This window comes from Ictalurus punctatus, chromosome 5 (genome assembly GCF_001660625.3).
Source record: "Ictalurus punctatus breed USDA103 chromosome 5, Coco_2.0, whole genome shotgun sequence".
Lineage (NCBI taxonomy): Eukaryota > Metazoa > Chordata > Actinopteri > Siluriformes > Ictaluridae > Ictalurus > Ictalurus punctatus.
The window spans coordinates 4,678,643-4,749,684 of NC_030420.2; the positions used below are offsets into that span (position 1 = coordinate 4,678,643).

The 71,042-nt window shown below is 41.3% G+C and overlaps 5 protein-coding genes and 2 long non-coding RNA genes across 12 annotated transcripts in view; 2 read left to right on the plus strand and 5 right to left on the minus strand.

Annotated features, from left to right (window-relative positions):
• Positions 1-676: 676 nt before the first annotated feature.
• Positions 677-11,041, minus strand: slc25a37 (solute carrier family 25 member 37). Its single transcript, XM_017467669.3, has 4 exons — positions 10,625-11,041; positions 2,004-2,232; positions 1,855-1,911; positions 677-1,696 (listed from the first exon to the last, which is right to left on the minus strand). Exons 1-4 carry the CDS (start codon positions 10,832-10,834, stop codon positions 1,161-1,163), a joined length of 1,032 nt encoding a protein of 343 aa, XP_017323158.1. The 5' UTR covers positions 10,835-11,041; the 3' UTR covers positions 677-1,160.
• Positions 11,042-11,080: 39 nt separating this feature from the next.
• Positions 11,081-21,047, plus strand: LOC128632832 (uncharacterized). The gene is made up of 2 exons (XR_008396410.1): positions 11,081-11,158; positions 19,494-21,047. It is a non-coding gene; the product is annotated as an uncharacterized LOC128632832 (long non-coding RNA).
• A 491-nt stretch (positions 21,048-21,538) lies between these two features.
• entpd4 (ectonucleoside triphosphate diphosphohydrolase 4) lies at positions 21,539-30,926 on the minus strand. 2 transcript variants are annotated; one of them, XM_017467666.3, is made up of 13 exons: positions 30,740-30,926; positions 29,821-29,935; positions 27,404-27,598; positions 27,058-27,263; positions 26,768-26,918; positions 26,570-26,673; positions 26,411-26,470; positions 24,410-24,537; positions 23,568-23,734; positions 23,039-23,363; positions 22,761-22,846; positions 22,502-22,663; positions 21,539-22,196 (listed from the first exon to the last, which is right to left on the minus strand). In XM_017467666.3, the coding sequence occupies exons 2-13, from the start codon at positions 29,826-29,828 to the stop codon at positions 21,965-21,967; spliced, it is 1,824 nt and encodes a 607-aa protein (XP_017323155.2). In that variant the 5' UTR covers positions 29,829-29,935; positions 30,740-30,926; the 3' UTR covers positions 21,539-21,964. The 2 variants fall into 2 exon arrangements, with proteins under 2 accessions (XP_017323155.2, XP_017323154.2); XM_017467665.3 differs by having other exon boundaries at positions 24,386-24,537.
• Positions 30,927-32,436: 1,510 nt separating this feature from the next.
• On the minus strand, positions 32,437-38,292 carry chmp7 (charged multivesicular body protein 7). The gene is made up of 11 exons (XM_017467668.3): positions 38,060-38,292; positions 36,892-37,179; positions 36,312-36,483; positions 36,033-36,218; positions 35,810-35,943; positions 34,931-34,979; positions 34,662-34,781; positions 34,408-34,506; positions 34,257-34,314; positions 33,077-33,293; positions 32,437-32,642 (listed from the first exon to the last, which is right to left on the minus strand). Exons 2-11 carry the CDS (start codon positions 37,173-37,175, stop codon positions 32,630-32,632), a joined length of 1,332 nt encoding a protein of 443 aa, XP_017323157.1. The 5' UTR covers positions 37,176-37,179; positions 38,060-38,292; the 3' UTR covers positions 32,437-32,629.
• On the plus strand, positions 33,758-34,429 carry LOC128632833 (uncharacterized). The gene is made up of 2 exons (XR_008396411.1): positions 33,758-34,020; positions 34,208-34,429. It is a non-coding gene; the product is annotated as an uncharacterized LOC128632833 (long non-coding RNA).
• Positions 38,293-40,178: 1,886 nt separating the features above from the next.
• On the minus strand, positions 40,179-54,981 carry lgi3 (leucine-rich repeat LGI family, member 3). 2 transcript variants are annotated; one of them, XM_053680105.1, is made up of 10 exons: positions 54,659-54,981; positions 52,361-52,744; positions 48,794-48,865; positions 47,949-48,020; positions 45,860-45,931; positions 45,643-45,714; positions 44,701-44,870; positions 44,248-44,412; positions 43,147-43,237; positions 40,179-42,266 (listed from the first exon to the last, which is right to left on the minus strand). In XM_053680105.1, exons 2-10 carry the CDS (start codon positions 52,582-52,584, stop codon positions 41,537-41,539), a joined length of 1,668 nt encoding a protein of 555 aa, XP_053536080.1. In that variant the 5' UTR covers positions 52,585-52,744; positions 54,659-54,981; the 3' UTR covers positions 40,179-41,536. The 2 variants fall into 2 exon arrangements, with proteins under 2 accessions (XP_053536080.1, XP_017323163.2); XM_017467674.3 differs by lacking the exon at positions 54,659-54,981 and having other exon boundaries at positions 52,361-52,821.
• An 11,303-nt stretch (positions 54,982-66,284) lies between these two features.
• The window catches only part of LOC108265400 (fibroblast growth factor receptor 1-A), a 35,256-nt gene continuing 30,498 nt past the window's right edge, over positions 66,285-71,042 (minus strand). For all 4 annotated transcript variants that reach the window (XM_053680103.1, XM_017467673.3, XM_053680104.1 and 1 more), the window contains 8 exons: positions 70,966-71,042; positions 70,160-70,270; positions 69,616-69,806; positions 69,350-69,472; positions 68,213-68,283; positions 67,970-68,107; positions 67,773-67,878; positions 66,285-67,634 (listed from right to left, as the gene is read on the minus strand). The exon at positions 70,966-71,042 is cut by the window's right edge and continues 45 nt beyond it. In XM_053680103.1, the coding sequence (XP_053536078.1) occupies positions 67,455-67,634; positions 67,773-67,878; positions 67,970-68,107; positions 68,213-68,283; positions 69,350-69,472; positions 69,616-69,806; positions 70,160-70,270; positions 70,966-71,042 (997 nt within the window). In that variant the 3' untranslated portion in view covers positions 66,285-67,454. The remainder of the gene's footprint in view (positions 67,635-67,772; positions 67,879-67,969; positions 68,108-68,212; positions 68,284-69,349; positions 69,473-69,615; positions 69,807-70,159; positions 70,271-70,965) is intronic.

The following is a 71,042-nucleotide window of genomic DNA, read 5'->3' on the forward strand; positions in this document are numbered from 1 at the left end:
GGTTGCATTTACACTTATATAAATAATCTGCATCCAGATATAATTGTTGCACTCAGGATGCATGCAATGACCAAATGTCAACCAAAATGGGGTCTTAGAGAGCAGACAGTCTCCCGTTTTCTTTCTCTGGTTACCAGCAGCCAATCAGAGCAAACCTAGGGGCAGAAACCCAGCTATAAGTGGCTGTAGCAAATAATTAAAAATCTGAGGCGGGGCTTAGGGAACCTTTAATTAAACAATATGAGAAAACGTACTTGGATTATAACGTAAGTTTTTAAGCACATTATACTAGATATCATTTCATTACTAAAGTGTTTTGCTCAAATATTTTTATCAGCCATCTGCTTACGTGTAATATTAAAGCCTGTTGCTATAGCTGACAGTAGTTCACCAGGCTTAAGCTACAAGTCTCTAAGACATTAATGACTAGATACAGTCTGCGAATGGTGGAAAGGGCTGTAGTTGAAGCAAATGTTTTGAGTAAAGGCAGTGTTTGCTAATGAAGAGCACTTGTGTAAAAATCATAGCTGGTCCGAACAAAGACCTACAGGATTTCTAACGTCCCGAGACGCTCAAAATAAAAAGCACAAATTTCATTTTTTTATATATATATATATATATATATATATATATATATATATATATATATATATATATATATATATATATATATATATATATATATATATATATATATAAAAACCCTAAACACACGGACAAGGCTAAACGTGCCTGTCTGTTGTTACCCAGGGAAACATATGGAATGGAAGTATGCAAATCTGGGAATGATTCGAAAGGCCCGCTGTGGCACCTACCACTCGACACCAACACAGAGCATGATCCGTTTAGTGAGCAATTCCGTCCTGGCGTTTAATGACAGGAGATACGTGTTCACCGCTTTCTTTCTAGTCGTTCAATATTTGTGCGTATTTAGCAGTAGCTATTTATTTGCCTACATAAAGTTTCCTGTTTGTAACAGCAAGAACATCTTCCAATAAATAAAGTAGAACCTAAAACGGGATCGCACGCATACGACTTTGTCGATTTGTTCTTCGGAACTTTACACTATTAAAGTGTGGTGGAAACAAAAAAACGTTGTGACGGACAACGGCTCCTCTGTGATTAGTGCTGATTTAGTCGAGAAGTTCCTTCCGGGCTCTTCACGTTCGACTAGTCCTGTTCTGTCCAAAGCTGCTTTCTTCATCCCGGGTCAGGAAGTACTTGAACGACTCGTAGACGGACCAGGCAATGGCAGTTGAAGGCATCTGGTAAATGACGCGTGCTTGCGCACCTTTAAAGAAGGCGGTCAAACCTCCCAGCCTGTAGACTGTCCTGAAGGCATTGGCCATGCCTGAAAGATGACCGCTGACGCGAGCCGAATTTAACGCCACGTCCTCCTGCGTGTTCAGCAGCGTCTTGCACACGTCGAGTGGCGTGGTGAGCGCGGCCGATACGGCGCCTGCTGCGGCGCCCGAAACCATGTGCGTTCCCGGCCGGTACTGGCGCTCGGGATTGAGCCGCTCCTGCATCAGCTCGTACGTCATGAAGTGCAGAGCCTGGAACGGGATGTTCATGGTGAGCTGCGTGCTGTAGCTGCGGTAGAAGGCGGCCAAGCCCTCGTCACGACTTATAGTCAGAACGCAGTCCCACAAGCCTCGATATGGCGAGTTATACATCTGCATGCGCTGCTTCACCACTAAAAGAGGAAAGAAATCAGCTTAACCAGCCTGAGCATGAGATTCTATTGCATAGCAACATATGGATTAAATGCCTGGGAGAAGGAACAGGCGGCCACAAAAATGCACTCGGACACAGAATACGACAATGTGGTAACTAAAGCGGCGCCGTTTTTACCTTCAGCGGGGTTCATGACCGCATCGTGGAGCACAGTAGCAACGCTTCCTGCCAGCCCTGTAAGGAACAAGGAGCAAAACCTCACGCTTTAGATTACATCACTTCCTTTCCCACACTTCCTGCGCAGTGATGTCTTCACTCATACGCACCGTTGGCGATGTGGCTGTTGCCACCGTTCTGAATGACGTCGCTGAGGCTGCGCTTGATCCGCTCGTAGCAGGCAAAGTAGAGCGCGTGGGCCGGCCCCGCCCCCAGCACCGTGATGTTGAGGCCTCGGAGGGGCCGCATGAGGCCCTCGGTCATCACGATTTGTTTCAGCGCCCCGTACACGCTGCGGTACTGAGCCTTCGGGTCCGGCTGTAAACTCTGCATACGCGTCTGAGGGGGGGGACAAAACGCGACAAGCTCTTTAAAAAAAAAAAGGTGCTAATCAGGATGGAACTGTAACTTTAAATGTAACTTTTAAGACTTACATTTAACATTGCTTGCCACTTAGGCATGCAACCAGAGACTGCTGAAACATGCTCGAGCTTGTGAGTCAAACAAAACGTTTATAGCTAAAATGATCCAAATTAGCTTTAGTTCATTAAGTATGTTTATTTTTATAATGACTTAAATATGATTAATTGCAAGCCCGAGCCTGTTTTACACTCTTACCCTGTGCTTCAGGTTTGAGCTCGCACATGAGCTGAGGCTAAGAAACTAGTTTGTTAGAGGATTATCGTGCATCCAGGCGCGACTGTCGGAAACGGCAGCTAAAACACAGCAGTTAAAAGGCGCACATCTTGGCAAACAGCAGCAGCGGGTTTCAGAATAATCCTCTGTTTTCTTTGTGCATTTCAAACAATTACAGTAAACATCGCAAGACGTGTGACTGGTTGAAGGCCTCCTCGCTGCTGTAATTACAGACTATATATTGTAGGAAGATTACAGCGTCTTTGCAGGAAGATTAGTGTGTGTGTGTTGCATTTTTCATGGAGAAAAAAAGAAAAGAAAAAAAAAAAAAAAACAGTACAACATAGAGACCTTGTTTCCTGACCCGGTTTAGTCCACTCTCAATTCATTAGTGCACACATGACATGATCTCTTCAGAATCAGAAACGCAGATATGTGGAAACACTGACGAAACTCTAGTGCTAAGCGTCACGCGGCTCTCCTGCTATACGCAACAGTCACATATTGCGGCTCTACTCAGACTTGCATGCTATCTTTTAACATCCTGACTTTGTTTTGACTGAAGTAAAACAACCTACATTAACGCTTTTGCTAAACAACGTTGCGACCGAAAATGCTTGCTTTTGCTGCGGCTTTTTTCAAAATTTGCGATGCAACTTGTGGAGTTTTTTGTTCCTTTTTTTTGCAGAATTGGTGAGATTGCAATTGCACAAAGTTGTTTTGCACGGTGATGTTTTGTGGGTAAATGAGACCTTTTAGCTGTACTCATGTTCGACGCACGTGAGTCGAAGAGGGCTTTGGCTGAACGCGCGTTGTGAAGACGTGGCGTAACGTGCCTCGGCCCAAATCTGCGAAATATCTGTGTTGATTTTGACCAATTGTGCGCTCCTCTGAATACTGCTTGATTTTGCGTTCATTTCTGCGACTGCAAAATCCTGGAGGGACTGTCGAAATAAAAATACATTTTAAAAAAGCACTTTTTTTTGCAAGCACTCTGTTGGACCTATGAGCTACTACTAGACCTACCAGGAAATATGACTAATATTTTACAGACATGATTAAGTACGTGTGTGATGGTTTGGGAAAACCCCTCAGAAGTCCCTACAGCTGATCTCTGGAAAACGCTTTCCTGACAGTAATATCCCGTAACATCTCTAATTTACGAAAACGTAATGACATTGTTTCCAAAGTGACGTGGATATGACTTCGCCTTGGTGCCGGCCTGTAAAGATAATGGAGCGCAAGAAGTTTAAGAACTGCAACAAGAAAAACAATCAGTTTGTCTAAAACCTCGCTAGATAAAGCATGACTACATCACGATTTGTCACGGTATCACTCCGACTAATCGGTTATCGGCATCGGCCGAGACCACGCCGAATAATCGGTTATCAGTGTCGGCCGATATCACTCCGAATAATCGGTTATCAGTGTCGGCCGATATTACTCCGAATAATCGGTTATCAGTGTCGGCCGATATTACTCCGAATAATCGGTTATCAGTGTCGGCCGATATTACTCCGAATAATCGGTTATCAGTGTCGGCCGATATTACTCCGAATAATCGGTTATCAGTGTCGGCCGATATCACTCCGAATAATCGGCATCGGCCGATAGCACTCCAAATAATCGGTTATCAGCGTCAGCCGAGATTACTCCGAATAATCGGTTATCAGTGTCGGCCGATATCACTCCGAATAATCGGTTATCAGTGTCGGCCGATATTACTCCGAATAATCGGTTATCAGTGTCGGCCGAGATTACTCCGAATAATCGGTTATCAGTGTCGGCCGAGATTACTCCGAATAATCGGTTATCAGTGTCGGCCGATATCACTCCGAATAATCGGTTATCAGTGTCGGCCGATATTACTCCGAATAATCGGTTATCAGTGTCGGCCGATATTACTCCGAATAATCGGTTATCAGTGTCGGCCGATATTACTCCGAATAATCGGTTATCAGTGTCGGCCGATATCACTCCGAATAATCGGCATCGGCCGATAGCACTCCAAATAATCGGTTATCAGCGTCAGCCGAGATTACTCCGAATAATCGGTTATCAGTGTCGGCCGATATCACTCCGAATAATCGGTTATCAGTGTCGGCCGATATTACTCCGAATAATCGGTTATCAGTGTCGGCCGATATTACTCCGAATAATCGGTTATCAGTGTCGGCCGATATTACTCCGAATAATCGGTTATCAGTGTCGGCCGATATCACTCCGAATAATCGGTTATCAGTGTCGGCCGATATCACTCCGAATAATCGGTTATCAGTGTCGGCCGATATTACTCCGAATAATCGGTTATCAGTGTCGGCCGATATCACTCCGAATAATCGGCATCGGCCGATAGCACTCCAAATAATCGGTTATCAGCGTCAGCCGAGATTACTCCGAATAATCGGTTATCAGTGTCTGCCGATATCACTCCGAATAATCGGTTATCAGTGTCGGCCGATATTACTCCGAATAATCGGTTATCAGTGTCGGCCGAGATTACTCCGAATAATCGGTTATCAGTGTCGGCCGAGATTACTCCGAATAATCGGTTATCAGTGTCGGCCGATATCACTCCGAATAATCGGTTATTGCGGCTGAGAAATTTAGTATCTGTGCATCTCTAATTTTAATACATACTATGTACGGACGATAGCCAACAAAGGTTTAAAAAAGATTTACCTGACAGAACACAACTAAATACATGAAATCAGCCATTATTTCCCCAATGACGTGAGCGTGAACAGTGATCGGCGGTGTAACAAAACGCAGCGGAGGCTCGTGTTTACATGCTGGGAGTGATTTTTACCTCGGGTAATGAGACCAAGACCGAGAGCGACGTGGACGACGCTGTTAATCAAACTGACAACTCGTTTCTCGTTGTAAACTTATAAACTCTCTAAAACGTGGCAGCAGTTTAGGTGATCAATGTAGAGACTGCTAGGTGAAATACCGATGAAAGAAACAGATGTCAGTTCAGGTACGTCTGTAGTTTTCAGAACTATACGCTGTAGCAAATGTCAAATTTCACCTTGTGAAGTCCGAGACATGATAATGTAGTATATGTATGTCTCTGTATGTGTGCGTGTGTGTGTACCAGTGCCCTAACCAGTCATACTGTCAGTTACAGTTATATTTATATCACGCTTTTCTAGACATTCTAAGCACTCAACATAGTATGGGGCGGTTGGTGTGATATCAACCACCACTAGTGTGTAGCATCCAGCTGGATGATGCGATGACAGCCATAGTGCACCAAAACGCCCACCACACACCAGCTACTAGTGGAGAAAGTGGTGTAGCCGATTCAGAGAATTAGAGGGCCATGATAGAAAAGCGCCAATGGGGGAATTCCTCCAGGACGACAGGGTGATCCCCCTACTCTTTTACGATAAGTGTACTGGGATTTTTAATAAGCACAGAGCGTGCTATATACAGTGCCGTCCTTCGTGTGTAAGAAAGTGACCAAACACTGGCCCGTGCACCTCTGGTCCAGTGAGATAACAGCACACGCCCTGCCACTCCTCCCAGCTCTCCCACAAGCTGATTAACATGCACTGCTGCTCGTGGTTAACAGTTGATTAAGAAAAACCACAACACATACATTTATTTTAAAACATGCTTGTTGAAGCAAAACTGCCTTAAGAAGCAAAATGACCAAATAACATTGTCAAGCGAAAAAGTCCATCCATTTTCCATCTCGCTTATCCTACACAGGGTCACGGGGAGCCTGGAGCCTATCCCAGGAAACCCTGGGCAGGGTGCCAGTCCATCTCAGGGCACAATCACACACTCATTCACACACTACGCACAATTTGGGAATTGATTCAGCATTGTATAAAGCCCTTCACAACCGAATACCTGTGGTCGAATGCAGATGAAATACTGGGGGAGAGGCACATCACGTTAAATAGCATTACTGAGTGTGTTTGAAGCTGTTACTCAATTACTCACTGTGCGCAAAGGTTACAGTGCAAACTTCAGGCCCATACACTTTTACACACACACAATAGCGTTACCCAATTCCTGATTATTTCCGTCATGTTAGAAATTCCAGTTGCATCGCCCCGGATTTTTACTACGAGCGGAAGTGCTGTCATTCGCTTACAACACACTGCGTTTGTCTTGGCAAGCGTCAGAGCGCTGATGTACCTGCCAACATGAAAAAAAATGTTCGAAATCTAAAGCAGGAAACGCTTTTTGAACATCCGGCACACTTCTTGAATGAAACCCTGTGCTGTTTTCCTTGTTCCTCTTCAAATGCCAGAAGACTTTGGATTCTGAACGTTATTTCACAACAAAGCACTCGGAGACATTTAAATGACAATGCCTGAGACAGGACACACACACATACACAGATTTCTCCTTTTTTTTTTTTTAATGGTAATAATTCAGCATTTTGTTAGCTGAATTATATATCGTGATGCACATCGTGTACTGTAGAAATGCCCTGAAGTATAGTGATATGATATTTTTGTCATATCGCCCAGCCCTACTCTGGGGAGTGTTGTTCTGGGAAAATAATCAACAACAGGGGCGGTGCAATGCAGCCAAATTCAAGGAGTAACAGCACGTCCTGAAGTGTTTTACTCCTGCTGCAATATGCATTCATTTCTAGGTAAATTTAATGCTGAGCCTTAAGGTTAGTTCCCAAAATGTTCCCGAATTTATCCATGCCAGAAAAGGTAGAGTTACAGCTTTACCACGGACTATTACTATTAACGGCTGACACTGGAGATTTCTTCAAAAACCTTCTCTGCACCATCTGGCTGCCTCATGGTTACATGAGGGTTTAGTGAACGGTTTTTGTTTGCTGAATGGGTTATCAGAGTTACACATGGTCATGCCTGTTGTGTGCGAACACACTGCTCAGTGACATCAATGGCAAAAGTCATGGTTTCGATGGATAGCGAAAAGAGCCTTGGAATCTTTGCCATGTTAATGGATAAAGGGTGTGTCCTGGTGTTTACTCGTTCCTTTTTCTATTTCCAGCATTGTATTCTTAGTTTTATTGTAACTATGACCTTTCACTTGCCTTTTAAAAGGTTTTAACCCCTGTGTAAACTGCCTCGAATTTATCATTGTCTGTAGTTTATCAGTGTTATTTCTGTGTCACTACACAGTCTATATATGATGTTTAAAAGTAGATGTAGGTCTTTTGTTGATTTGCACTTTAACACACACACACACACACACACACACTAATATATATATTACACACATACATACGTAAAAAATTACACTCCACTTCTTTCCAGATGACGTCCAAAGGTTCATCAGGCAACTGTCTGGGCTATGTGCTGTCCAGACACGTACTATGTCCTGGTCAAACAACACCATGAGAGCATTCTGGCAGCATCGAAGGAAACATTGACAATAGGAAAGGAGAGCAGCGCTGAATAGCTCTCACGCCTTATCAGACACTACGTCATATCATTTGCAGCCCATGCATTTTAACACTACTAGGGGCCGGGTGATGGCTTTCTTTCCAGCCGCAGATTTTGCTCACAGCCTTCACCTTTGCTTATAGGACTAACATTTCCCTCGTCCAAAACATTGCTCACTGTTCACTGAGTTCGGCACAAATATGAACGACCTGTTGTTTTAATGGCATGAACCGAAGCAGGACTGAAGATTAGTGCTGCCTTGGCAACAACAAAAAACACACTCTGGCCTTTCCATCATCACAAGACTATTGCTTAACATCCAGTGCAACAAATCGGGCTACACTGTCCCCAATTTTGGAACATTTCAACCGGAATGGCTTATTAGGCATAATAATCATAAGGTAGTTACATAATACAGGCCCTCCAGGATTTAGCTATTTTGTGTTCGCAGAAATTAACACATAATCAAGCAAACTACGCAATATTCAGAGGAGCATGCCATTTTTTAATTTTTTTTTGCAGATTTGGGCCAAGACGACTCATGTGACATCATCAAAACGCACATTCTGTCAAAGCCCTCTTCGATTCATGTACGTTGAACATGAGTACAGCTAAAAGGTCGCGTTTACCAACAAACATCGTTGTGAGAGACTGTGAAAAACTCTGTGCAATTGCAATTTCGCCAGTTTGAGTAATTTCCTAAAAATAAATAAATAAATTTAAAAAAAGCATACAAACTCATAATAAATGAATTAAAAAATATATAAACGCAGCAAAATCAAGCATTTTTGGCCACTGGTATCAAAGATAATACTGATCCAATCCACTGGATTCGGATCTGATCTGATCCAATGATTTGTCTGTGAATGCGTTTTATTTTGATTGACATGACACAGATCTGGGACGGGGACAGGTCATGAGTCTGATTAATTTGCATACTGTTTCAACTTAACGTGCATCACGACGCTGCAATTTCAGCGTGAGCTACCGGTTCCGAATCCCACCACATGCTGCGCTACGCACGTCGGCCAAGGTGCGAGCTAGCGGACACTAAAATAGCTTTACTACTAGTTAGACGAATAAGCGTGCACTCATGACAGAGAAGTTTCTTCAGAATCAGGAACACGCGGTTATGTGGAAACGCTAACGAAATTGAGCAATATAAACTCAAGCACAAACCTGTCATCTAACTCTCACTTCGTGGGTTAAACATATAAGATGCTAGCCAGATATCTTCTACATGCAATGCGAGAACAGGACTCAAACAGACTTAACGTTGAGCAGCGACTTGCTGACTTTTTGCAAAACAGAGGACAATTATACATTGTTAGCCACCAATTTTAGCCAGGTTTCTGAATAACCAGGACATGGGACTGGACATCACACTAGAGTTTCTTCTTGTCTGGTGGATTAATGAATTAATCATTTCACCACGCCTTGATTTGGGACACAAGTGTGCAACAAAGTCAGCTCTCTCAATAAGAAAATTCCACTATCGGATCAGCATCAGGTATCGGATCAGTCTCGGGTATCGGACGATACTCAGAGCTCTGATTGAAAATGGAAGTGGAGTTTGATGTTATTCATTAGGTTTTAACCCAAACATAACTCTTATGATGCTTAGGTTGGGTGGCTTTACAGTTGCTAACATGGTTTAGCTTAAAACAGCCACAAATCCTGTTTGGGGTTCTCCAATGACACGTTATGAAGCGTTCAAGCACTAACACGTGTAGAACACGAGTGTTCATGACTGAAAACTGACACTTTTTTAACAACACAACACATCAACGTTTCTCGCGAGCTAGTTTTTAAGCTTACACAATACTTCAGTGTTGATTGCTGCTCAAAAAAAGAAAGCGCACGAGGAAAACCGGAAATGACCAGTTATCAGATTGTACAGCTCGAGGACGGGAAACAAACGGATGTGACCTGTGATTTCAGGCTGTTGGGGTTTTTGTTTTGGTCATTAATGATATAGAACAAATTTACTGTAAATAATTGACCGTTGTCGGGCCTATACTGTTTGTTTGTTTGTTTACTTATGCGGTTTACTAAAACTCCGAAATGTAAACATGAGGAGAAAATACACTGAACATTCACCGTCTCAGTTTCTCTTGGGTTCTATGTTGTCGTGGTTCTGATGTGGAAAAGTACTTAGTTTGTTTTATATATATATATATATATATATATATATATATATATATATATATATATATATATATAAAATAGAAATGTCCAACTTAATTCCTTGACTAACTTCACTATCAACACTATCTGGCGTTTTGTTGAGTAACTAAGGAGATTTTGAGCTACTGAGCTAACAATATTTTTTATATATAAAATTGCAGATTCAATCTATCACTTTTAAAAAAAAAAAAAAAAAAAAGAAATGAAACACAAATAGTCCCAAAGTTCTAACAAGTGCTAAGTTATGGCTAGTAACCGAACTGTCATGGTACTCCAGCGCATGGTGAGTGTCCTGTAGCGAGCTAGCCGCGTTAGCAGCAGCTGGACCGCCTCCATGGGCCGAATCCTAAAGGGCCTTGTAGTGAACTCTAAGTGCACTAGGAAGGGTGCATCAGTGTCACTGGGCTGTTCGGCGTAGGGCGCAGTGAATGAGTCGATTCGGATTCAGCCGCGTCTCGGAGTAGTTACAGGAGTTAAGTTGGAAGCTGGCATGCGCGAGTGAGAATGAAGCGTTGGGTTACCTTAACTGAGTCCACCGGATACATGACCGTGTGCTCGAGCACTCCGGCAACCGCGCCGGCTGTCATGTGCGTGCTGAACGACGCGTGCAGCGGTAAACTCTCATAACTGTCGTCCTCGGAGCACGCGCCATCGCCGTCCCCTTCACCTCCTCCGCCCTGCAGCTCCGACATCTCCAAACTCGCCACCACCGGCTCAGCGCGCAGCTCCATGCAGGCAGGAGCCTCTGCTGCACCGGATAATACTCTCGCGGGGTTTGTTTCACACCCCCACCCAGCCGCGCTGTAAACAACACACACACACACCAACCCCAGGATCAGCGGCGAGTCTGACTGGCGGACGCTACCGCCGCGTGCATCCGGAGTTACGGAACAGCCGTGACGTCATTTCGGTCAGCGACGACGTCGAGCCTTGCTGAGCGAATGAGAAAGAAAAGATGTTTAAACGTGAAACTTTTTAAGGTGGGGCGAGTTCTACACGGGACCGGGACCCGTCTGCGACCAAAAAAAACAAACAAAAAAAAACAAGTGCAATCGGTGAGAGAAAAGCTCGCGTGCTCGAATCTCTCGCGAGATTTATATACGTTAACTGGAATTCATGTCACCATGGAAGCCGAGACTGTTGCCAAGCTGTAGGTTTATGGGATGTATGCACTTCTAATTGAGTGACACCCTTAAACTACAAGTAGTTTAAAAGTGAATAAAGGAGCAAAATGTGTAGGCTAGTTTGCTTTTACAGACGTTCTAATTATGAAAAGGTGTGTTTTAATATATTAATAGTGAAACACACACACACACACTCACACACTCACACTTTGAGTAACTGTTTTGTCCTGGTCAGGATCATGGCATGGCCAGCTGATCCAAGGAACGCCGGGTGTGAGGTGGGAATATACCCTGGAGTATGGGCACCACACACACACACACACACACACACACACACACACACACACACACACACACACACACACACACACACACACACACACACACACACACACACACACACACACACACACACACACACAGACAAAGCCCACAGGCTTGTTTTTGGGAGGTGAGAGAAAACCAGAGGAAACCCACATGGATTCAATTCAATTCAGTTTTATTTGTATAGCACTTTTTACAATAGACATTGTCTCAAAGCAGCTTTACAGAAATATCAACACGGTATACAGATATTAAAGGTGCGAATTTATCCCAACTGAGCAAGCCACTGAGTGGCGACGGTGGCAAGGAAAAACTCCCTAAGATGTTTTAAGAGGAAGAAACCTTGAGAGGAACCAGACTCAGAAGGGAACCCGTCCTCATCTGGGTAACAACAGGTAATGTGGAAAAAGTTCATTATTGACTTATATGAAGTCTATATGGCCTTAGGAGCAGCCGTAGTCCCAGCAGTCTGGAATTGGAGAAGATTTGAGCTCCATCCAGAGGCAGAAAGGATCTGGATCTCTAGTATCTCCATAAAATCATGTGTGGCTCGGCAGAAGGAAAGAGGGAGAGAAAAGATTATTAGGACTGGGAATTAGTATAATAGAAAGTCTAGTCAGGGTAGGCTTGAATAAACAAATACGTTTTAAGCCTAGACTTAAACACTGAGACTGTGTTTGAGTCCCGAACACTAATAGGAAGACTGTTCCATAACTGTGGGGCTCTATAAGCGAAAGCTCTCCCCCCTGCTGTAGCCTTCACTATTCGAGGTACCGTCAAATAGCCTGCATCTTTTGATCTAAGTAGGCATGGCTTATCATAGAAAACCAAAAGGTCGCTTAGATATTGTGGCGCGAGACCGTTTAGTGCTTTATAGGCTAATAAAAGTATTTTATAGGTAATGCAGGATTCCACTGGGAGCCAATGCAGTATTGATAATATTGGTGTGATATGGTCGTATCTTCTAGTTCTAGTTAGGACTCTAGCAGCTGCATTCTGGACTAACTGGAGTTTGTTTATATTCCTACTGGAACATCCAGACAGTAAGCCATTACAGTAATCTAATCTAGAGGTGACGAATACATGAACTAGTATTTCTGCATCATGTAGTGACAATATATTTCTTATCTTAGAAATATTTCTGAGATGAAAGAAGGCTATCCTAGTAATATTATCTACATGAGCATCAAATGATAGGCTGGAGTCAATAATCACTCCAAGGTCTTTAACTGCTGTACATATTGAAACAGAAAGTCCATCCAGAGTAACCATGTGATCAGAAAGATTATTTCTAGCTACACGTGGGCCTAATAAAAGTATTTCTGTTTTATCAGAATTAAGTAGAAGGAAGTTAGTTAACATCCAACGTCCAATGTCCTTTACACAATCCTCAACCTTACTAAGCTTCTGTCTGTCCTCTGGCTTCGCTGAAACATACAGCTGTGTATCATCAGCATAACAGTGGAAGGTAATTCCGTGCTTACGAATAATTTGTCCTGGGGTAGCATATATAAAGTAAAAAGCAGTGGGCCTAAAACAGAACCCTGTGGAACTCCAAAGGTAACCTCTGTATGCGTGGAGAAGTCTTCATTTACATCTACCAACTGACAACGATCGGTCAGATAAGACCTGAGCCAGGAGAGGACTGTTCCCTTAATACCAACAACATTTTCTAATCTATCAAGGAGAATAGTGTGATCTATAGTATCAAAAGCTGCACTAAGTTCGAGTAACACAAGCAACGAGACACAACCCTGATCAGAGGCCAGTAGAAGGTCATTTATTACTTTAACTCACGCTGTCTCTGTGCTATGATGAAGTCTAAATCCTAACTGATACATTTCATGAATGTTATTCCTATCTAAGTACGAGCATAACTGCTTTGCTACAACCTTTTCTAAAATCTTAGAGAGGAAGGGGAGATTTGATATAGGTCTATAGCTGGACAGTTGAGAGGGGTCAAGGTCAGGTTTTTTCATTAAAAATGGACATGGGGAGAACATGCAAAACTTCCCACAGACAGTAACCTGCACTCAGGATCGAATCGAGGACCCTGGAGCTGTTGAGATCATTCCCGGGGGAACGGTGAATTAGTGCTTAAAACGTTTGCCTCGCAACTCTGGGGTTGGCGGTTCGATTCCCGCCTCCGCCCTGTGCACGTGGTGTTTGCATGTTCTTGCACTTCGTGGGTTTCCTCTAGGTACTCTGGTTTCCTCCGTCATTCCAAAGACATGTATTGTAGGCTGATTGACATTTACCAAAATGTCTGTAGTATGTGAATGGGTGTGTGATTGTGCGAATGGGTTGGCACTCCGTCCAGGGTCTTGGGCCTCGAGTTCCCTGAGATAGGCTCCAGGCTCCCCGCGAGCCTGTGTAGGATAAGCGAAATGGATGGATGGAATTTAATTCCCTTTTTACATTTCCTGCTCTGCTGTCTTGTTCTTAATGTCTTTCTTCCTTTGTTTTGGGTTGTTTTTATCCCCTTTCCTCAGCTCTGTGAATGGTTTGTATTCCACCCCCAAAACTTTTGACATTTTATTTGCATAACTCTTCATAACAAAAAAAAAAAAAAAACACTGTCACAAAGCAGCTTTGCAGAAATCTGGATACAGTTCTTTTATTTTGTGTAACTAAAACTGTCTCTTTCTGCATGTACAGGAAATCTGCCTAAATCCATTCTGAAATCACGCAAGGATAAAGTGAATTAACCACATTTTCAACACTGGTAACTGGGCTTGGTTGGGATGTTACTGCTATTTTACAGCCTGATTGCAGATCTCTGGCACGTTTGTGTTCTGTTCTCTGAATGTTATGCAGTTGTACTTCCTCTGCGGGTATACACAGGAAAATGAATAATATCCCTACCACACTTCGGCCCTTTCAGCAAGACTGCGATTTTATTATTTTTTTTTTATAATGGCTGTCTTTTTTTAAAACAAAACTTTATAACGATTAACAATACGATGGAAGTTCTGCCTAGTTTCGTCTCTGCGTTTTCAAACAACTGTCGTGCGGATGATATCGATCATTTGAATCATCCCCACTCCTCCACAGAAGGTCTGACCCATGTTGGGTGTGTTGGGTGGAGCAACGGGTCTGTTCGAGGGTGGAACTTTAGATTACATGGGCTGTGCTCTCCTTATCAGGCTGCCTGGCACTAATGGGAACAGCTTGTACGGCTTTCTGCATTGTTCTACATCCTCAACCCACATGAACCCATCGCCCATCTCAGGCTCAGTATGGCCAGAGTATTATTGTTACGCACACGGCGTTCAACACATCTCTTACACGTTTCTGATCTCAGAATGAACTTGTTGCTAATACGTTTTACGGTAACGACAAAAAGAAACTACGCTTTAGTAAAAATACAGCCTGTTAATCCTGTGGTCCGTTTCCCGTCGTGCTTCACATGAGCGGATCATATGATTTAGCTTAGAGAGACTAAACAAAGCAGTGCTCTGAAGTTTCTGAAATGGCGATAGAAATCTGTCGACACAATGGTGGAGTGAGTACAGTACCGTCACCACCTCACAGCTCCAGGGTTCCTGTTTCGATCCTGAGCAGAGGTTACAGTGTGGAGTTTCGCATATTCTCCCTGTGACCATGTGGGTTTGCTTTGGGTTCTCTGGTTTTCCTCGCAACGCCTAAAAAACATTCCATTATAAAACAAACAAACGTTATAGTAAAAGGTGTGAATTACTGTGTGTTTGCACCATTCCTTGTGATGGACTGGCATCCTGTCCATGGTGTATTCTTAAGATAGACTCTGGATCCACCATGATTGGATCCTGTCCAGGATGAATTGCTTACTGAAGATGAATGAATGAACGATGAAATCAAATATGTTGTGCCAGTCTACAAGTGCTGGAGTTTAATAGGACAACACAGCTTGGTACACCAATCAGGCCAAGCACAAACACATTAAATCGGGGTGTTAAGAGATCAGGAGACTACCGATGCAGCACCTTTAGTGCTAGATGGCTGTCATGGATTCAGTTTGCTAAGGTAAATGATCTGAAACCCCAATCAGAGTATCGGTTCCCTGTGTGGCCTTTTGAATTTGCTATACGATTATTTTCATTTTACATAGTAGTCTGGTAGCATGGATCATGGATTTGTTCAGGAACACATGCACTGAAACTTTTTTCTTTCTTTGGTCACAACATTTAATTGGTACATATATTATGCTAATTAAATCCAGTTCTATATATTTTACCTACAAAACATTGTACATCTGCAGTAAACGCTCAGTAAACTGAACAGACAAACATGAAGGTGGAAGAGAGAGAGAGAGAAGGAGGGGGAGAGAGAGAGAGAGAGAGAGAGAGAGATCCACTCCTAATCCACTCTGAATGACCAAATCCTTTCTCGGTCATGGCAACGTCCCAGAAAACAGACCCAGCATACATATGCAAAGCTTTTTACCCTTAAAAGGCAAACTTTTAACTCAGTAATTTAACACAGATTAGTACTGAATCGTCTATAAATGATTTACGATAGTCTGAAAAAAGTTTATACATGTTCAAAACATCCTAACAGCGTTCTCATTTAGCCCTACATTTTCATCCCACACTTTATCTGCTAAAATCCCTCACTTCAACAGAGATTTAATCTTAAGAACCTAAAGCATCTCATTAAGTGCTTAAGCTATAATAGACTCATTTAGAAATCTTAAAGACTCTGTAGCTAAGATTCCATTCAGCGTTTCCTTCTCTGCTAATCATTGTGTCTTTTATAATTTCTCTCTTTTTAAATATACTATTAATGTACACTACTGGATGTTTATTTCTGACATATGGCCAAATATATCTGCTGCTAGTATATACAGTATGTCTTAGGATTGAAATATTTGTTACATTTCATGAAACGTAGCTATAACAACCTGTATTCTTAAACCTTCACCGATTCCCTTCATTTAAAAACAACAACAGCAACGACGACAAAAAGAACAAATTATTCCTCAGCGTCCACTGAATTCTGGATTCTGGTTGGCCAGAATGGCGTTGACATTCAACAACATTAAACGTAAATATAAACTACAGAAGTATGACGTGGTTCTTTAATCAATAAAAATGCAATTGATGGAAATTGTTGTTGTATAAGTGGAATAAAACACTCCGGGACATGCTGTTATTGGAACATAATCAACTTCAGGGTTGAACCGTAAACTCCGCTTCAAGTTGGGGCCACACCACACCGCGTCGTTGTTGATTCATTATATAAGCTCAAGTGTTTTATTCCTTACTTATTAAAATGTATTTGTTCTTAAATTATTATCATTAGCAGTAGTTTTTTATTTTTTTTTTAAAGTACAACTCTAGATGCCCTGGTTCTAAAGGACAGCGGCAGTAACACACACTGGGTGTATTGTGTTCTGTCCGGTGAGGGAGCTCAGTGCTGAGTCATTCTCTGTTGTCTCGGAGCGCACTCGTATCTCTGCTTGGTGAGCTCGGCTGAGATAAACGGCCCCTCTGTAGCAGCTCTGTTCAATCCATACAAGCGACCGGTTCAGGGCTGAAAATCAAAATGGCCTTTCCCAGTCTGTGCTACGATTCACAATAAACACAGCTTACTGCTGCATGGTAGAATATCATAGCAAAGGATTCATACATGCACTTACATTCACAGCATTTGGCAGACACCCTTATACGGAGCGAATTACACAAGACTTGGTTTGTAGTCCCCGTCAAATACATCCTCGTGCTAGTACAAATAGGTCAGAATCTAAAAATACTGTCAAAGCTGAACTCCTGTTAGAGACGAGGTAGTACAATGGGTTGGTTGGTACAGCAACAAAAACCCTACGTAGCATTGTACTGTATAGAAATTATTTTTTTTCTGGATGTGATACTGTATATGTAAAGCAGGCTTGGCCCTCATATGGAGAAGAAAGATGACTGTAAAATGATATTGAGGTTGACCTGAGCATAAAAATCAACACTTCTGGTGTATATACGTACATTAGCTATAGACTTAAACTTATACAGTATATCCGACTGTCCTCTACATACAGTATTCCTTTTTTAATTTTTATTGTTGACGCAATTAATTCTAACAATAACACATTTGTGATGCTGTTTGGTATCGTCTTTTCTTAACAAAAAGAATAATTTTTTTTCGGTTGGAATTTTGCGATTGCGGAAATGAACGCAGAATCAATGAATAATCTGGGAAGAGCTTGCTAGTTTTCGAAATTAGCGCCAGATTTTCTGCAGATTTGGGCCGAGACACGTGTGACGTGTGACGTCATCACGACACCCATTCAGCCAAAGCCCTCTTCGATTCACGTGCGTCGAACACGATTACAGCTCAAAGGTCTCATTTACCAAGAAACATCAGTGTGAGAGACCGTGTAAAAGGATTTTGTGCGACTGCACAATTCGACAATAGTTTTCCGCCAAAAAAAAAGAAAAAAAGAAGAAGCACAAAAACATTTGAAAAAAGCCGGCATAAAATCAAGCAATTTTTGTCTGCAACAATCACAAAATTTAAAAAATAAATTAAAAAAAACTCCGCAAAATAGACATTTTTCTATCACTGCATTGGCATCATTCACATTTCAGGGCAATTTAGAGTAGAGTGGTAATTCACTTGGGAGATGGGAGGAAACCGGAGAACCCAGAGGAAACCGACACGAACAATAACCTGAGCTTAGGATCAAACCAGGAGCCCTGGAGCTGTGAAGGAGATGAAAGCACTACTTGCTACACCAATGGCATTATTATTTTATTTTTTTTAAAAGGAAAAATAGTTTAGACTAATTTGTTAGTTCTTTATAAGTGAGGTAAGAAAATCTTTTTTCCAGACTTTTTGACCCTGCTGTAAACCCTCAGTCAGAGACAGTAGGCTTGGGACACAGAGTGACTTTACAGACTATTGGCTCTGTCCTTTCAGATCATCTCTCTCCAGCGTGACCTCCAGCAGACAGCTGCCACATTACAAACATGACCTCAGTCAGGCCCCCTGAGGACAGGACACACACACTCCAACACACAGCCTGTTGGGAATGCACCACTCCCAAAACAAATCTCCATGCCGTTGTGCAAGAACAGCTTCATCACTCGAGATGTAGTAAGCCAAAGTGGGAGAAAACATCCAAACATCTCATCACGTCTAGAATTCGATGCCAGTTGAACAATCTCAAAGAATTCAATGCCAGTTGAAGTTTCACAGTGTCTCACAATGTTAGTGAATCTCATATATTCCAGAAAATATTTTCATTCCCATTACTATTTCACACGAGTCATACATTATATCCATCAGATCATTTACCGTGTTTGGCCAGTAGAGGACAGTGAGGAGACTTGCACTCTGGGGTTCAGCAGACCACTGTAGAGAACAAAATCAGCTACCAAGAATTATTATTATTTTTTAATATTTTTTTTTTTCCCTCAACAAACTGATACATTGTATTTCTCAAAGAAAATCACATCATTCTTCACTGAGGTGAAAAAGTAATGCTTAACACAGAGGCCTTTAATTCAAAATTATTTATTGTAATATTTGGTCAAGTTAGCACGTTCGCCTCACACCTCCAGGGTCGGGGGTTCGATTCCCACCATGGCCCTGTGTGTGTGGAGTTTGCATGTTCTCCCAGTGTTCCGGGGGTTTCCTCCCCCAGTCCAAAGACATGCATGGTAGGCAGACTGGCATGTCCAAAGTGTCCGTAGTGTATGAATGTGTATGTGAGTGTGCCTTGCGATGGATTGGCACCCAGTCCAGGGTGTACCCCAGGGTGTGTTTTATTTTGCCAGCACACACACACCTGGATAAAGTGTTGAACCACAGCGCTCTCTGATGAACCACTTGTTTAATCATTTCTTTATTTAATCCATCCTTTTTTTGTTTTGTGTGTGTATTAACAGTGATTGAACTGCTTGCACTGTATTAAAACAAACTCCATAAACTTTTGACTGGCAGTGTGTTTCATCTTATCTTATAGGTCACAGAAGAACAATAAAAGACACTGGAAAATCAAGTTTTGGTTTAATCGTCAGAAGGTAAGAACAACATTTCTGGGAGAAGTTATTTTTTTAAAATTTTCCCCCACATGCACATTACAGATTTTGCTTGTGAATGCCTCTCAAACATGAGGGCACTGGTTTTTTTTAAATTTTTTATAGGTTTATCCACATCATACCGGGATGGATGTACTGAATGCAGAGTTTTGAACGATATAAACACTGCGGTAAGGACGTTCTCTCTTTTACTCTTTGGTTATTACCAGCATTAACGACGCAGAAATGAGATTTTTCAACCTGCGCTGAGAGAAACGAACGCTGAGCTCTGATCACGTGTTTAAAATCGTTATAACTCGACTGCATCCGTCTTAACCGATGTGGCTACGCCGCTGTAGAAATCCCTGGCATCCGAACACAACTCTATACGGCAAAAGATGAGAGGAAATATTGGTATGCGTTCCTTTTCACATGACTATTGCACTGTTTCTCTTCATACTTCTGTTGAGACCATAAATGTACAACCATCATCAAATTACTATTAAATAACTTTTCTCATATAAGAAATTAAAAAAAAGAAAGAAAAAGAAAGAAAGAAAGAATTACAAGACTGGCACCAACTACAGCATTAAAGGAAGAAGGGAAAAAAAAGTTTTTAAAAAAATAAAACAAAAAAACCACTGAACTAGTACAGCTAGAAAAAGAACACGCCCTGGGTCCCTTTTAACAGTCCAAGGAGCGCATCAAATAAATAATAATACAGTGTTGTCTACAAAACAGTCCAAATACTATTACTTTAACTAGTTCTCTCAATACCACTCACTCACGCACTCACTCACAATTCATGGACAGTTCTTTAAAAAGGGAATGAAGTAAAGGTGATGAGGACAATAACATTAGTTAGTTCATGACAAAGTCACATTCGAAGTAAAAATCTGCCAGAGTTCGGATTGCAAAAACGAGGGAAAGAAAAAAAAAAAGAAAAGAAAAAAAACGCCCCATAAAACTACTGGCTAGAGTGTGAAATCTGGGGGCTGCACTTATCCACGTTTCTGGGGCAATATATACATAAGAATAAAGAAAATAATAATACAGGCTCAGTACCTTTGCTACCGCATCCTTATTTAGCCTTTGTCAGGAATCTACAAGTTTGGAGGCTTCTGTTGAATGTGATTGGCTAATAATCAAACCTGACTCGCTTGATCAGAATAGCAATCTAGAATTTTAAGAACAAGAACAAAAAAAAAAAAAAGTCATAACTGATGGCAAAAAAAAAAAAAAAAAGGTAGTTAGCTTGTGAGCGAACTGCAGCTACAAAGATAACTTTAGATAGCTGGCTCACTTAATTATTACTCAGAGTATTTTGCACTAAGCGTTATGCTAAAGACTTTAAAATGAACTGGTAGTTGTGATTTGCAGTTCACCCGTGACACGGCAAAAATGAAGATCTATAGATTGGCCATGAAAATAAACACTATACCTCCTCTGCAGTTTGCCTCTGGTTTAAACACAAGTCCAAAATGCGTACGGGTGTGGGGCGGCGGAAGCTTAGAGAAGCGTAGAGAAACTAACACCTTGTCCACATGTATATGGATATGTTTGAAAACATAGGTTTTACCCTTCTGTTATGTAAAATAAATTTATATATATATATATATATATATATATATATATATATATATATATATATATATATATATCACACAATGTGGTGTTTTCCTGCATTTCAGTATCTCGCATGATCTTTACATTATTCTTGAGGCTTTTGACGTACATTTTTGATGCACTTCTGCCACCTACTGGGCTGGTATGCTCATGTAAGCTTTTTGGTGGAGACATTTTTTAGAAAGAAAGAGAAGGAAAGAGAGGGGGGAAAAAAAAAAAAAAAAATACCACCACTCATTTTTTGAAAAGCAAAGTGGAAAAAAATATCCGTAAAGGTATGGACAGGGCCTTAGATCATTGCATGAGAGTACACACCTACGCCTCATGCTAACCTCTCATTCAGTACTTTTCACATTAACACATGTTTAAAGGCAGCAGAAGTCGTCTTTAATTTTCTGAGCTTCGTATCCAAACTGAACTCGTGACGTGCGGCTCACCAGGCACTGTCTCAATGAAGAGCGATTGCACCGAAAACGCTTTTCCCACTGGCTATTCAAACCATTTATAGTCGTTTATCAACATTATAATGAAAAACTTCAGGATCGTTCCCAACAGTAGGGGCCTGGGAAGGAAGAGAGGTCAAAATTCAGTCAAGTCCAGCAGTTCCCAAATCATGTAGGATGATGGATGGGATTGGCTTCAAAAGCCCCAAACCCTCCTTCAGGCCTTGGGGAGGTGTGGGATTCACAGGACTTAGGCTCTACAACATATTCCAAAAACAAAACAAACAAAAAAAAAAATCAGTCTAAAGAGTCTAAGTTCCCTTCCAACTATTTGATTTGTTCATGTCCTATAAGGTGACAGCAAGGTCTGTAGCACCCAGCCCTTCCTCCAGCCACTGGACGGAAGGCCCGCGGTTGAGCGCGGCTCTGCGGTGGATGCGCCTCAATCGGAGCACGTAGAGCATGATGGAAAGGAGCACCACCAGGAAGCAGGCCAGGAAGAGATAATGATTGTTCATGAAGGTGAAGCCACGGTGCCAGTGCGAGTGCGAGCCCTTCAGACTCTCCTGCTGGATGTCCCTGATATTACAAAAAAAAAAAATCGGGGTTTAATATTAATACAAGTGTCTCGTGCTACATTCATTTTCAAAGTATTATTATTATTATTATTATTATTATTATTATTTCATAAGAATTATCTTGGACAGTTAGCTAAACTAGGCGTGTATCTGTTTACTCCAAATATCTGTATCTATATGATGAGGCCCTTGCTCAGGATGAATGAATGACATTAATGTTAATGAAACTGCGGGTCCTTTCTTTGACCCGCAAGCTTCTTATCTGACCACTCGCTCGCACCCGATACTCTACTGATGTAGCCTTACCTTAGAGGTAGGAAGCGTGTGCGGTACAAAATGGCTCCCAGAGTCCACTGCACCTCTTTATCATAGACAAGCAGAGCCGTTTTCAGGTTCTGGTAGCCCCGAGGGAAGGAGAAACCTGAGTGGAACACCTCATACACCCATGCTGACTTAAAACACTGGTACCTGTGGAGAGACGGAGAGGGCAACATACGTTACCTCTAGTTCTTTTAGTGCTCGTCATGGTTATATATTATTTATAAACTGTGGATGGAAATGGTACTTCAGCCTGTGCAAGTCTGCATGAGAGGCATAAAGGCCACGGTCAAAGCGTTCTCTCAACATTTTCCACTGGGTGGCGCAGTAGTCCTGAAAAAAAAAAAAAAAAAAAAAAAAAAAAAAAAAAAAAAAAAAATCGATCAAAATGTGTTCACAGAAATCCCAGAGCAGGACCAACTAAACTCTCATTTAAATTTATGTAGTATCTTTACTAAGCACAAGGACGTTTCATAAATCCTATATTTAAACACTAAAGAAAATGACAGAGTGGTCTAAGCCTACCTTTGCAGCATTTCCGTATTTGGTGGAGTTGTAGTCTCCGCCCATGCGCAGCACATCCTCTGTGCAATAGTAAAACTCGGAGAAGCCGTAAAACTGGCTGTTTGTGAAGTCGATGGGGGCTTGGTAGACACCGTTCAGAGAGGTGCTGGTCTCGTTGGTGCGGTTGAGGAAGGGCTGAAGCTGCAGGCGGCACTGCTCGAAATCTCCACTCCCACGCAGGTGCAGCTTCTGACCGGCGGGACCCACCTCGTCCTGGAGGTCCAAGGGCAGGCACGGGTCGAGCACAGGGGTGTCAGGAGTCTCACCACGATGTTGATCCAGCAGCCTAAAAAAAAAAAAAAAAAAAAAAAAAAAAAAAAAAAAAAAAAAAGTTAGACATCAGGGCAAGAAATATGCATCATTAGTTGACTAAACCACATTTGCCATCAATACCTGAAAGAAACGAATATTCATTCCTGCCTCACAAAAAGTGCTGCTTTGTTAAGCAGGTGATTTCAAATTTCGCAAAAGTGACCCGTGTAGTTTTTACTTGTTTTGAAGGCGAGTGCTGCCGATGAGGTTTTCCTCGTATCTCTGGCGTGCTGCGTTCCCACCGAACCCCAGGAACGTCGAAACGTAAACACGGTACACATGTTCAGTGCGATGAGCGTCACAGCCGAGGTTAAACTCCGCCAGCAAATTCTTAGCCACCTCTTCCTTTCAATGCAAATGAAACCACAAACACAGGCAAATCAGACACGTGTGAGCTTGCCACGTGGTACGTAAAGGAAAAATAAATAAATAAAAATCTACCATCCTTCCCAATGATGTTAATACATGCGCACTACAAGCCATAAGTGCCAAGCACTGACGTTAATAAGCATACGCTGGTACACTGTTTGTTTTCGTGTTAGCACTGCTAAACTAGCCATCTTTAAAACATTTAGGAGAAAAAATGGAAGGCAAACTCATCATGCCCTCCAGCCAGGAGAAGTAATGCATATAAAAAGCTGTAAAAAGTACATGAATGGAACAACCTGCTCCTAGACGATCAGATGTTTTAGCGAAACACCAGCCTGTTAGTGAAGAAACAGTGTAAAATAAAGCAACCTGGCAGCCAAAGTTCAAATCAAAACACACTGCAAAATGTCATAAGGCTGATCATTTTCTCTGGAAAATAATTACGCCTTATACACAACCACCACACGGCAGACAGATTTTAACCCAAAGCCTCAGCACTACAGGCCTTCTCGGTCCACAGGGAAGGGTAAGATACGATAACCAGGTACCACAAAGACAAGAGGAAAGCATGTCAGTGACCAACCCAAGCTTTTGGCTGTAAGAATAAAAATTGTTGTAGATAATAACCTGTTTTTGGGAAGCAAAGCTTACAGTTTTGGGCACTTCGTATGCTATCTGAGTGGAGACGCCGCCCATGTCCAATACTCCGGCCGTGCGTCTGCGCACCAACGTCTCCTGCTGGTCTCCACCGGGAACCTGCACCTCCACGACTTCGTCACCTAGGAAGACACCATGATGCAAGTGCACAGTTAATAAGAGATGGAAAAGTACAGAAGAAGAGGGGGGGGGATATTTCTAAACCAGAAAGCCAATTCAAGCCAACCAGCAATTAATGGGGCCAAGCACCAAGACCGGTACATTTGGACATCTTACATAGCTTATGTATAATATATTGAATGCAATTACACTTGAAATGGCACCAAGGCTTTGTATGATTTTGTACCTAGCACAAGTATCTAAACTACTAAAGTAACGCTCACGAAAAACATTACAGGAAACAGGCTTAGGAGGCCAGAACCGTTCTCACCAAGACAACAGGTACATTATTCCAAGACAAAATATTGAATGCATGAACCACTAAGTTAATGGGAAGTTAAAAGGCACCTTAAAAGCTTTATTTTTTTAAACCCTAGCGTTATGAAGCTTAAATCAGGTGCTGTGTGTCAAATTAGAAATGGTGGTATGACACTTGAGCAACTGAACTAAGCCAAAGTTCATTAGTATGCTTGCCTTTTTATTGACGATATCTATAGTAGTAGTGTAGTATAGTAGTAATGAAGCCTGTAGTCACTCAGCTTATCAGAAAGAGGCCTATAAATTTACAGATCGGGGGGGGGGGGGGGGGGGGTTATTCAGGGACATTAAAGGCAAGCAGAGATAAAATCTTGCTGGTAAACTTTTGCCTAAAAATAAACCACAAAGAAGGCAGCTGTAAAAGATGGCCTTGGATGCAGGGCAGTGTTCCCAGCACACTGTATTAAGATAAGACATGTTTCAAAATCCAGGTACAAGTCAGAGCTACATTTTAGGAGTAGAGAACACAGTGAATCATTCGATGATCTCTGCAATGAAGAGCTGCAATTCTTGTACAGTTCGTAGGAGAAATCTTACAATCAGCATCATAACCTCAAACATTTCATCCATCCATCTTCTATACTGCTTATCCTTTTCAGGGTCACGGGGAAACCTGGAGCCTATCCCAGGGCACAAGGTGGGGTACACCCTGGACAGGGTGCCAATCCATCGCAAGGCACAATCACATACACATTCACACACGCATTCATACACTACAGACATGCCAGTCAGCCTACCATACATGTCTTTGGACTGAGGGAGGAAACCGGAGCACCCGGAGGAAACCCCCGCAGCACGGGGAGAACATGCAAACTCCGCACGGGGAGAGCAGAGTCGAACGTGCTCAAACATTTCATTATAAATCATTATGTGCTGTTTAAATGGAGTATAGAAAATGGGGGAAATTCTGCTTTTGGATGAAAATTAATTTCAATATGAATTGAATGAATTTCAAAAGTTCAATGTGTTGGAGAAGCAACGGTTTCTTAAGGGCAGCAGGTATGAAGCAGAAGACTTTTGGATACTGGTCACGACCTTGGATTTGTGGATGTAGAACCAGCATCAGTGAGCGATACCATCCGTTCAAGGCCTGAATATTTATGAATTTAAAAAAAAAAAATGAATTTAAAAAAAGGATTAATCAAATTTATTTTATTTAAATATGGAATTTATTTTAATTAAATGATCTTTGGATTTTCATTGCCAAATCGTACCAACTAGCTAGATCTGCCTTATTGCTCATCCTGATTTCAGTGAAACACCATTCAAACTACTAAAAAACAACAAACACTGTGACACTGCCTTGATGTTTGACGTGGGTGAGGTTTCTTATTTGCCATGCAAAGTCAGACCACGCAAAGCAGTTAAATGGCACAGAAAACGTGATTTCTGCATTGTGTATATAAATTAACATAAAGCGTTTTTTTTGTGCAATTTTATAAACTACAAACGTCAACCTTTCAAGTTTTCAGTGCTTGGCCCCCTACCAGCCAACAACTAAACCACTACTATACTCACCATCGTCCACATGATTGAACCTTCCCAGCACAAAGTTAATCCCAATCCACGCATACACACCTACGAACAATGACATACCAGGACAAATCAGTGCCCTGAATACATAATTAGCTGAATGTACTTTAACATTACAGGTCAATTAATAACAAGCTGTCTCACCTTCCTGCTTTCCTGAAATGACTTCCACGTGCGAGTCGGAAAAGAGGAAGTTGAAATTCACAGGAATATCCGTTCGCAAGTCCTCCAGTAGCGCCTCCTGCTGACTAAAAGGCAATACAAGGTATAAATAACGCTATAAAAATAAGGAACGCTATTGTTATTCACAGCGACTAACAGAGGAGTCCGTGCGAAAGGTACCTCTCGGGCAGAACCCTCATGCCTGCAGTGCACAGTATGTATAAAGGAGTTTCCTGGTGCTTGGCCTTGGGGATGTGTTCAGCAGCAAAGCTTAGCAGAGGGTACATGTAATCGCTGGCTTTTCCTGGTGTTGTTGCATATTCAGAAATACCTGCAAAAAACAAAAAGAAAGAAAATAAGAGGTAAAACACATGGTTACTTTTTTTTACCGCTTTACACTTTGTAAGATGTAAAGACGGTTTATTAAATGGTCAAACTGTCCCGTTCTTCTACTTTATCTCCACACCGACCTGGTTTGATTTTCATGACCACCGGTTTGCGGTTCTGGTCTCTCATTTGCCGGATGTCCAGCAGGTCGTGAGGATTTCCGTTGTGCCGAGGCCAAGTGTACACAAATACGCGTGAGCCGCTGCTCCCGCAGTCCACCACCACGCCGTAGTTCAGATTGGGGTTACTCGTGTCGGTGGCCTCCATGTCCGTCACCCGTGACAAACGTCTGGAAGTGACAAAATGTTATCAAAATATCTCCATATGGATAACGCTAAAAGTAGCACACACTAAATCCTAAAAATTATTTAATTCCCCACACATGATGTGTCCATCATAAAAAATTTCAACATGTTAAAAGAAGCCGACCTGTGATAGTGCTTGTCTTGGAGCCAGATGTTGTGACCTTTGCCTGTGACCAGCAACAGGTAGAGGAGACCCGCAAGCACCACCACTGCACCGAGCAGGAGCAGCTGCCTGAAGGAAGGGAGCATGAAGCGGGGGAACACGGCAGGAGAAAAGCTGAAGTGCCATGATGCTGGAAACAAGCAGGAAATACTGATCCTGTGGGAGAAACGGATACAGGAGAAATGAATAAACGATGACGAACCGATGAGCATGAGTGATGCAGAACTGGACTCCTTTCACGTACTAAAGAAACGATGATCACAGAACATTCATTTTATAGCTGTAATCAAATTAGGCCAGTATATGGCCAAAAGTATATGGACACCTGACCATCACACCCATATGTAGTTCTTCCCCAAACTGTTACCACAAATGGTAGAAGCCCGCAAAGATTCAAAGCACAACACAATGATTCACTTTGAGTTACAGTCATCATGACTTACCAGTAATGAATTTTAGAAGACTTAGAAGTAAAGAATAAAGTACTTTGGAGGCATCCTGTTAGAGGAAAATGATCAAGTGGAGTTACTCTTACCACCCCAAAGAGGTTTATCAATAACTGCACACAAGTTTTTTATTCCTCTTACACCACACAAATGTGCCAACGAATATCTTTTTTTTTTCCCATTAAAGAACGATGTGTACTTTTTATCCATTTGTAGTTATGTTTAATGTTGCGGAACATCCACGAAACAGGTTAGTATCTGTGATCCAGAAATATGTTAACTATCTAGAAATACAAGATAAAGTGGTTACTGACGTCGAACGAGTAGAAGATGTATTGAAGGAATGTAGGTAGTGTGGGTGTTGTGTAGCAGGTCCAAGCTATAGTCTTTGCTGGTGTCCTAGTTGAGAGCCAGAATGGCCTCTGGGAAAAAGGGAGCTCAGTGCACATGGCACGCTCAGCTGATCGTACCACCCTCTGGAGAGCTGCCTATCCTGCTCGGTCCTGTTCCCAAACCGGGCTGTTATGCTTCCCATTAGGAAGTGTTAATGTGACAAGGCCATAACAGGTCCTGCATGGCCAAAAGGGTCCCCTCTCTTCATGCTGAAGTCCACTATAAACTGGAGGAGATTGTTCTGTTGGCACCAGTTCTCCAGGATTTTTCTCCTCCAGGTAGGCCTTCTCATCGTTATCAGAGATCACCTTTGCCCACCACAACAGTGTCGTCAGCTAACTTGTACATAAGTGTACAATGAATACAGCAGGGGGTCCAGTACTGCTTGAGGTCTGTCTGTCTAAGGTAGTTAGGAGATCCACTGGCACAGGGACGGGCTAAGTCCCAGGTCCTCCAACTTGGTGGTGAGTTTGGAGGGAATTATAGTGTTAAATGCTGATCTGTAGTAAAACAAACAGCTGAGCATTTTGACATAATTATCTACAGCAAGCGGTGCTGGATCATGATACTGAAGGACATCAGCCATCAGTACAACGGACTCGTCTTTCCGTTTGGCTCCAAGGAAGCGCTTCCGCTTCTTTAAGGCCAACACAGAGAATGAAGAGGAGCTTCTTCCTACAGGCCGTTCAGACCCTCAACCAGGTCATCACTAAAGGCTAGAGCTTGGACTTGTTGTGCAACACCCACGACACCTACATTGCTGTTAATGTACCCGTATTACCCCTTATTTATAAATATTTACATACATACATACATACATACATACATCACCAATCTACCACCAATCTTTTATATCCCTTATATTATATATTTTTTTCCCTTTCAACTTGTATAGAAGTAAGTTCTGGTTTATGTCAATTCTATTTGATGACACAGACATTCGGAAAAAGCATTTCACCGCACGTCGTACTGCGTACGGTTGTGTGCAAGGCCAGTAAAACATTTTAATCTGAATTATGTCACGCACATTAACATCATAAAGCCCTGCTGTTATAGAAAATTCATCAACACCTGTGGTATCATAAACTGTATGAATAACTGTACGATTTTTAATAGTCCTTTGTGACTGTCGCTTGTCAGACTGTACGAACACGATCCTCGCCGTAAGCCACGTCACACGGTAGGACCTCAGTTGTCATTAATGTCGGACTGTACGACGGTCAAGACACAAAAAACGCACGCAAGACGACGACTCGTACGGACTAGGAGAAGCCACACTACAGTACTCTGCCTCAAATCTTCTGACACTGCCAGGATTTAATCGGAGGAAATATTAGATCGGAGAACGTGTCGACCTAGCGATCAAAGACTAGAGTTTGGCCTAGGATTATAGGAATCTTTTAGGATTCTCAAAATTTGTCTCAGACGACCAAAATCGTACAGCGTGAACCCGGCTTAAGATTTTGAATCATGGTAACAGATGCTGTTTAAAATAAGTAAGTAAATAAATAAATAAAATAGTCTCATGGACCGACCTACCTTCCCATTGTGTAATGTATCCAATGGTAATAAATTCTGCAGGAGCTGTAACCTTCACACCTTTGAGGAGATCTCCTCTAAACAGGAGTTCTCCTTATGGGCTGCCATCCTCAGCCTGACAGTGGGGGAGCGAGAGAGAGAGAGAGAGAGGTGATGGAAACAGCAATGCTGTTAGACTCAACTTGAACCTGTAATAAACTTAGCCACATGTGAAGGAAGACGTGGCAACAAAAAAAAAAATTAAAAAACACACCCTGCTGCTCACATGATCATCTTCCACATGTTAGAGCACCTCGGCACGGTGCCAACATATGGATCACATAATATTTAAATAATACCTTTAACACATTTCAAATAAAACTGGGCTGATATTTAATGAAGGTAAAATAAGAAGTCAAGCTATTTATACATTTGAACAACAAACACAGATCTGGCAACGTTGGAAAGCCGGAAAAACAGTTAGTGTATTGAGTATTTCTAATACTAAAGTGCTCAGTAATGTTTGTATTACTTTTATTAGTAGTATTTTATATTATATAGTATATTGTTTATTACTTAAATTCTTGCTAATGTCCCAATATATAAATACCCAACGCTACATTTGTATTATTAAATGCTATCATTTCTCAAAACAGAGCATTATATTATATTATATTATATTATATATTATATTATACTATACTATACTATACTATACTATACTATACTTGCTGTCGTGAACAACTTCCTACAAACCGAGGAAGGCAAGCTACTACATTATTACTGTCGTTGTTATTGTTATTAATAATTTTTATCATGAAGGTAGACTAGAAAGTAGTGACTCTTGTAGCTAGCTAAATAAGTTGAAAGCGTTACTGGTTAGCTGCCCAGGCTAATGGTCTCGCGCTGAATTACGTAAACTTTATCTTAAGTTACCCACCGTTGGCCAGATTAGCAGCAGCTAGCTGTTCCATCGCGGGAAAAGCTGAAAAGTCAGTGTCCTAAATGATAAAAGCCGGGTAGGAAACATCTAGAAATGTACATCCGCTTAATAAACGAACGGTGGTGAAATCCAGTTCCGGCACTGCTGCTAAATGCTAATGCTAACGGTATAACTTCCGAGTCGACAGAAAGCATGTGCGTAGACGAATAGTCGGCCAATGCGCATGCGCAATTCTTTGACACCCTTTATTGACAGCGAGGCACGCGCCGATGTTTAACGATCCACGTCAGTATCAGTAGGAGTGACTGCGATACAGGTTCATCTCAAACTATTAGAATAATTAATAATTATTAATCATTCATAATAAAAAAGTAGAACTTTCATATATTCTAGCTTCATTACACATAAAGTGAAATATTTCAAGTCATGGAAATGAAAAATCCAGTATCTCAGAATATTAGAATAAAGAATTTATAATACAGAAATGTCGACCTGAGAAGAGCTCTAATCAGTTAATTAACTCAAAACACCTGCAAATGTTTCCTGAGCCTTTAATCTCTCAGTCTGGTTCAGTACACAAACACAATCACGGGGAAGATGAAAGTAAATGTTGCATTAGATTTGGAAATCAAGGTCCCAGAGTCTGGAGGAAGAGTGGAGAGGAACAGAATCCAAGCTGCTTGAAGTCCAGTGTGAAGTTTCCACAGTCAGTGATGATTTGGGTTGCCATGTCATCTGCTGGTGTTGGTCCACTGTGTTTCCTCAAGTCGAGAGTCGATGCAGCGTCTACCAGGAGATTTTAGAGCACTTCATGCGTCCATCTGCTGACGGGCTTTATGGAGATGCTGATTTCCTTTTCCAGCAGGACTTGGCACCTGGCCACAGTGCCAAAACTAGTAGTAACTGGTTTGCTGACCGTGGTGTTACTGTGCTTGATTGACCAGCCGACTCGCCTGACCTGAACTCCATAATCTATGAGAGACACCAGACCCGACAATACAGACGAGCTGAAGGCCGCTATCAAAGTAACCTGGGCTTCCAGAACACCTCAGCAGTGCCACAGGCTGACTGTCTCCATGCCACGCCGCATTGATGCAGTAATTTGTGCAAAAGGATTAAAACCCCAACCAAGTATTGAGTGCATAAATTAACATACTTTTCAGAAGGTCGGCATTTCTGTATTATAAATTCTTTATTCTAATATTTTGAGATACTGGATTTTGATTAACATGAGCCGTAAACCATAATCCTCAAGATTAAAACAAAAAAGGCTTGAAATATTTCACTTTGTGTAATGAATCTAGAATATGTGAAAGTTCCACTTTTTTAATTAAATTACAGAAAAAAAATACTTTTCCACCATGTTTTTTTTTTTTTTTAAATGCACCTGTAAACGTTTTAGCAGGGTTTAACAAAATGATCAGCCAGTCTTCTTTTGGTTTAATGAAATAATCACAGAAATACATAGAATGTTATGAAGTAGAGAGGCTGGGGCTGATTTCTTTCTTTGCCCAGCTCCTTAGATTCGATCTCCATTTGGGCTGATATTCTTTAGTCCAAAATACAAAATTATTTATTCTATCTATCTCTCTTTTTCCTGTAATATCATGACCAGCCGTCACTGCTGTACCAATGGCCACAATAATCCCAATCACGTGCAATAAATCAATAATTAAATATATGATACATCATCATTAAGCATCATAATGTCATTTTTATTAGAATACATATTACATATTACTCCAAAGGCCACTCTTTAAAAAGAAAGAAAGAAAAAAAACCACATAGGCTGTATTCAGCGACAAGCTTATCTAGTTATTTGCAACAGCTGTTTTCATTGTCCTGTGTCAGGAGTCTTCATCACGTATATATACGTCCACCCATCTTTTACGTTGCCTTCCTAAAGAGAAACAGACAAACACAATAAATCTTTGGATTTGCCATATCAGAACAACTCCTTCAAGCTACACAAATATTGTACTGGCTTCATTTAGAACAACATAAATGATGGAGAAAATAATTATTTATAGACTGTAGGCTTTTTATCAATAGACCCTAGACTGGGGCGTAACAAATGAACAAAAATGCTGGGGAAGGCGGGGATCTGGGGGGGGGGGGGGGGGGGGGCAAGAGCAGAGCAAGATAATGACTATAGAGATGTAACCATAACCATTTTGGTAGCTTATTTATATTGGAAGGTGATTCTTATTCAAAGTAACAATTTAACCTAGTGCAAATAAATCCTGGCGAGTACAAAAACATGCAAATGAAGGACACAACCATCTCTATCATACATAAAAATAGGAATGGCAATGAAAGAGGAAAGAAACACACAGCCTGAGTCGACCCAGCTCTCTCTCCAGCTCCTCGTCGGTGATGTTAGTGTCAGGAACGGAGGGCAGAGAGCGAAATAAAGTGTCATCCAATACACTGGTGTCTTTAGTAGAGACAGGGCGATGTGGAATCTCCGGTAGTGTTAGACTTGTGTCTGGAACAGTGTCTTCCAATAAAGACTTGAGCTCCTTCTCCAGCTCTTCTGATTCTCCTTCAGCTGGGATGAAAGCAAAGTCATTATCGTTACACTACTCACATTGAGTGGATTATAGGTGAGGATTTCTGCTTCATTACACAAAAACCATCTCTCTTGTTTTAACACTGCACATTGTACTGGAACTGTAGGTACCAAAAAACTGTAGGTCTATTCTTTTACTCTAACATCAGCCAACTAGAGTATCGTGGTTTTTGGGATCTGCTCAAGAGCAACTAATGGTATTTGCCGTCTATACGATACAACATCTTTATAATTTGATTTTTGCGTTTATAACATTTGTGTCATGTTATCATAGTGTTTATAACTATTTAAACCATCTTTGTTATTTTATTGTTAAGTATAGCATCCTTATAATCATATTTTTGTGTTTGTAACATCCTTTTTATGTTATTTAAGTTTTTTTTTAATAACATTGATATAATCCATTCATCTATTTTCTGTACCGCGTATCCTACACAGGGTCGCAGGGAGCCTGGAGCCTATCCTAGGAAACTCTAGGCACAAGGCGGAGGACACCCTGGATGGAGGGCCAGATCATCGCAGGGCACAATCCCACACACATTCACACACTACGGACAATTTGGAAATGCCAATCAGCCTACAACACATGTCTTTGGACTGGGGGAGGAAACCGGAATACCTGGAGGAAACCCCCCGAAGCATGGGGAGAACATGCAAACGCCACGCACACAGGGTGGAGGCAGGATTCGAACCCCCAACCCCGGAGGTGCGTGGAAAACTAACACTGCTAATGACATTTTTAAAAACCAATCATCAATGAGACTTTTTGTCGGTCATTTTGTTGTAGCTAATATAAACAGAAAAAGTTAAAGTCAATGTTGAATTTAACAAATCAGTGTGACGGTTTCACTTGTCTCTCAAGTTCTTCTGCTTCTCATTTTTTGAATGTGCAGTGGAAAAACAGCAATATTGGTCCCTTTGGTGAACTTAATGGTGACATACTTGAGTCTAAAGCTCCTCCAGCCAGAGTCTGGTTAACTTCATCCTGAGTGTCACACAGCTGAGAGGAAAGGAGAGAAGAAGAAAAAAGGCCACTGATGTAATCTCTGTGATAGAATACAATTACACATGGACACACACACAAATCTCTCACCTCCTGAATCTGATCAACCAGGTTCTCTGCTCTCTCAACTGTTATGCCCTTCAGTGAAATTCTCAGAGCTGCTACGCCTGCCTGGTATGCCTGCATCACCTACAGTGAGAGCGCGCGCACACACACACACACACACACACAGTATTATCCTCAATCCAGAAAGTTTCAAATTATATGAGAAAAAACCTACAATACGCTGGATGCAAATGTGTTCACACAATTTCAATGTAAATCAAAAGAAATGTGTATTTTACCAGACGATCAGTCTGTGAGCTCGCTATCCTGTCCAGGATTCCTTTGACTGTTTCGAGCTGAGTGTACAGCCGATCTGCCTTACCCTCTACACGCTTTTTACCCCTTAGACATCTTAATGCCTGGGCAAGAGAGAGACACCGAGAGACAGAGAGGCTGTTTATTAAAACTCTGTTAGCAGTAATCAACAGATAAACATCCTTAATAGACAAAAATATGTCAAACAAAAAACATTTTTTAAAAAATGTTTACTGTAATAATATCCTCATACCTGCGACTTCTTTCCCTCTTTTAGCAGAGCCCTTGCCTGTTCTTTACATCTGAAAATATAAGTGATAAGACAAATGCCTCAATAACCAAACTCCAATTCAATTTATATTACAAACGTACAGCGCAAAAGTGTTAGAAGTAAAGCGTCTATTGTGCTGTACCTGTATGACAGGTAATACTGGTATAGGTGGGCAGTGCTTAATGACATTTTGAGTATGTATCTATGATTGTGGTATAGTAATGAAAAAGCTAAGGAGACAAGGTGCCTAGTGACTGAAGCTGGTACTAAATGATGATGGGGGTTGGGGCCCCGTTAAAACAGAGAGGTGGGTGGAAGGCAGCTTATCATTAAGAGGCTACAATGGGAGAAGTGGCAGGAGTCAAAGACTACGGGATGTGTGGGAGGGGTCAGCCAATATTGAAGGGGTCAGCCATTACTGGAGGGGTAGAAGGGGTCAGCTAGTATGAGGAGAGGTGGAAGGGGTCAGCCACTATGGAAGGGGTAGGAGGGGTCAGCCACTATGAGAGGGGTGGGAAGGTTGAGCCACTATGGGAGGGGTAGGAGGGGTCAGCTACTATGGGAGGGGTAGGAGGGGTCAGCCACTATGAGAGGGGTAGGAAGGTTGAGCCACTATGGGAGGGGTAGGAGGGGTCAGCTACTATGGGAAGGGTAGGAAGGGTGAGCCACTATGGGAAGGGTAGGAAGGGTGAGCCACTATGGGAAGGGTAGGAAGGGTGAGCCACTATGGGAGGAGTAGGAGAGGACAGCATTTATGGGAGGGGTCAGCCACTATTCATTGTGCATGTATATATAAATGAACCTGAGTGACCTGTCAATCTAGCAAAATGTTATTAATTTATATAAATGAGTTTGACTTACTTCTCCACTTCTTGCCCCAGGGCCTCAACTCTCTCTTCCAGCAGCTTCTCGCTACGTTGGAGCTGGTAGATTCCCAGATCCACCTCACTGACCGGAGACACGCGGCCCTGTCCTGCCTGACTGAACTTCACCAGCTGGACAGAAGAAGATTTAATGCAGAGTGTTGTACAGAAAACAAACTAAACACACATGACTTTGTAATAGGAGCTGCTATGCTGTGCACCTTTTCCTCTTCATGGAGCGAGACGGTGACATGTTTCTCCCTCTGGAGCTGCAGCAGCGCGAGACACAGTGTGGTCTCATCGGGACAGATATGAGAGGAGAAAGAGCGCAGCTCCTGAAACAAGAGCAGAGAGCGCCCCGCGAGAGGAGAGCTCCGATACGCAGCCATCAGTGCTGCAGCCTTCTCCTGTAACACGCAGGAGAATTAACATTATTATACTGGGCACAGTGTTTATGAAACCAGTACTCATCCCGTAATCTTAAACCGCTAGGAACTTACTTTAACCAATTCGATTACCACAAACGACTCCTCGAGTGGAACTCGCCCACTGCCCAGTAGAGCGGACAGCGTCCACTTCAGAGGTCTGACTAACAACAACCCGACGCCCCACGACAGCCAGCCGGAATCTACATTAGCAGCAAAGTCGGATTCTTTCTGCACTTTACCGCTCCTGTAAGGGAAATGCAACCATAACCATAATAGTAATAAGTTACTTTATTGATAGATTTTCTTCTGTTTTAAATGAAATATCTCACTTTATTTCATTATAATGCTTTTTAGATTTATAACGAGATGTTTCGGACACACAGAAACTCCTATTCTGTTTTAATATTCACACTTATTTACTTGGCACACATTTATTTGACTTAAAAATTGTTGACCACGCCTTTAATGGTCTCACTCAACGGCTGAGCAGTGCTAGGATTTTTATTTAATCCTAAGGCAGTAGTGAAATAAATAAATCAAATGTATTCAGCTTTCCACCACTGTTCTTCTTCTGCACTTTTCAACCTTTTTTTTCCACTCTACAATAAAGAAACGAGCTAAGTATTAAGTATACGAAGCGGTATTGCAGTACCTGATCATGCTCTGTATAACGGTGCTTAGGCCCAGAGGAACGCTCCCCTTTCGCCGAAAACTTTCATTCAGGTCCTGCAAGCTCATGCAAACAGATCCGTGCTGTCTGCAGCTCTGCACCAGCAAAGGCGTCCAGAAGTTCATCTTGCTGTCCCAGTCAGCCGGGTCGACCTCTCGGTTCTCTTTGAAAGCCGAGAACAAGAAGGCCATCCGTTCGTCATCTTCCCAGTCAGAGGGAAATTCGGAGGAGGACGTCCCGACTTTCTGCTGTAGTGAAACTGGCATTGTGCTACAAAAAAAAAAAAAAAAGTTAAGAAGTTTAGTGCACATCATAATACACAAGGTTGATAGTATGGTTGCTAACTCTCAATGATGGAAAAGCTTCATCAGCGTATAACGACAGAATCTCATTCACAATCAGTCTAACGCGGTGACATCACTGCATTAAACGTCCCTATGTTGGTAAAAGCCTATCTCTTTGAAACTCCACCCTCTTCGAAAGGAATAAACTCCAACCATTCATCGCTCAACCAAAGGTTTGCTGGAAAAGCAAAAAACAAACAAACAAAAAAAAAAACACACAGACGAATCATGTTTGCTGCAAACAATCTGCTAAGGTTGAACAAGACATGCCCCTAGGGGTGGGACATACATATTCAAGCCAGCATTTAATTGGACAAACACAAGAGTAGTACAGGATGAGTCATGAGAAATTTTTTGATTGTTTTCCTGGAAGCGATGAACTATAAAACTATAATAGAAATATCTCCAAAAACTTTCTTTCTTTATTTACATTTTATTTTCTAAAAACCTATACTATCTAATTATGTCCATAATACTAAACGACAGGTTTGGTTTTAGGGCCATTTTAAGTGAAAGTAAATTGTGTATAAGGAGCAGGGAAAGAAATAAAACTGCGGATCATATAGATTAACACAGTAAAACACAAAAGCGTTAGATATTATTACAGGTCCATACATTATTATACATGATGGCAAATAAACATCTCAGTCGGTTTGATCAGTAATGCGATCAGTATAAGCATACAAAACTACAAACTAAGTGATTGCTATACAGAGATAAAAAACACACAATATGGCTACTGAGAGGAGAAAAACAGATTGAAGCTATACACTAAATGCAAAGGTTAAGTATTTATATCAACTAACCTTAATTTTACGTTTTATATAAGGATTAGTAGGTAAACTAAGCAACATTAACGCCTTCTTCCGGCATCTCTGCTTCAGATAGGTTGATAAAAACCTTCATGTTTATTCACAGAAAAAAGAAATCCTAAACGTCAAAACGAAAATCTCGTCCCCGTTTTCCTGTTATGGTGTTTTGCTCGAGCTACATAGGTCGAATCCTGACTTATTATTACGAGCACTTAATCCGCTGCGAAATAACGTTTTCTACACCCTAAGTAGTGTGCACTACACGTCCGATAGAGAGTCGTTTGAGTTTCAGCCAAAAAACCCGGAAAACAGCTCAGCGCCTTCTTCTTCTTTTATTCTAGTCGTTTATTGGTGATGAAGCGCCACCTGGCGGTTTGGAGTAACGACAACTGCAGCGCTAGTAAAGATAAACCACTCCCCCACCCATCCATTTTCTGTACCGCTTATCCCAGTGGTTTTCAACGTGGGGGCCACGGCACTCTTGGGGGCCACCAGAGGGCGCCCGGGGGGCATCAACAATTTGGTGTGAAAAATAAATTCTCACTCTCAGACAACCACACACTCACACAATCAATTCCTGATGTAATGTAATGTAAAGATGCAAGATGTAATTATTAATAATAAAAAAAGGGGGATATATTCAGAAGTCTGTATTTTTAACGTGTTTTAAAGACATCTTGCAAAAGGGGGGCCTCGGTCAAATGTTAATGCCATTTCGGGGGCCTTGCCCTGGAAAAGTTTGGGAACCCCTGGCTTATCCTACTGAGTTGTGGGAGCCTGGAGCCTATCCCAGGGAGCATGGGGCACAAAGTGGGGTACACCCTGGACAGGGGGCCAATCCATCACAGGGCACACTCACATACACATTCAAACACCCATTCATACACTATGGACACTTTGGACATGCCAATCAGCCTACCGTGCATGTCTTTGGACTGGGGTGGGAAACCGGAGTACCCGGTGTAAACCCCCGCAGCACGGGGAGAACATGCAAACTCTGCGCACACAAGGCAGCGGTGGGAATCGAACCCCCGACCCTAAAAAAAAGTCATTAAATTGAGCAAAAAATAAGAAATAAGAATAGTGAATATGAAGTATAACTACAAGGATAAGCTTAAGAATACAATAGGTGCACATTTTCTGCACTGATTTTCACTGCACTATGGTGCCAGATGAGCAGTAGGCCCAAATCCCTTATTTTTGATGATTAAAAAAAAATATATATATATATACATATCCCCCCCCCCCCCCCCCCCCCCCCCCCCCCCCCCGAAAAATAAATAAATAAATAAATAAAAACCATCAAAAAGCTTCTAATGGTTTCTACTACAAATACCATTACAAAAAATCAGCAATAATTAGCATTATTGGTCCTTAATGGTATCCACTATACATAACATGCCACCAACAGAAGGCAGTAGAGACCCACAGGGACCATTAAAGTTTTAAACTTTAAACTTTACCTGCATTTGGTGCAGCAGTTTGTAAATGATTCTCATGATGGACATTCAGCTGATTGCAGTGGAACCTGTATAGGTTTTGCTACTGGGGTTAGAACAGGGAGACTATAAGTGAGTAATAAGAATCGCATAGTTGCAGTAGATTTAAAAATATATTTAAAAAAAGAGAGAAAAAATACAAAGAGTGCGAGAGAGAGAGAGAGAGAGAGAGAGAGAGAGAGAGAGAGACGACTTCAGCGAGGAGGAAAATTCTTTCTTTTATATTACACAATAGTTTACAGTCCACTGTGCGATATCTTTCCCACACAACACTGTTCTGCTGTCCTGTGTGTTCATTTTTCTGTTTATTTGTCGTCCTGTGTATACTGTCCTGTGTATTTATTGTCATATGTCTCACACTGTTGTGTACTTGCCCTTTATGTAGTCTTGTATACTGTATTATATTGTTATGTGTTGCACCATGGTCCTGGAGAACCAGTATTTTGTTCCAATGTATACAAGCTACTACAGTATATATGGGAATGACAATAAAAACCCACTTGCCTAGACTTGACGTCCTCGGACCCCTTTTGTCCCCGGAACTTTTAATAGATCTCATACGCTGAAAATCATGCTTAACCTGATTCAACATTGACAACAGATGGTGAGAAAGTATTGTATAAATTTATTTCCAACGCTGATGATAAACATCCATGACGTTTCATATTAGTCATGGATCGTCATAATGAAAAATCCACATGCTCAGTCATACATAAAACCCAAAGAGATGCTTTTTCTTTTTTTCTTTTTTAAGTAGTTTCAGTGCACAGAATGACAATAAGTTCGTGCTTTGATATGTTACAGGTTTTTGTGGGATGGGATAAAGTGTGTAGATGAAGATTGCATGAAATTGTATAGTGATTACTATAGAAATTATCGTAGTTGTTAGTCTGGCACAACACATGCATACCAAAAAATCTGCATGAAAATCAACAAATCAACACCTTTTATATCACAAACTGATTTTGTACATAACCATCGATGAGGCTATGAGATCTTAAAATTTAACCTGGGTAACAGTATGTACTCACAAACACACTGTGTGGTATCTTTAAATCCGGATTTTTATCAATAGTAGTACTTTGTCTTGGTCATTCGTAATCTGTAGTTTCTGGACAGGACCGTTAAATTATTAATGATGGCAGATGATTGATGGCAAAAAATACAGTTTCATTTTATCATGCTGAAAAGAATGCTCCATATATCGAGACTGTCTCACTGTCTACTTTAATAAGAACACCTGTACACCTAATCATTCATGCAATTATCCAGTCAGCCAATCATGTGGCTGGCATGATCGAGACATGATCTTGTAGCTCATCTACATCAGGGCTCGAGGTGTTGTGACTTCTGAGTTACTTTTCTGCTCACCGTGTTTGTAAAGATCGGTTATATGAGTTATTGTATCCTTCCCGTCAGCTCGAACCCGTCTCCCCTGAGCTTCTCATCAACAAAGCGTTTACACCTAGATGCTTTGCACACCAGCACCATGTATAGACTGTTGTGCGTGAAAATCCCATTAGATCAGTCTTTTCTGAAATACTCAAACCATGCCAAGGTCTAAGCTGCAGAGATCCCATTTTCTCTTTATTCTGATGTTTGATGTGAACATTACCTGACGCTCTTGATCTGTATCTGCACAGCTGCCACAAAATTGGCTGTTTGGCAAATGCCCCTAATAAAGTTAACAGTGAGTGTAGATCTTGCTTTATTTTGAGGTCAGTATACACTTACCTTCATATCTACTGCATATGTATAAGCTTATATCCAGAACAGATTTAATGAACAGTGTCCAGTTCCATTCTTGAAGGGCAAGTCGGCATGCTAATTTATGCTATTTTACAAGACTACAAATTGATGAAATTAAAGACCTGTCCAAAAGACATAAAGTCTGTATTGCATATAAACAGGATTTGCAACAAAAGCCAGGCAACATATTGATCTTCCATTAACAAAACCTATACTCTGGAGTTTACTTGGCACTGAGGTCCACCAGTAGATGCTGATATGCCACAGTCTTCCCTTTAAAGCTGGCAACGAGCAAGATGTCTTTGTTGTCAATGGAGACGAGGCTAAAACCACGAGGTGCCAAAACGTTGAGCTCCTGGAAAGGCCGGAAGCACTGTGTGAGCTCGTCCCACAGGTAGATCCGTGAGAAGGAGTAATCGCTGCCCAGAATCAGGTAGTGCCTCACTCCTACGTTAAACGGTTGTAGCGCCATTGAGCCACGTGAAGGCAGCGTCTGGATCTCCACAAAGCGCTGGCTTTCCCAGCGCACGAGCCTCGAGTCGCCAATGAACCGCGTCAGGCAGAGGTAGAGTGCTTGATGGGCCCAGAAGTGCTTGACCATGTGTACATCACCTGCATGTGGGATCTGAGAGTGGACGACGAACTGCCGTGTCCCACGGTTCCACTGGTACACCACTGGAGGCTGGGAGGAGCTCGACAAGATTAGCCGGGCCTTACCGTCCACCTCCAGGAAGTGGATATGTGTGTCACGGTGCCATGGGTGAAGAGACTGGTGCGAGTAGAAGCCGTTGCTGTTCCAGCGGTAGATGCTAGTGGAACCTGCCTTGGAGCTGTCCACTACCGCAAAGTACCAATCTCCTTCAACCTGAAACATCTCGATGAAGTTGGGTTTGCGTACACGGCTGGCGTCGATGTCCTGGATTTTGACAAACTGCAAAGGCCCTTCTTCCCACCTGTGTAAAAGACAGAAATAATGTTGCTCTGCATTGGTTATTAAAAAGAATAGAATTATGCCATAATTCAAAGTAATTCTCAAATGAAGGGAATGGTCTTATACAAGCATAGCAATCTACTATAATAATGAAAAACTGGATATTTTTTCCACTTAACATTAAGCTATACTAGTATTTTTAAGCTTTCCTTGCAAATATTGGACAAGATTTCCCTCTCTACATATCTGGCGAAATCAGAGAAAATGGTATTCTCATTGTGTTTTATGTTTCTACTGTAGGCTTGTGCGATATATTTCATCGTCTCTACACGATATTACACTGCCACAATATCCAATGACGTTTACTCCAATTATATTATATTATATTAAATGGCACACTTATATAGCGGTTTTATCCAAAGCGCTTTACACTGTGTCTCATTCACCCATTCACACACACACACACACACACCAATGGTAGTAGAGCTGCCATGCAAGGCGCTAACTTGCCATCGGGAGCAACTTGGGGTTCAGTGTCTGCACAGCTCATAATATGACAATATTACACCCTCTCATACTCTCTTTAAACCTAAAATGGTGGAAATGCTTGTTGTCCTGTCTCTGACTGATTAAATCCTTACTTGTGGGGGTTTTTTTTCTGCTGAGTATGGAAAAATCAGTATCCCAGAATGATCCTTTTAGCAAATTTAAAATAAACCATAACGCAGTTCTAAATGTCCTAACTCATAAATTATTCTGCCAATCAGGAAACACCACACCTGTGTTAATTATGTAAAAAAAAATTTACATAATTCTGGCTCTATGTATTGAGCAGCCTGTTGGTAATATCATCCCAGTCCCCAAATATGCTCATAATTATATTTTAACTCTGAGTCTCTTACTTATAGATATGGGATCCACCAAAGAGTTGGGCTACCACCATGTAGAGTGTGTTGTTGATCACCACAGGCTTGCAGTACACTGCAGATCGAGCTGGAAAACATTACAAACACTACACATTTAGACTCACGTGGTACCGAAACACACACACACACACAAAAAACAACAACGTTTTTTAAACATTGTACAATATTGTCTGTCCTTAGGAACACCTGAATGATAAAATCAGTCTTCATGTATCTGACCATTTTTGTTGTACACCACAAGTTTGTTGAATTCTCAAATCTGATTGGTCAGAAGGTACACTTATTCCAACACATTACTGTTTCGATAGTAACAGCTCATTCACAGGGACTTGTATGACGGAACCTGAACATAATCTAAGCCTCTATAACATGACAAAGCTGCGTTTTTTTTTTGTCATACTACCTTCAAACGAGAGAAAAAGGGTTATAAAAGGGTTTATGGCTGCAATAACATATTAAGTGATAAAACATAGATGGAATAAAGATAGAAAGATGTTCTGTAGATGCTCCACAACATTAAATCTAACTATAAATGGATAAAAATAAAAAAACATGGTGTCATAATTTAATAAATAAAAATAGTAATCGATGGAATATTCAGAGGAATATCATCTACTTTAGGGTAGTAACGGCACCATAGCATCCTGTCGTTGATCATTTTCCTATAACAGCACACCCTGTCATGTTGTATTCCTTAGATATCTCCTTTCCTTTCCCATTCACAGCCTTTCCAACTCGCTTCTCCTTCACCTCACCAACCTCTCTCGGCAAGGCCCATTACTTTAAAAGCAGCTCGAGTGGAGTAAGAATAGAGCGGATGCTTTTAGTCACACAGTACCGTGGAGAGAGATCAGGAGGGCAGGGAATTGTTATGCTTCAGCTCCTGACAGTATTTGATTCACTGAAACCTTTCTGCGAAAGTCCAAAGAATTGTTTCAACCAAACGTGTAATACTTTAACATCTTCTTCGGAAGCTCATTCAGCATGTATGTTGTAAGCATTACTTGAGACATTTTATTTTTCAATCAATCACCAGTCGGTAATCTTGGAAAACTAGATAACAAAGGGCAGACTTACATGTGATGTTGTAATGGGTCCTGAAAAGCATGTCCACATGATCCCAGATGTAAACAGTACATATTCCCGTGTTGGGCTGAGCGAACACCACATACAAGTCATCGTTAAAGTCATACGACTCCACAGAGAGGGTCTGGAATGGGTAGGTCTCGTACAAAGCGAAATCTGAGGATAGATTTTAAGATGCATAAGTATTCACCCACGCTGAATTTTTCCACTTTTTGTTACACGTGTTACAGACTGGACTTGAAATCGATTTAAACTGTTAAGCTGTGAACCTCGAATCAGGAGCAGTGCATAGAAGTTTGGACAAATTAAATGAAATATACAACCGCTGAGAAAAACGACAATGAAATGGTACAGCACACCATTCCATAACTGATGTATTTTCCTGGATGAGTTAGCATCTGTCAGCTGAGGAGATCCCAGAATGCCAAAGCGCTCCTTCCTTACCTGCACTGATGCAGTTGAAGTCTCGTGGTGTTAAGTCCTGGATGCGTCGGCCCTGGAACTCAAAGGGACTGGCACAGTATATAGTCGGGACGGAGGTGTTGGATTTCTCCATCCAGTCCACCAGCCACTTAATCTTACAGTCGCAGCGGAACGAGTTCCCTCTCAGATCTCTGAGGAAAGTGGGACACAAGTTCTACATCGGTTCCTAAAAACCTATAGCTGTTCTGTTTTTTTAAAATATATATTCATTATTAGTAATTTCTTTGTTTTTTTCTTTTTAAAAAAAAAATAATACAGACCAAATACTTATTTAAATACGGAATGAAACATAATGAGGCATGTTGTTGTGGGGGAAATAATCAACAACAGACTGATGAAGCTGAGTTACTGTTACTACCTCAAAATGAATTTCTTTCCTATTCCAGCACATCCGCAGGTGTTTTATTCCACTTATACCACAGCAATTTGTCAATGATTGCAGGTTTTTCATTAAATAAAGAATGACATTCATACTTTTTATCCATTTATAGTTACGTCTAATGTTGTGGAACACCCATGATACAAGTTACTTCCTGGTATCTCTTACATTATAGTAGCTATAAACACCAGTCTCTCTTTTTTATTTATATTAGCTATAATATTAATATATATATTATACAACACATATATATATATGTGTTGGTATATTACGGAATAATCTGATATTGACTGGGTTAAGACAGTCCTATAAGTATTATGAATGATCATCACCGGTGCGTTCAGTCAATTGTAACCTTCTTAATTGAATTTTTTTTTCAACTACTGAATCCCGATGTCATCTTTTTTGAGGTAAAAATGTGTTATTGGAAGTGGAAGAGGATGCCTGGATTCTACTGCATGTACAGTATATTAACAGATGTGTGCTTTGCAGTGTCTTCTGTAAGACGTTTAAAGTGGACTCACAGGTCAGTGAGGATGTCCTGGTATTTGAGCAGTTCTCTGGGTAAGACCTGCAGGTTGTTGTTAGACAGAGATCTGTCAGATGAAAAATACAAGGTTACAACCTGTGCTATAGTCGAAAACATGATATTATCATCAAATTTCCACTTTTTCTTTTATACACACTGTATGTTCAAAAACCTATCACTATAGTGGTATAATGCTGTATGATGATACGTACAGGTGCGTTAGAGACTTCAGGCCTCTAAAAGTGTATTTGGAGAGTGAGTGAATGTCATTATTCTCAATAAACCTGCAGGGCAGAAGCAAAACGACTGAGTTAAACAAACATACTGAGAGAATTCGAGCATGGGGATTCAATTGACTATCAGTTCAACAAACCACAAGATAAAGAAAGAAAGCTAAGTGCAGGGATTAAAAAGATTTAAGGGTGTGAAGCTCAGAAGACAGTTAATTGGCAAATACTATCGATATAATGGCATGCTGTCAGGTCTTTCCTCGCTGTCTTTTGCTCTCATTTTGTCTCTCTTGGATTGATGACACACTGTACCATGAAATTCAGTTTAGATTGCATAATAGATTGAGTCGTTGCAATTGACTCCCGGTGATCTATGCGTCACATTTATCTTATAAAACCTTTTAGCTTAATGACACTGAGATTGCTGCGGCGTCTTCTCATTTCTCTCTCTCACACACACACATACTCTCTCTCTCTCTCTCTCTAGCTTTTCATTATGAATTTGAGCTTAAATGTTACCTGAATCTTAGGTAGATGGAAGCCCCACTAGAATATGGGTCCATGACGCATGGCGAGGAGGTCCTACATTTTTTAAATTAGATACACGTCTGAAAATCACAACTCACCGTTATCAAATTTAATACTAATGAGTACTGACTGGTCCCTTGAATTGAATGGGTTTAACCGGAACCTTAATAATTCGTCAGCCTATGAATAATGTAGGCGTGAACATAATCTGTCTGTGGAAAGTTCAGGAATAGAAAGCTCTATCTGTCCATCCATCCATCCATTTTCCAAACCACTTATCCTACACAGGGTTGCAGAGAGCCTGGAGCCTACCATAGGGAACTCGGGGAACAAGGCATGGGACACCTTGGACAGGGTGCCAACCCGTTGCAGGGCACAATCACACACATTATGGACAATCTGGAAATGCCAATCAGCCTACAGTGCATGTCTTTGGACTGGGGCAGGAAACCGGAGTACCCGGAGGAAACCCCCGAGGCACGGGGAGAACTCCATGCACACGGGGCGGAGGCGAGATTCGGACCTTCGAACCCGGAGGTGCGAGGTAAACATGCTGACAAGTAAGCCACCATGACCCCCGCTCTAAGTATCTAAGAGACTATTTCAATGAACATTCTTGAAATAATTCTGTGAAATGTATTTTATTTTAGAGTTAAAGAGGTTCATGGCTACAAAACATTTGAGAACCAAGAAAGAAAGAAAGAAAGAAAGAAAGAAAGGACTGAATGGCCCCCAACCCTTGAACTGTCGCATCTGTGTGTTTGAATTGGATGCTTGAATGTATTTGTATGTGTTTTTTTTTTTTTTTTAGAGTACAGCTCTTAATACAGATACAGATATGACTATTTGGAGCAAAAAAACAGATTCATACACTGTCACTGAGTAACAACATGCACTGAGGTAACTGTCGATCAGACTGCAATCCTAAAAGAGAAAACACTAGTCTTTGCAGTGCTGATATCAGCTGTAGTTAAATCCATTGTACGTTCGTTACAAATACACTTGCATACAAAAACACTTGCTAACATCTGGCCAAACACTTCAGCCTCCAGTTATAGATTAGAGAGCAGAACTGTGCGGCAGAAATTAGGAAAATGTCCACGTCAGCACAGAGACAAACTGGAGCAGAGACGTGATCAATAATACACACTCCGAGCGATCCCAACTACATAAACACACTCTCTCTAACAGACTCTCAGTTTGTGCTCAAATGTCTCGCTTTCTTTTTTTGCTTGAATGTTTGTATCTTTATTTCTTTCTTTTCCCTTCCTTCTTTGTTTGTTTGGTTGTTTCTTTCTTTCTTTCTTAGTTTTTCCATTCTTTATCTGTCTGTCTGTCATGCATTTCTTTCTTTCTTTTTCTTTGTTTCTTTCTTCCCTCCTTCCTATTTCCTTCATTTTTTTTCTTTCCCTTTCTTTCTTTTCCCTTCTTTATTTGTTTCTTTGTTTGCTTTGTCCTTTCTTCCTTCCATCATTTTTACCCCCCCCCCCCCCCCCTTTTCCCCAGCTTTATTGCTTTTGATTTCGGTGACGTGCGGACTCACAGATACTGCAGGTGCGAGAGGCCAGCGAAGGCATCATCAGCAATCACAGTGAAAGTGTTGGAATTCAGCAAACTGCAGGAAAGATGGGGAGAGAGGTAGAGAGAGAGAGAGAGAGAGAGAGAGAGAGAGAGAGAGAGAGAGAGAAGACGCTGGAATTAAAATAGATCTTTTATCGGTCCTGTCCCAAATACCACCCTAAACCCTGAAGTCCTGCTCCAGGTCTGCACTTGGGTCGTGAAGGTGTGTGAGTGGTCGAGGGAGTGATGGTGTAAAAGTGAGCATTTGAGACTTCACTACAGTTCAGTTGTGTTCAGAGTGGTGCCTTGACAAATGTACACAATGTACGGTGGTGAAATCCAGTGGTGGCGTGCATGCAGTAGCTCTGTGTAAAACTGTGTACTCTGTGTAGGCTATAACTGATTAATAACTGTTTCACTGTCGTTCATTTTAACATTGCTGAATCCTGTTCGCCTTGATCTCAACAGACCCATCTCTTAACAAATCCACACACACACACACACACACACACACACACACACACACACACACACACACACACACACACACACACACCCTCGTGGCCAGAACAGACCAGCTATTGTTGGTTGAGTATGAGGAGTGTGTAGAGTGGAGGCTGCTGGCTGTGTTGAGTGCAGAAGTGACGCTGACCCTGTCACTGATACACACCGCACTGCACACTGTGCTCCAGTCCATGCCAACACCGCCCCCTCCTATTCCCCACTTCCTCCTATTCGCAGTGTTGTTGTTGTGTTTTTTGGTGGAATCCTTCACGGCAGCAAAAATGCTGCAGGGAAATTTCCGGAAACTGTACAGGTTGTACTTACAGGAACTGCAGCAAGTGTAGGTGAGAGAACGCTCCTTCGGGGATCTCAGTGAAGCCTGCATTCACCATTGTCCTACAAAGCAAAAAAAAAAAAAAAAAAACCCAACAGATTACATAAAGCACATTACATAAACTATATACAGTAGATAGTATAACGCATGCCAAGTGGAAGAATTTCTCTGAAAACTCTGTAATTGAACGCTAAAAACACCACAAGCCTTTCCTGATTTTACCACAATATACACTTTTTCGATCCATCCATCCATTTTGTGTACCGCTTATCCTAGACAGGGTCGCAGGAAGACAGGAATCTATACCGGGGGGACTCGGGTCACGAGGTGGAAGACACCTGGGATGGGGTGCTAACCAATCGCAGGGCACAATCACACACACTACGGACAGTTTAAAGAAGCAAATCAGCCTACAATGCATGTCTTTAGACTGGGGGAGGAAACTAGAATACCAGGAGGAAACCCCCAAAGCACAGGGGGAACATGTCAACTCCATGCACACAGGACAGAGGCGAATCGAACCCCCAACCCTGGAGGTATGAGGCAAACATGCTAACCACTAAGCCCCTAAGCCAGGGAACTCATGACCCTGTTTTCTTTCTTTCCCTGAAGACTCAGGATGGGCATTCCTTCTGAAATCAGATCATTGTGCTGATTTTATCTTGCCATGTCTTTCTATACAAAAATAAAACACCACGATAAGACACCAGGAATGTGCAACTGGAGCAGATTTAAATGTCCTCCGCTAAGAAATTACACTCAATCCGTGCCCTATAAAGTGATCTATATATTTAGCCGTTGCACGACTTCCGCCTTCTGAAGTAATTACGCAAACAGACGGATCCTAGGTTGCTTTGAGGAAGGATTTAATCTCTCAAAAGTAGGACATGCACTCTCATGACGTACATCTCTGAGTCTTGAGTATGTGAAGAAGATAAAAAACCAGAGCACCTGAACTATATATATATTTTTATTAATATCACACTACCAAATTCTTCTGCTGATCTGAATGTCGTTTATGTTTCACACACATATGGTATTTGATACATAATAGAGGTACACAGGTCTAAAATACCGTGAGGTGGATGAGTTAACGTGAGGTGGATTCGAGACAGGAAACTGGTGGTAGTTTAGACGTTTCTGTGGTCACTGAACAGATATGAAGAAGAAAACGGTACTAACGTATTACACCCTCCGTGTGTTGTCTCGTACAGTAGATATTTAAGCAACGCATTGTGGCTTGTGTGTTCTCAAACAAGGTGCATTACGGTGTCATATTGCACCAACATTAAAACACATCGTCTGCGTTCAGCGATAAAGTGCGTGGGTCGTGAGGTTAATATGTCCTATTGCTGCGAACAACACTACAGCCTTTCTTCATTCTCCTGAATGGATTTTCTCAGAACTCTGCATCTCTGTGACAGCTGCTATTTAACTCTGTTCATTACTTCGCAATGTTGGGTCACTGGTCCACACCATCGCTTTCGCATTTGTAGAAATACAGTTGTAACATTTAAGTAAGGAATAAGACAGTACATGATGTGCTGTTATGGGAAAATAATCAACTAAAGGGTGGTGTGGTGAAGTGGAGTTACTGTTACCTCGTCGACCCAAATAACGATTTGCAGACAATTACAATTTTGTATTTGCTGCATGAATGATTACATTTACATTTGGTTAAGTTCTCATCACCTGGAAATCGCTCACTGTTGCTGAAGATGGTCCCAAACAGATCAACGAGATTACTGAGGATGGTACCACTTACAAACCATGAAGACGGCGTTGAACTGCAACTGATATGAAATGATGGCTTTAGGACTGCAATTGCCATGAACAGTTTTGCACTTAAGTCACCTGGTTATGAATTCCCTGGTTACACACTTGAACTTTTTGGCCATGTAGTACACGGTTATAGAAGGGAATTATTTGGTAAATGGTAAATGGTGCACTTATATAGCACTTTTATCCAAAGCACTTTACACTGGTTCTCATTCACCCATTGTGTGAATGGGTGAATGAGAACCAGTGTAAAGTGCTTTGGATTCTACTTTGAAACTTTGTTTCTACTGTATTCTTGTGCGATATATTTCATCGTCTCTACATGATATTACACTGCCACAATATCCAATGACGTTTACTCCAATTATATTATATTATATTATATTATATTAAATGGCGCACTTATATAGCGGTTTTATCCAAAGCGCTTTACACTGGTTCTCATTCACCCATTCACACACACACTCACACACCAATGGTAGCAGAGCTAACATGCAAGGCGCTAACATGCCATCGGGAGCAACTTGGGGTTCAGTGTCTTGCCCAAGGACACTTCTGTATGTGGAGTCACGTGGGGCCGGGAATCGAACCGCCAACCCTACGATTGGCGGACAACCCGCTCACCACCTGAGCCACAGCCACCAATTATTTATAATTGCACTATTCGTTGTCACCCAGGTGAGGATGGGTTGCCTTTTGAGACTGGTTCCCCTCAAGGTTTCTTCCTCATGCCATCTTAAGGAATTTTTCCTTGCCACCATCGCCTCTGCCTTGCTCATTAGGGATAAATTTATAAATTCAAATGTATATCCTGAATTGATATATTTCCCTGAAGCTGCTCTGTGATAATGTCCATTGTTAAAAGCAGTATATAAATAAAATGGAATTGAATTGAATTGTTGCTGTATGGCAACAACGTGCAATGGTGGATAGTCAAAAATAACATATGAGATTACAATTCCAATTTCTGAATTTTCCAGACTATATGTTTGTTTTTTTTGTTTTTTTTACTCCTAGTAAGCATGATAAAATGATACATTATCTTTGTATCCAGTTATATTTACTGTATGCTTAATGCTAATGAAACAAGCAAGTTCCTGTTATCACTTCACTTAAAAAAAAGTCATTTTTTTCCCCCTCTGGTTTAAAGTAAAAAAAAAAAAAAAAAACGCTGCTTGTTAAGTGACTGATAAACCACGAAATGTGAAGCCTTCGGCCCTGAAGACTTTCCCATGGTGGAAAACAAAACGCTAACACTGGAGACTCCTTCCATAATAAATGCTTCCTTGCAGTAAACTTCACCACATCAATGATTATACTTTTGTTGTTGTTGCTGTTGTTGTTAAAGAACACGTTTTGAATCCATTTATTATTAAACCTAGATCATGTGGCGCATCCACCATACAAGTTCCTGTATAAGTTGTTACTATTTAAACCATAGCACAAGCTCATTAAAATAAACCTTGCCGCCAGAAAATGAACCAACACCTTCTGACCAATCAGATTCAAGAATTGTGTAGCATGTTATAAGAAGCATTAGAAAATAACGTTATCTTGGTTATATAAATATGACTTTTAAACGCAATTTGGAATGGTGTTTGTTTATTAAAGCTGCTGACATCACTTTGCATACATGGTTCTGCATTAAGAAGGGAATCCTCAGCAAAACTACCCAAACAGACAGGTATTAAAGACGATAATGGGAGAAAGTCCACTAAAACTCTCAGCCAACTTCAGTCCTCGTGTACACTGAACACCAGGCGTGTGTGTTTACTCACAGTGAAATGATGCCAGGCGGGAAGCTCTTGGGGATGGCTTTAGTGTCTACGCAGAAGGCGCTGTCTTTGGTGCAGGAGCAGGTAGCTGGACAGCGAGGGACTTTGGTGACTCGGCGCCCTTCGGCCATTCCCTGTGTGTACACCAGAAGAAGGAAGAAAGAGACAGCAGCTGATTTGATCCATCTCAGCCGCCTCGATGCACTCTTGCACTCTGATTTGGACATCTTCTTCTGGTCCTGGTCCCGATCTTCTATTGCTAGAGTTAGAGCTTTTTCGATTAAGTGCAGGAAAAGAGAGAAGGAATCAAGAAAGTAGGAGAGAGATGAGGAGGAGAGGAATTCTTTTGGAGGAGAGGAAAGAAAGAGAGATGGAGTGAGGCAGAGCCTGTCAGTGAGAAAGAGAGAGAGGAAGAAGGAAAGAGTGATGGCGTAAGCAAATGACATGCACTCACTGAGATACAGCTAGAAAGGGAGGCGGGGGGGGGGGGGGGGGGGGGGGTGTATATGTAGGGAGGGCATACTCTGCAGCACCGCCGGATCTCGCTGTTCTTCCTCACAGTGGTGCAGTTGCGTTAGCAGGGACTGCAGGACGGTGTGCGAGCCAGCAATTCTGTGCTCACTCACACACTCCTGAAGACCTATACACTGAATTATTAACCGTTCTCTAAGAGCACTTCAGCAGCATGGAGTGTATGTGTGAGATGAAACAGTACAAACTGTTATCGTCCGGATCCGGAACGAATTTTGTCATTTATACACCTCATATCTGTATCATGATGTGTACGACTTGAATTGAATTCCCACTCACATCAGTAATGAGATGGTATATGTGCTTGAGATAAAGCAACTTATTTTATTTATTATACGTGTGGCGGGTTGGGAAAACCCTTTCATATTAAGAATTTTCTCTTATTTAGAGAAGTGTTTCTTAAAGTAAGTAAGTAAATTTTATTTATAAAGCACATTTAACACAGCGAAGCTGACCAAACAGAGTGAAGAAAAGTCAAATAAAAAACAGAATAAAACCAAATCAAGACAAACAATAGACAATAGTAGAAAATGATATTAAAACGCCTGGGAGAAGAGATATGTTTCAGCCTCTTCTTAAAATTGGTAATTGAAGGTGCAAGGCGGATGTCCAGTGGCGATTGATTCCATAAACGAGGAGCAGCGACTGAAAGAGCGCTACCCCCCTTAGTTTTTAAACGGGATCGAGGGACCTACAGAAGAAACCTATCAGAAGATTTTAGAAATCTGTTAGATGAATGTGGTGTAAGAAGATCTTTGAGATAACGAAGGAGCTTGATCATTAAGAGTTTTAAAGACAAACAGAATCTTAAACAGGATCTTAAAATGGACCGGGAGCCAATGGAGCGATGCTAAAATTGGGGTGGAACGATCATATTTCTTTGCCCCGTGGTGTCTGTGGAACATATCCAGCCGTCCTTCATTTTTACTTTTTGTTACAGTGTTGGAAATCACAACTTACCATTATCAAAGTTATTATACAGCATGTATTATTGAGAACTTATAGTTATTAGCCTGTTTGCCTGGTCACGTGATTTTAACCCAAACCTCAAAAAGTTGAAAAACCTAATATTGACCCTAATATTTAAACAGTTTTGAATTTATTTCATTAAGATTATGTTGATGAAATTAGCTTGGCTGCAAAAAGTTTGAGAACCTCAAATAACTACAGGTTTTTGCAAACTACTAGTTTTCCATTATTTTCTATTCCAATTAGAAATAAGGTTCTAGCATTTTAAAATCTGGCCATCCCCAAAAAAGGAGAAAATCATATTTAAGGATTCCATTCTGACTCCTATAACTCATCACCATTGTTTCCAATAATCAATCACTGATTATCATTGCTCCAAACAGCCGGTCATTGATACCATTGTTCCCAATGACCAATCACTGATCACCATTGTTCCCAATGACCAATCACTGATCACCATTGTTCCCAATGACCAATCACTGATCACCATTGTTCCCAATGACCAATCACTAATCACCATTGCTTCCCAATGACCAATCACTGACTTCCATTGTTCCCAATGATCAATAACTGATTATTATTTTTCCCGACGACCAATCACTGATCACCACTGTTTATCCCACCCCTAGCACTTTGTTCTTCATTTTAAACTGATTTGAATGCAAGCACAGAACTGGGGCTTTAATCAATGTCTCTCAAAAATTTGATCTCACAACCATCACTAGCAAAGAACATTAAATGTTGAGTTACCAGTTTAGAATGGTAGCTTTTACACAGAGCTACCACTGCCAGTAAACATACCCAAATTCTCACTCGGGTAAAGTGAAAGTACTCATCTAAATAAATCTTCTGGTAAACACTGAAGAACAGCTTCAAACTCTTCAAAAGTCTAAAAATAAAAGTACAAGAAGGATTCACAAAAGAAAAGATGTCTACCTCTTTCCCCAATGAATGTGGGAAAACATTAGCTAAGGCTAACTTAGCTAATGTTTGGCTTAACTGTCGATAAGCTAGCATGATAACTCTCACGAGGCAATCTAGATGAATGCTAGAGAAATGTAGTGACGTTTGAAAATGTGGTGAGGAGAAAGGAGAGATTTTTTCTTTTGAAATGTGGTGAGTAAAACTACAGACGCAGTAAAAAAAAAAAAAAAAAAAAAAAAGGTGCAGTACACAGACGGCCACCAGGGGGCAGTAGAGTATAAGCGCACATATGATCTTCGCTATGAACACTGACTCACTCATTTCCACAAACTATCTATCTCTCTGACTCACACACACCCTCACACTGACTCACACACTCACTTTCTCATGTAAACACACCCTCAAACTGGCTCACACACTCACTTTCTCATGTACACAGACACACACACACACACACACACACCAGCGGCACAGTGGTATCAGGCACAGCCCGTTCCCTCATGCAAGTCCATGAGTGTCACCAGCTGTCTTTTACACACACGCACACACACACACACACACACACACACACACACACAGAGAGAGAGAGAGAGAGAGAGAGAGAGAGAGAGAGAGAGAGAGAGAGAGAGGTATTTAAATAGAACATTACTATTCTCTCACACATTATTTCTTAAGAATGAAAGATGTTGTATATGATGGATGAAGATGTAATATAGACAGTAAATACATTAAGGAGGAAGAGTAGGAACGAGAGAATTTCCATGAGCTGTACTTGCTCTATGCAAAGTCAGCACTTTTCCCACAGGCATAGTATTACCAGCTGTGCTCTTGGAGCTGGGCCTTGTGATTCTGAAATCTGCCTTTCCTCCATCATTTTGGGTGCCAAAGATTTTATGCTCCTTTTTGAAAAATTGGCTGTAGCAATGCCACTGGGTAAAGGGCTTTGTCCTTCCAAAAAGGTACTCATTTTAACCATACATCATAAAACTTTATCTATAAATCTATCTAAACCGTGTGTAGGTTGCCGTATTTATCCTGCTTTCTTGTTCGTCTCCCCTGGCTCCTGTTGAGCGCAGGTGTATCCTAAATCACTCTCCTTTCTGACTGCTTTGGAAATCTTCCCATCGTGACTTCCGTTTTAGTGATGTCTTATGCCTCTGGCTACTCCACATCACTGCAGTGTTTCATACACGCTCATTTGGTCAAAAACAGCAAAATACGGATTCCAGTTTCCAGCCCAAAGCCACTTCCCAACTTGAATCCGAAGCCAGGCGCTGTGAAAGACTTTCTCTGTGTCTCTTTCGCACATCTGTTTGAGTTTTTCTGCCTTTCTCAGGGTTTTGGCCTTGCTGCTGAAACAGGAAGCTTGACGTCTCCTGCCTCTCCTCAGGTGCCACTTTAATGGGAAATTCCACACTGTGGGGACTGGCCCATGTGCTCGGGTGGCATGAGGGTCATAGAACCACCACTACACCTGAGTTACCTGAATATTTCAGGGCAAATATGACTGGGTTTAGGCACATAATGATTAGTTATGGCAAGGGCAAGTGTGGAGTAGCCAAAAATGTCCCAGCTAGAAGCAGCCATATTTAAGCAATTTGTAACCTGGTCCTAACTGGCCCAGCTTCGAGCCCATGTCATTCTGGAGATCTTTTTTTTTCTTCTTCTTCTAAATGAAAGTTATAAGTTGGGACCATCTGAGACAGAATTCAGCCCATGTGACTGAGGTACACTCAAACACAACAAACAGACAAACAGTAGTACCTCTGAATTGTTTGGGCTTTCGTCCAGATCCATTGGGTTAATGCGTCGTTTCTGATTCTGTGGTCAGTTCTTGCACGTGCTTGGCTCAGTTTATCTAATAAACATAAAAATAGCAAGTGTTAAGAACGACTAGTCTTTGTATATGATGTTAATTTTAACCACTACTACATTGTTACTTTCTTATTAAGAAAGGTTGTATTGGTGCCATGTTTCCATAAGCATTTTTACAGTTAAGAGTGAAAGTTTGCATGGCCTCTGGAATATGGGTGAAAGTTTGGAATATGACTGGAAAAAAAGGATTTTCACTGCTCCAGAAGGAATTCTCATCCATTTTACCCACTTCCAAAAGAATTCTAACCAAACCTGCTTGCTCCTGAAGGAATTCTGTCCAATCCTGCCTGCTCCTGAAGGAATTCTGTCCAATCCTGCCTGCTCCTGAAGGGATTCTGTCCAATTCTGCCTGCTCCTGAAGGAATTCTGACCAATCCTGCCTGCTCCTGAAGGAATTCTGTCCAATTCTGCCTGCTCCTGAAGGGATTCTGTCCAATCCTGCCTGCTCCTGAAGGAATTCTAGCCAGTCCTGCATGCTCCTGAAGGAATTCTCATCAATCCTGCCTACTCCTGAAGGAATTCTGACCAATCCTCTCTGCTCCTGAAGGAATTCTCATCAATCCTGTCTACTCCTGAAGGAATTCTGACCAAAGGAAAAGGCTCACAAAGGAAATCTGACTGATCCCGCCTGTTCACACAGGAGTTCTGACCTATCCAGTCCAATTCCACAATTATTTTTGGTTTTACCTGCCTGTGATATTTCCTAACTTAGTTCATTCTATTTCCCAAAATGTAAACAAATGGGTAAATTAAATTATCATGACCTGACCAGAATAAACCAGTTACTGAAGATGAATGACTTAGGTTCAAAATGTTTCATACTGCACTGCATGAGCACCCAATGCGCTCCTATGTTATTGAACATGGCCTTTCTGTGTCTCGAGGGCTTCCTATCTGACCACATTAAAGAAAAATCCACCCACTCCTGCAGCTTTTTTTGTTGAGTCCCATGGGATCCCAGGCTGGATGCATATCTCTAGTGGGTAGCATTGCCACCTCATTGCTTCGGGGTCTGACTTTCGAACCTGTGGTCGGGTTACTGTCTGTGCAGAGGTTCATATGTTCCCTGTCTGCGTAGCTTTATGTCTGCGAGTCTCCAGTTTACTTCCCACCTCCCAAAAATATGATGGATTGGTGACAAAAAAAAATTGCACCTAGGTGTAAATGATTGGAGGGATGTGTATGTCTGGGACTGAAAACCTTCACAGTCTTTTGCTGCCTCTTAAATGCCTAAATGCATGATGTATGTAGTCTTTGATCTGATTCAGTATCTATATATTGTTTTAATGTTTCAGATTTAAACAACTTTTCATAAGTGGAAAAACAGAACATTAAAACATATAAATCCCTCCCGACTGAAGCAGGATTACAGATTCAATTTGAGTTTAAATAACAAGGCGTGCTGGCACTTTTTTTTTCCCCCTGGCCAATTCAATTTAAGTGACACATGGCTGTGATTAAAAAGCAACAGTCAGACATCCACTGAGTCACATCAGACTCCATCACAAAAGTCAACCATAATCGGCAGGCACGCTGATGATGCCGGCACATATTCAATCTTATTTAAGCTTATTCATCCTCAGTCTAAATGGTGATTTGGTTTCGCAATAAATGACAGGAATATTGGCTTTGCACTTATAACAGTTTGGTAAATGAGCTCTGTAAAATAATTAGACCACTAATGGTATTTGTGCAGAAAGTAGTTTATTAACTCCACACACACTTATTAATTCTGACAGAAATCAGAAACGCCATCTATCACACCATACTGTATATAAGCGATATGTAGAATACATATGACATAAATTTATAAAAACAGTGCCTTAAAGTGGCATAGTGTAATAAATCAAGAGTCAATATTGGTCTCTGGCATACTGTTACTGTATACTGGATAAGTACAGAGACTGGTAATGGGAGTTACCTTGAGGAAAATCACACACTCAAGGTCTGATTTCTATTAGTTTCGGATGACTTGCTGAGCGAAAAACACCGCTTTCAGAAAGAAAGTGTTTACACGGCGTGTGGCGTGAGTTTCACGAACAACGAAATGGAAAATACAAAATGGAAATCCTTAAGCAGCTTCTTATTAGTTTCCAACGTGCATGAAGATTTTTGCGACCATAAAAAAAAGAAAAAAAGAAAAAAAATCTTCATACAAACAAGGCAACCACACTTAGGATATTATTTGCAGCTTTAAAAGCAAAAGGAACATATAGAACATGCCTTAAGCCCAAAAGCTCTGCATGTAAAGCAAGACAGTGATTTAAATTATTATTTTTTTTTAGAGGGCTGTCTGTTCACACATAATACTAACTTCACCAGGGGCTAATACTATTAAGCTAGCTGACAGGCCAAGGCTGTTGAGACTCACCTCTGTATGTGTGTTGTGTGTGTGACTCACCTGTGGAGGGAATCTGATCCAGAAAAAGGGGTGTGGCATTGCCTGTGGGCCACAGGAGCAACACGGGGGCTACACACAGGGTGTCTGGAACCTGCACGCTCACTTCTTTTCCATATATAGCTCCTTTTTGGTATGGAGTCATAATGAAGACACACACTCACACATTACAGCTGCCGTCCTCAGACCATTTGGGGTAAGAGTAAAAACGTGTACAAATTTAGCCGAACTATTCCTTTAAGGTATAGCTGACTCAGCTGTCCCGGTCTTACAGCCCTGCTGCTTTCAGTGGAAAATATAACAAATAAAAATAGATGAATTAATATTCACTTATAAGAAAAAAAAAAAAAAAAAAAAAACAGTGTTTGGTGGTGGATGCCAATATTTGGACTGTGCTGTTGAATTCTAGGTATAAAATGTGTTCGATTTCCTTTGGTGAAACACAGAGTAATACTGTATGGAACACTTCCACGGTTGTTAGGAAGCCGAGTTGCATGGGAAATAGTTTCTCAAGAAGAGGACATGTGTTTTTAGGTCTACGCTCTCTGTCCTGATCACTTCACCAGACTCGGTCAACTAAAATGTCAGCACTTTCGAACATCGTGTTTGCACCTCGTTCCAATTTCCACGTCTTTTTTACAAACCGGACCTGTTCACGACATTACACGAGGACCGTGAAATGCGTCGAGGTTCGACTAGAAAGCTATTCTCTCAGCGAATTCGTGTCATTGTCTCGGGACCGGCTCAGTCCTTTTCTGTCTAATGACTTCGTAAGATTTACGATTCACAGTTTTCTCTCTACTGAAGAAGAATTAGAATGGAGGATGTGAGAGGCAGGAAATAAACAATATGGGACTCTGGGATTGATTGATGAGGGGGATGACCTTCATGTGACCTTGCTCTCTGTTCCACCCTGATGATCCGACCCCACACAAACCCCTGTCTAACACACACATACACACCCGTCCGGTGACCCTGAACAGGTCAGAAACTCCTCGTGCCTTCCTGCGTCTATCAGATCACTGTTCCTTCCAGAGAAATGACAAACAATTCCAATGTGTTTTTATCCACATGTAGTTTAAACACCATGGAGTTCGTTAAAGACGAACGTGACCGAGCGTTCTTCCTGAAGACAAGATTTCAGCTCAGGGTCATGTTTACTGTGCGTCTATTCCATAAAGCGCAGAGATCCTGAAAAGCCCTAAAGCGACTACGTAAACATGGTGGTTGGAAAGTACTTGCGCCACAACCATTATTTTCTCTACAGCATATAATGAGCAGCAACCACTAACTGTAACTTCAGTCAAAACAAAGAAATGACACGTTTCCTAAAATGGCTGTGCATGGGAGAAATAAAAGCACAAAAATAACGGTGTGGTTGTTGTAGTGTTTAGGAGTGTTTGTTGCAGGGGATCTGCTGAAACTTTTCAATTGAAACCACAATGTTGTGCAACATGAGTTTTTTTTTTTTTTTAATTGAATCCAGAGGAAATCTTTGTGAAAGTCCAACAGTTGCCTTTTAACGATTAGTTCATGATTATAAATAAGGCTCGTCAATTTAAAGTGCTTATTGCTCAGTAGTGGCGCTTCAGGTTTACACTTTTAACTAGCGACACGATGAGAACCGATGAGGCTCGTCTGTGGAAGATAAGTACTTCTCCGTCCAGTCATCTTTAAACATTCTGTGTCCGTTATTGACTTCTTCTTGTAATAAGCCATGTTCTTAGTTCGCTAATCAGATCAGAGAAGGTCAATCCAATTTAAAATAAATAAATAAATAAAAAGAATGTCTGAAAGTCTGTGGATCTGCTGCAGAAGCCGAAGTGATTTGATTGATCTGCTGAAATACTTTGCTTGGACTACACACAGACCATGATCTGATCTGATCTAATCCTATTAACATTACATGCATACACATGCACATGTGATCGTATGGGTTTTTTTTTTCTCCACGTAATTGAGTGAATAACATGAAAAACACGTGGAAGTGCATTTCGTCATGTTAAGCCCTGAAATTGCACGTGATGTCAAGTGAAAATGACGTCACGTGATGAATACGTGATAAATAAAGACGCTACGTCCTACATGTGCAGAATGAGCGTAAGAAAAAATGAATTGTGTTTTTTTTTAAAAAGACGTTACATGGGGGGAAACGAACGAAACATGCTTACCAATTAATTATTAGCGGAAAACGATTGAATCTTGCGTAAGAAAAAAATCTCTCATGAAAAATAAATGAATCAAGTACATGTGAATTTAAATGAATCGTGAGAAAACGTGTCAAATTAAATGAACTGTGTAAAAAAATCACATGGAAAAAATGAATGGTGTGTGGGGGGGGGGGAATCATATGAACATAAATGAATCATGTGGTAATAAATGAATGATGTGGGAGACAAAAATTGCACGTGAAATTCAATGTATCCTGTGTAAAAATAAAGAATCATGTGACAAACGAATCATGTAAAAATAAATGAATCATGCTCAATCAATGATTAGTGAAAAATAATTGAATCATATGTTTAAAAAAAAAAAATCTCATGAAAAATTTACGAATCGAGCAAATGAATCGTGAGAAAATGTGGCATATAATAATAAAGGAAGTGAGGTAAAATGCACATGAAAAAATTTGATTGTGTATGTGTGTGTTGGGGGGGGGGGGGGGTCACATGAAAACAAATGAATCCCATGGAAATAAATGAATCATATGAAAAATGAATCGTGTGAAAAATGATTTGCATGAAAAATGAATCGTGTGAAAAAAGAATCATGTAAAAAAAATTAATGACTCACGTGGAAAATGAATCATGTGGAAAATCAATTAATCATATGGAAAATGAATCATGTGTATAATCAATGAATCGTTTGGAAATAAAGTAATTATGTGAGAGAAAAAAAATTACCTGTGGAATTAAATGAAGCCTGTGTTTAAAAAAAAAAAAAAAACCTCATGCAGTTTCATGTATTTCCTATAAAGTTCATGTGACTTTATATGTGTGGGCAAATTTAAGCGACATGCTCACTTTATCTTCGAAGCTCCTTTCTAAAGACAAGAGATATCCAAGAATAACCACACAAACGCAGACACTACGAGGCCGTGAAGATGAGCTCGTTTAGCCAGACTGATAACAGATCCACCCATGCATCCGTTTTCTATACCGCTTATCCTACAGGGTCACGGGGAACCTGGAGCCGATCCCAGGGAGCATGATAACAGATCCTCCTCTGCTTATTTAGAAGTCTCGTCCTAAACTGCTCAGCCTGATGGGAAAAATGTGTGTGTGAGCGTTGTGCTGTTACAGTTTATACTTGTACTGCCAATGATAATGACAATGCGTTTTCCATTTATCCTGAAGGAAGGAGCTGCATGCTTGTGCCAGGAGTTACAACACAGACACACACACAAATACACACATACAGAGCAATGTGTGCAGATGTGAGACTAACTCTGACAGGCAGTGTGTGTCTTTGAGGTGAAGGGCAAATGCTCTGGCAGCTACGGCTAGATGAGTGATGGAGAACGCATAGAGTGACACTCTCTCTCTCTCTCTCTCTCTCACACACACACACACACACACACACACACACACACACACACACACACACACACTTTTAGAGAGGCTGCCAAATTAATCAGACTGGCTTGGGGAAATAAGAGGATTGAGCAATGAATCAACCTCTTTATTCAGCTCCAGAATTAAAGATGCACAAGATGATGATGTTAAAATGCCAAACAACTCAAAACCCCATTACTACATATTTCACTGGACTATAAAAAGCTTCAAATAAGTAGAAGGAGGTTTTGATATGGTAAAAAAAAAAAAAATAAATAAAAATGGCGTCATTCATAAAAGACACATAAGAAGTCAACATTTTATTTAGTTCTGTATATTTTCGGTTGCTGCTAGCAACGAACATCTCGTGCTAAGGTTTACGTTTATGATGTTATTGCTTTTATAAACAGTATCTTCAATACAGTACGCAGATCTATATCAGTGTGCGCGGGCTTGAAATTTTAAAATAAATAAATAAATAAATAAATAAATAAAGAGTGTGCAAGTTGTCATGAATTGCAATCCCTGGCACTGGCCAGTGCTCACAGAAATGAAGTGCTCTCTATTAAAGACCATGTTAAACATGTTAATCTTAAAGACCACTTGAAATCAAAATGGAAATCCTGTGGCTTTTAGTATGAACATGTCAGCCTTAAGGTGATCGATAAGCGTGTGTGCTTCCAAACAATGACAAAATTCGTATTTAGAAGAGATGTATGCGTTCTAAATGTACAGTCTCTCTCTCTACCACCGATACGGATCGACAGTTTTGATATCATTCTGCACTCCAGCACCTCATCAGATTTTCTGTCCAATCAAACGCTCTCTAGAATCTGTATATGCTCTCTAGAATAAGTGAGAGAGTGAGAGAGAGAGAGTGAGAGTGAGAGAGTGAGAGAGAGAGAGAGAGAGAGAGAGAGAGAGTGAGAGAGAGAGAGAGAGAGAGAGAGAGATCGTATCAGCGAGTATGGATCGTAAATGCGTCTTTGTTTGAAGACATGCGTTTTATTCACTTTTCCAGCTGTAAGTCGGTTGAGAAGGAAATGACTTGAATTCATTCGCTTTGAAGAAGGAGGTATTTGTGCCAGCTCATGGCTTTACGAGGTAAGCTTAAAAAAAAAAAAGAAAAAAAAAGTGGAGGAGCCACTCGATGTGTCCCGCCCTGACTTCCTGTTTCGGTGGAAATTACATCAACACATCGAATAACGCTGCGCGTTTCAAGGCACTTCACTGGGACTTCATTGCAAACAGCACAAACAGACCTAAGTAACACGGAAGATGCTGTAGTTCTTCCTTTTGTTACTTTGAGAGCACAGTTTACAGAATGCTTTGGATTAATCACCATCCGTAATCGTGAAATACCTCTAGATTGCGTTCATTTCATCCCGTCTGATCTTTAGCACGACAACACACGCTAGACATACCGTGCGTCGCATAGTATCACGTGGAATCGGATTTTGGTATTGGAGTATTTTGTATGAGTGAATCTCTACCTGAAGAGACTGATGCGGCAGCGCTTTAGCACTTTAGTCTGCCCAGCTCTGTCCCCACCTTATCTATACAGTACACCCTGCTCGAACAGATCAACTTCCAAATGTTCAAGCTTCAACGCCATCACACTCGTCGTCTCGCAGATCGCCGAAGAGCCGAGCTGTACAGCCAGAATGTCTACTCCAACGTTTGCACCGACGTCTCCATTACTTCTACATTGGCATTTTATTTTTTAGGAGTTCACAGCAACCTGAATATGATTTACCTTTGAGCTTCAGGAATTCTTTCTCCAACGAAAAGCCATAACTGCACTAGTAATAACATCTGTGACATCAGCGCAGCACACAACCACTCCCTTCTCATTGGAATAACAACAGTACAGCATCAACCGACAAATTAGCACCACTCAATATCACTGAATATTTCAACATAACCATATTTAATACGTTTCAGGCTGAAGTATTAAAACTCACTTATCCAACACCCGTCCCCTCCCCAGCCCCCTTGCTTATATTCTACTCTGCCATTACTCACGGAGATGGTTTCTCTCCTCGGCCTGCCTTTTTTTAGTATACAAACCCAGTCTGTCAGAAGACAAACAGCCATTTAACATTCCAGGTTACCATGCAACGATGGAATTCGGTCTAAGAAAACAGTTTGAACTGAAGACGATATTAGACACTTAAAGGAAAGCTATACCCTGAAACGCATTAAAAGAGGTTTATACTCAACATATTTGTGATGTGTTTAGTGTTTCCGGGGATAATTAATTGGTTGATGTTTGTGGCCGTCTGCTGCACTCGGCTGAACATCACAGGAGGACATTGTTATTCCTAGCACAGTTACGACGGAGTCCAGACGAGGAGCTGCGAGAGCCGGGAAAGACTAAAGTACTAAAGCACCCGCCGCATCGTTCTCTTTAGGTAGAGATGAAGCACTGTGGGTAATATACATAGGAAACCGTGACCCGAAGTGTCGGTGAAAGATATTTGAACAGTCAGGATTTCAACACAAGTTGAAATCACAGGTTAATTCTAAAGATGAACGTACGAGCCGTTCAAGCTGGATTGTTGGCTTAAAGGAAACGTTTTGTTTTGTTTTTTTTACACTGCAAGACACTGAGAGAAACCTCGACAGGCGTCATTTTTAGACTCTCTCTCGTCTTACTGTCCAACAATCCCACAGAGAGCTACTCTGTTTTATGACTACAGATTATATTATACAACCGGCGTCCAATAAAAGCCCTTGTATTTTAACCTCACAAGGATTGACACATTAAATTTAAAGGCACTTGTTTTCAACCTTCAACCGGATCCTTACAAGCAAATAGATCAAGCCTCGGTGGCAGTTTGCGGCGGCCGAGGCAGTAAAAGTAACCGTGGACAACGAGGCAGGAGCGTGTCGTCAGGCTGAGGTTCGTTTGTGCGTTTCTAAGGATGGAAGTAGTGCATCAGTGGCTGGTAGGGAGCCAGTCGTCAGCGGTAAAAGTGGTCTCTGATTGATGGATCTGCAGAAGACTGGGATCTGCAGTTATCCAACGTGCTATAAATAAGACGATAACGGTTAGCAACGATGCCGGCCAAGGACTGACTTTTACATTAACATATTTAATCGGCGTGGCAGATTAAACAAAGACAGGATCGAAGCGGCCCCTTAAGTGTCCCTAATGTAATTTACTGTTGTAGACTCACCCCGGTAACAGATATTTATGAGGTTGTTTATGATGTTCGTTCCAAATTTTAAAAGCCCTCCCCCCAGCTGCCTTTTTGGGAATATCTGTACATAGAGTGTATAATTATTTTTTTTAAACCCTCAAGACCATTCTGAGACCTTAATACAGAAACAGCCCTTATGAATGGGAGCGATTTCTACTAGTTACAGCGCTTCCCTCATTTTGAGAATGTAGTGAATGCCATTGAAATGCTAGCAGCAACCCCAAGCTACATTAGCTTCCCGATTATACATGTTAATGTAAGTCGTTTCTTGGCCGGTCGTCAGTGCTAGTCGTTAATATCTTATTTATAGCGCGGCGAATAACTGCGCTATTCATCTGCGGATCCATCAATCAGAGGGCCGAAGCGGCCGCTTTAGTCTCTATAATATAATTCACCGTTGTAAACTCACCCTGGTAACGGATATTTATGAGGTTGTTTATGAAGTTCGTTCCAAACTTTGAAGGCTCTGATTCGTTTTTCAATAGCTTTTTATTTAACATAATGCTTTTACAGTGACATAAGTGATCCGCAATTCCTTCCCCCTCAAGACGGGAACGGCAGCTTTTAATTTTTATACACAGTCAATCCATTACATGGAAGTCGAAACATGTTACAGTTCCCAAGGCACATCTCAAGTCGCAATTTCTGGGGTGTGTTTGCGTGTTTTCCTTCTTTCTTTTTTTTTCTTTAATTAAATAAACCTCAACAACATTAAAAAGTACCATTCTGAGGCTACTTTTAATACAGAAGCAACCGTTAACACATGGGAATGATTTCTACTAAAAATAACGTACGATTACTTAGCTTAACTAGTCTTGAGGATGTAGTGAATGCCATTGAGAAGCTAGCAGCGGCCCCGAGCTACATTAGCTTACCACCATCAAGAGTATACAACAACAACAACAAAAAAAAAACATCAAGAACAACAACAAAAACCATCAATATCAATAAAAACAAAACAAAAAAAAACTGGCCTGCTATCAATTCATAGAATATTAGCATATTTTTATGTGGACAAATGCTTTTCCCCTTTTCCAGAAATGCCCCTAAATGAACCACTGGACATCCAGATACAAAAAAAAGCCACAAAATCAATTAATGTAATAAAGATAAAAGTAGAGCGTAAATATATATATTCATATTTATAAATTTCTAACTGTATTTACAAGAATGTCATTTGAACCAAATGACTTTACTATTGTAACAATCCATTTGTTAGAATACTTTGTGACAGTCCTGTAAATGAAGTACGCTTTCTGAAGGAGCCGTGTCTCCGTGTGAGTGAGGGTGGTGGAGAAAGATCCTTGTTCATTTGAAATGGAAACAAATAAAAATTTTTTTTAAAAATATCCAAATGTGTGTAACATTCAGCATTTATATCCCAATTCCACTTCTTTTGGCTTCTGTTTAAGTCCAGATGAGGGAGATGGATCCAAAAAAGTCTATCCATTTAGATGCTCAGATTTGTCCCAAGTGCCCTATAGAGTGGGTCTGTAAATGATTAGTCAAATGCTTTGAAGTCTTAATGCGAGCCACGTCCTAAACCGTCCTCATCCGTTGTGTATTGTGTGCTGTCCTTAAGAAGCGTTACCTTCTACAGTCCATGGATGAAGTCCAGCTTAGAAGCGAGTGAAGGGTGCTCAGCGCTTTTTGAACGACACTACGCGGTTAGGATTTGGGGGGAATTTAGGCAGGCAGGGTTCGTCGGCGCTGGGCTCGTGGGAAAACACAGAGTCTTCGCCGGAGGAACAGGTGGAGCTGCGTGTGTCTGGAAAGCTGGGAGAGTACTGGTCCAGACTGACTGACAGGTCCAGATATTCCTGAACATAAAGAGCAGAAATGTTCAAAATTTAAAAATCCCACCCCCCCCAATACTCATTTCATATATGATGCGCGATTTGAAATGACCGACTGATAGAAAACAAACGTTATTCACAACACTGGCAGTGAACTCTCACCTGGTTCGACGTCATTGAGAGCGTGCGATCCAGGTCTTCCACAAGCTGTTTGAAGGTAGGTCTCTGAGATGGTGCAGCGTGCCAGCAGTCCCTCATCATCATATATCTGAACAGACAGGGAGAGAAATGGAGAGGGAGTCAAAACATATCCGAAAACAACACCAACACGTTTCATTCGACTAAATATAAACTCTCACAGTTCGTGGGTGCATGTGGAGGGGCGGTCCATGCGGTGGCCCTCCTTCAGCAATTTGAACAGCTCCTCGACAGGGACACCAGGATACGGAGAACCACCCAGAGTGAAGATCTCCCAGAGCAGCACCCCAAAAGACCACCTAGAGCAGAGAAAGGGAGACGGTACATCGTTCACACCGTTACACCGCTGTGTCAACCGTGCATACGGAATAGTACACAGCTCAGAAGTGGTACATTCGACTTACACGTCGCTCTGGTGGGTGTAGATGCGGTCAAACAGTGCCTCTGGAGCCATCCACTTCACTGGCAATCGGCCCTGCGGTGAGCACAAGCCAGTCACTACTTCGAGCACGGATCGATAATGCTAAACGGTGTCTCGGCTGCATATTTTTGCGTTCGGATTCAACTCGTTAGGTGATTAAAAAACCATTCGAGTGCAGGAGAAGCAAAAAAAAAAAAAAAAAAAAACCTATGTAAGGATATCCACAGTGTTAAGACTGAGAACCAGTGCAGTAAGGTAAACTGTATTTTTCTGCAAGAACAAACAGCATTGCCTAGACAGTCTTGTGAGAGATGGTCTGGGGAAAATCCATCGGCTGGATGAATTTTGACAGGGACAAAAAAGCTTCTCTTCCCCCGCCAACAGAAATAATTTGACACCTCAGCTTTAAGCCGCTACGAATATCTTTCATCAAAAACGACATGGAAATGTTTTTATTTACTTTCTAACCTTGCCTCGGCGATCTTCCTGAAATGCAATGATAAACATCCTAAAGGATGTCTAAAACCTCGCTAGCTAACGGTCGACGTGTCGGCTTGGATCAAGTCCCTGGATAGCTAAACCGCAGGAAAACAAACATAAGTCTGATCGATTCGGGTTTGTAATTAGAGAGCAGCTATCGAGACGTCCACGATACTCCAGTGCAACCGTGGTAATGAAATCTTTACATGTAAATGTTCTGCCTTTTCACTTTTAGACTCTCTAGCGTTTGCACAGAATGGTGCAAACAAAAAAAAAAACCCTACATCCCACACTCGTCGTCCTGAAAGAGATTCGGAGGAGAATGGACAGACTGATTCAAGTGGAAAGGAAGGCTAATAACTAAAACAACCACTCTCTACAACCATGGTAAGCAGAAAAGCATCTCAGAACGCACGACATGCCGAACCGTGTGGACGCTGATGTCAGCCAAGAACTGAAATCTAGGGAGTGAGGAGAGGCTTACCAAAACAGCTGATATGGACATTACATACTATATATGGTAAAAATATATAAATAAATAAGGTTATTAGTTCAAGTGTATGAAGGAAGAATTTTTCCCAGGCAGAATATACACACATGGGCAGAATACAGAAACTGCCTGTTTGACTGTGTGACTCACATTAGTGGTTTTCTTGTAGTAATCAATATGGTGGATATCTCTGGCCAAGCCAAAGTCTGCTATCTTCATCACATTGTCCTCAGTCACGAGAACATTACGTGCCGCCAGGTCTCTATGGATACACTGAACACACACACACACACACACACACACACACACACACACACACACACACACACACACACATTAATATAATGGCGTAAGGACAGGCGAGGGAGGCTTTGAATTAGCTGAACTCGATTGAACAGGGTTAATGGGACTTGCACCTTTTTGGATGCCAAGTACTCCATGCCACGTGCCACCTGGTAGGCGCAGGACACCAGGTCTTTGACGGACACTGTCTCGACAGGAACCTGGTCTGGGTTGTAGCAGTACTCCATACCAGGAGGCCGACGGGCCCTCAGGTACTCGCGCAGGTTCCCTTTTGAGGCGTACTCCACAATGACGTAAAGAGGACCTGAAAGAACGGCTACACGTGAAAGTCTGAAATCAGAAATATCTGACTCCATCAAAATACGTAGCTCGTGTTGATACGAGATTCAGTCACTCTAACATCCTAGACACAGTAAGAATAGAGCATTAGTTTAGAATCGACAATTCGATTAGAGTTTTCAAGAGGAACAGAAACATTGCAATAACATTACTTGTGTAATAAGAGAACATTCAGAGGAAACGTCTCAAAGTCCATCTCAATTCAGCAAAATGACAATCCCCACTATACGGACAATACGAAGTGAGTCACTCGTCATTGAATCACGAAATTAAAATGATTGATAGATCTCTCTCTCTCTCTCTCTCTCTCTCTCTTACCATCCTGTGTGCAGGCTCCCAGCAGGTTGATTATGTTTTTGTGTTTGCCAATTATTTTCATCATCTCCATTTCAGAGATAAGATCTGACAGGTCCTTCTCTGTAGCATCAGCTGTAAAAAAAAGAAATACATTTAGGAAAAGAAAAGAAAAAGAAAGAAAGCCAAGCATTAACAGTCTCATTTCAAAGTGATGGGTCACATAACATTAAATCTCAGAGGGACGTCCAATCTGGTCACACAGAGAATTATAGGACAAATTCGACAAGGAAGTAGGACAAATTCGACTAAACATCAATCCTCTCACAGCATTTTATCAGAGGAACGTCTTATTTATTATTTTTTTTAAAACAGTTTCATTTGTGATGTGAAGCTATGTCTTCAGCCCTGCATAAGCAGAAAGCTGTAACTCTAAATGAGAGTGTCCTGAGCTCTGGCCATTAACAAGATAAAAAAAATGTAAATAAGTTTGGGTGTGTCCTTGGGGGTGGGGGGGATTAGGAGGGGTATTCAGAATCTGTAAAACCAGCACACACAGTGCAGAGGTGTATGAAAAGATGCTGTGCACGTCTGCGGAATATGAAAAAGACTTAATGAATTGGTAAAAGAAGTTTATGCTCTTGGGAGAATCATAAGTAGTGCCATTTAAGCGTACGTCCCCACGCCTCATCTAACCGTATGCAGACTTCATACTTTCATTATTTTGATTTATACCACAGCGCTATATTCTTATAACAGCATGTTCTGTCGTGTTTTATACCTTTCATAACAGGCTTTTTTTTTTTTTCTCTCCTTTTTAAATTACTCACATTTGAGCATCTTGACAGCCACTTTGGTAACACGGTTAGGTTTGTCTTTGTCCATCCCTAGAACCTCTCCCATAACC

Excerpts from the sequence above, each read along its gene's own strand:
- slc25a37 (XM_017467669.3), bottom strand. The coding sequence starts at position 10,834 with ATGGAGCTGCGCGCTGAGCCGGTGGTGGCGAGTTTGGAGATGTCGGAG. Across the intron at positions 2,233-10,624 it reads ATCCGGTGGACTCAGTTAAG|ACGCGTATGCAGAGTTTACA; the intron begins GTAACCCAACGC and ends CCCCCCCCTCAG. Across the intron at positions 1,912-2,003 it reads CAACAGCCACATCGCCAACG|GGCTGGCAGGAAGCGTTGCT; the intron begins GTGCGTATGAGT and ends TGTTCCTTACAG.
- entpd4 (XM_017467665.3), bottom strand. Across the intron at positions 26,919-27,057 it reads GGTCATGAAAATCAAACCAG|GTATTTCTGAATATGCAACA; the intron begins GTCGGTGTGGAG and ends TGTTTTTTGCAG. Across the intron at positions 26,471-26,569 it reads CATTTCAGGAAAGCAGGAAG|GTGTGTATGCGTGGATTGGG; the intron begins GTGAGACAGCTT and ends CATTGTTCGTAG.
- chmp7 (XM_017467668.3), bottom strand. The coding sequence starts at position 37,175 with ATGCCAGTTTCACTACAGCAGAAAGTCGGGACGTCCTCCTCCGAATTT. Across the intron at positions 34,507-34,661 it reads GCTCACAGACTGATCGTCTG|GTGATGCAGGCATACCAGGC; the intron begins GTAAAATACACA and ends CTCTCACTGTAG. Across the intron at positions 33,294-34,256 it reads TGGAGGAGCTTTAGACTCAA|CTGAAGGAGAATCAGAAGAG; the intron begins GTATGTCACCAT and ends CTTTCATCCCAG.
- lgi3 (XM_017467674.3), bottom strand. The coding sequence starts at position 52,803 with ATGTCATTTGCTTACGCCATCACTCTTTCCTTCTTCCTCTCTCTCTTT. Across the intron at positions 45,932-47,948 it reads CTCTCGCACCTGCAGTATCT|GTTTATTGAGAATAATGACA; the intron begins GTGAGTCCGCAC and ends TCTGCCCTGCAG. Across the intron at positions 45,715-45,859 it reads CTGAAGTCTCTAACGCACCT|ATCTCTGTCTAACAACAACC; the intron begins GTACGTATCATC and ends TTCATCTGACAG.